General features: G+C 35.9%; 1 long non-coding RNA gene across 1 annotated transcript; it reads right to left on the bottom strand.

Moving 5' to 3' along the window:
* Positions 1–18,942: 18,942 nt before the first annotated feature.
* Positions 18,943–46,426, bottom strand: LOC112643840 (uncharacterized). The gene is made up of 4 exons (XR_003125936.2): positions 46,342–46,426; positions 43,295–43,369; positions 21,246–21,352; positions 18,943–19,147 (listed from the first exon to the last, which is right to left on the bottom strand). It is a non-coding gene; the product is annotated as an uncharacterized LOC112643840 (long non-coding RNA).
* Positions 46,427–72,089: the final 25,663 nt, after the last annotated feature.

Raw genomic sequence — 72,089 nt, 5'->3', positions numbered from 1 at the left:
TCCCATATTTATTTGTGCTGCATCCATGGTAAACCTGAGTAGTAGGTTTCCCTTCCGTGCTTCAGAGAAATTTGGGGAGTATATATATCGTCTCCTTATTCTGGTCCAAATCATGAGCATTATTTTTGTTACTGTCTCTGTTTTATTAGTCATCCTCAATGGGTTTCCAAGTTTGTAATGAAACTAATGCACTACTAGCCATATTCAATGTATTCTCAAATTTGTGATCCAACAAAAGGTTTTCTTGGATATGTACTTCCTCAGACCCTAATAATGGCTTGCTCTTTAATATTTCATTATGTTCTTGGTCTGTTGTATTGGAATAGCTTTCCAGATACTCAGAAACACGTTGGGGTACTAACTTCATTTCCTTCCTTAGTCTCCTTAATATGACTTTATGCCCTTCCTCTCTGTCTATTTCTCTCTTTTTTTTGTTTGATCTTCCTTTAATCAGCTTACTATGTGATAGGAGTTGTGCTGGGTACAAGGATTCACGAAAGTTTAAAAAAAGATTTTCGTATCCTCTGCCATCAACATATTTAAAAGCTTGTCAGATGAGAGAAGAGATGAACATGAAACTCAGAGTAATTAGAAAAATAACATGGTGAAATTTTGTTTAGACAATTTAATTTTATACATGTGCAAACTTTTATTATAAGGGAAAGACTTGGTAACAAGTCAGTTTAAAAATTAGATTTATTTTTCTTTAGGGAATACTGTAGGTAAAGTGGATGGTTAGATAACCATTGCTGTACCATCTAGAGAGGAAAAACAAAAAATATGGTTGAGAATTATTAAACAATGCTTTCAAGACTGGTTAAAGGTAATTAGGCCCCTCCCAAGATTAATAGTCCACTGAGGGAGTGGATAACTAAATTCTCAGTAATGGTCTTATTCTCATTAAAGTTATTTGAAAATTAATTAAGCCTTTTATCAGGGATGATATTTTTTTTTCCAAAAAGGATTTGTAAATTACAACATGAATTTCTGTTCTAGTCCAGATTTGGGTCAATTTTTCTCTTTTCATGTGAGTTTGTGACAAGTAGAATTGAAGAGCTGAATAAGGGATTACTAATTGCCTATTATAAGGGAAGAGAGAAGGGTCAATAAATAGCAGTCAAAAATTACTACCGAGACAAAAACAAAAATTATCAGCAGTAGAAAAGGAATATCTGCTGTAATTGGAATCCCTGATAAACTGAAACAAATGAATGGGACCAGTAGTTTTCTGCTTAAATCAATCTAAAAGTTCTGGCCTCTAAGCCGTATGAAATAAGATATTGAAAACTGAAAGAGGGTCCTATAGAAATCCAGCTTTGAAGAGGAGCATTATAAGGATTGAGCTCACTTAGACACAGATGTGCTTTTTTGCTTTAACACAGTTAAGGACTTGTACAGAAAACTAGGATCTCTATGAGTGTATACTGAAAAGAAATGTTAAACATAAGCATTTATTGTTTTTAACTCTAAAGTAGGAAGTGTGTACATAAGAAATCTTTTTTTCCTTCCTTCTTTCCTTTCTTTTTTCCTTCCCTCCCTCTGTCCCTGGCTTATTATGCTTCTGCTAGTCTTTATTCTTCGTCTGCTTCATTTCTTCTCTTCTTCTTTCTTCTCTTCTTTCTCTTCTTCGTCTTCTCTTCTTCTTCTTCTTCTTCTTCTTCTCTTCTTTTCTTATTCTTCTTCTTCTTCTTCTTCTTCTTCTTCTTCTTCTCTTCTTCTTCTTCTTCTCTTCTTCTTCTTCTTCTTCTTCTTCTTCTTCAAGATTCTTCTTCTTTCTTTCTTCTTTTCTTTCTTTCTTCTTTCTTTCTTTCTTTCTCTTTTTCTTTTCTTTCTTTCTTTTTTTATTTCCAGCTGTGGAAGTCACTTCTTTATTTTTTTAAATATTTTAGTCACTTGTTTAAAAATGAAAATTACACCATTGAGTCGAGTGATCATATACATAGAATAGCCCAGGATTAGGATGGCAGATTTACTAAAATATGGAGTTCAGTGTCACTTAGTGGAAGGATGAAAATTAGGAAGTCAGGAGAGAATTGGGGTGGAGAACTGTAATGGAAATGATTAGTGAATTCCATCTCTGGTTTAAAAAACTGTTGAAAGCAGACATTCTTGGATGTTTCCAGTTATAACTGTATAGACCTTAAGGACTTTATGTCAACCTTTGTCATTTCTTCATATTTGTTATTTTCATTACTATCTGTTTTGGCTCTTGTTATTGATTAGCAGTAAAAGTTTTGGCAGACAGCATTAACTAGAGATAGTAATATTTGAAAGTTAAAATATTACTGAATACTTGCCTTTCGGGCAATATTTAATTACATCCTGACAACCACCTTATTAGGTACATACTCTTAACTATTTCTAGAAGAAATCCAGTGGGAAAGTAATTTGCTGAAAGTCACAGACAGTGGTTGACAATGCAAGCAGAGATCTTCTTTTTCATTCCATGCCTCTGTGCAAACCTTGAATCCTGAACTTGGATCCCACCTCTTTAGTAATTGTGAATCAACTGTTTAGCTTCTCTGAGCTATATTTTCTTTCATTCAATGTACCCAGTTAGAAGGCTCATTTATTCAAAGCACGTGCATCTATGTCCAGGTCATCAAGAAGCATTAGTTTCCTTTCCTCCCTAAAAAGTTATCACTAGGACAAGGAAAGAAGATGAGTTAGAAAGACAGCATTTCCCTCTGCTTTGAAGACAAGTTTAAGAGTAAAATTCCCGAAGAATAGGAAATGGGTTACCCAGTAGAAGGGAAAGTCAGCTGGTAAAGAGGATAGGCTTGAAAAGTGACTCTGAGACTAAGCAACAAGCAGAGAGGACCCTCTAAATGTGTATCATCTCAAGACTATCCTCAGGCTTCTTTGCTTTGCATGACTTTTTGGAACAATCTACAACATCCCATAAGCTTGTTGAGAGGGTTATTGTGAGGATGGTGGTATAAACCAGTAGGAGGTAGTTATGCTTTTTATGTTGTCTTTTGGCATTCAGAGTAGAAACACCCTATAAAAAGCAGAATTATAACTCCAGAAGTGTTTCCATGGTGATAATGTTAAAGAGAGGACAGAAAAGAAAAGCCTGTACCATCAGGAAGGAAAAGTGAGGGGATCTAAATGCAAACAGTCCTATTGGCTTTCTCCTCACTTTTCAAGAGTATGAGATAGATGCTCATTAAATATTTATTAAATTGAATTGAAAATGATGTAACTGCCATTGTTTTTCGTTTGGTTGGTTTTGGTTTTGTGTTTTTGTGTGTGTGTGCGCTCTGTGTGAGATAATTGAATGGATAAGAGGAAGCACAAAAAACTCTTTTGCATATAATAAGGTGCTACATAAGTGGATGTGGCTATTAATAAAGAAATTAAACCATTATTTTTTAGACTACTAAGCATGTATTAAATACTGAAGATACAAAGATTAATAAGGTATTAGTCCTAAAATAAAGCAGTTGTATAGAAAAGGAAATGACAAAAAGTTGTCTCCGAAATGGGTAATTATCAAAAAGAAATTGACCTGGAAATGGCAAATGAGATTCCTGTGGGGTTTCTTTCAGGGGAACACTGGGTTGTTTACTGGACCCTCTGGGGATTGTCTTATTCTGTAAGGCTGAGCACCTTTGATTGTCTTTTATATTGACTAGGTTATTTTTACAACTTTATAAGGATAGAAGTCATGTTTTAGGAAACTGATAACAATGTAAATGTTGCCTGTGCATAGAAATGCAAATGAACTTTGTCCAGGAGAGAATAAGAACCATTATAAGATATTTTCATCTGAGTGAACTTTAACATTTTTTAATTTCCTCACTAGTTGATGAGCTAAATAAAATCTTTGATAAATGTTCATTTTATGTTTGATGAGATCCATGATTTCACTATTTTGGAAATTATATCTTTTTTTAATATTTTATTTATTTATTCATGAGAGACACAGAGAGAGAGGCAGAGACACAAGAAGAGGGAGAAGCGGGTCCCTTGCAGAGAGCCCAATGTGGGACTTAATCCCAGGTCTCTGGATCACTCCCTGAGTCAAAGGTAGACGCTCAACCCCTGAGCCACCCAGATGTCCAAAAATTATACTTTCATAGAGGGTAATGACTGATGTCATTTAGGTTCCTGACATTAAGCTGGATATTGCCATTTATGCTAATTCACTAAATACTCAGAACAACTCTACAGAGTGAAAGACTGCCTCGTAGAGTCCTTGCAGACTGATGTTAAAGAAAAAAGTCTTCAGTAACACTTGTTAAAGAACAATAAGGCAGACTTTAGCCAGGAACAGCACACTAAATGTAGGAACCTTTGTGATGGTGTTGTGCAGTGGGAAGAGAGATTGGGATCAACTCCAAATATAACAAAGAAAAGTGGGAATTTATGGCCAGGGAACAGATTGGGAGTAAGTGAATGAAAAATTACTGAAAAAAAAAAAAAGTTAGAAATAAGGGGAGATTTCAGCTAAACTGATCTAAAAGATTTCTTGCTGAAGGCAGGTGAGTGGGACCAGATATCATCTAGGGGATGGTGAAGAACAAGTTACCCGATAATCAGATATTATGACTCATCAGATATTGAAGATGCTGCACTAACTCAGCAGGATTCTTGCTAACATTGGACAATGCAGAAATGAACAGGAAAACCCAAAAGTCAAGGCCTACTTGAGAAGGAAGTCTAGAAAAGCCTGGCTGGAGTTTGATCAAAAAGAGAATATCTGATAAAAAGCTCTGAGGTTTCAGGAGGTAAAGGTAAATTAACAAATATCTATGAAACAATATGATACATTTTCTACAAAAGTTTAAGGACAACCTAAGTAACAAGTACCTGTTAAAGGTAAATTGGAATGTTTTGTTTAATTAAGCATATGAAATGCTTGAATATTAGAATTTTAATTAAAGTTTATAATGTGTTGCTATAATCTACATTAAAATATATTTATTGGGATCCCTGGGTGGCGCAGCGGTTTGGCGCCTGCCTTTGGCCCAGGGCGCGATCCTGGAGACCCAGGATCGAATCCCACATCGGGCTCCCGGTGCATGGGGCCTGCTTCTCCCTCTGCCTATGTCTCTGCCTCTCTCTCTCTCTGTGACTATCATAAATTAAAAATATATATATATATTTATCATGTTATATCTATGAGTGACAGATAAATTCATCTTTTTATAAACTGGTACCTTATCTTGGAAGATTAATAATGAAGATATTTTGTAACATGCTATTGCATTGAATTTGCTCTGAACCTCTTTATTATAATACTTGTCAATTTTTAACTGCTAATCTATATGTGATAAAACATTACATTTTATAAAATATGCTTTTTTTTCAACAACCAATTAATAATAAATCCAAACAGTGATAAGAAAGTGTTTACTTATTCGTTTTCAAAAGCAGGGTTACTATTAAAGCAAAAATAAAGGATTAGGAAAACCTAAAAATGGAATATCTTAGAATTTTGACAACATTTGTGCAAAAAAAAAGAAGGAAGGAAGGAAGGAAGGAAGGAAGGAAGGAAGGAAGGAAGGAAAGAAAGAAAGAAAGAAAGAAAGAAAGAAAGAAAGAAAGAAAGAAAGAAAGAAAGAAAGAAAGAAAGAAAGAAAGAAAGAAAGAAAGAAAGAGTCTCATTCTTTTCAGTATAGGAGGTAATCACTAACCATCATCTTACCTGGTTTTACACCTTTTCCTGACTCTCTTACCCATCATCAGATTCTCTTCACAGCCTGATCATAGATGGAAGCAAAGAACTTTTTTACCCACCATTTAAAAATGGACACTGGGCTGCTATAGGAAGAGTGAGTACAGTAGAGGTAATAAGCAGTAGGAGCCTGTATCCACATATCATCCTTGAGAACTAAGATTAGTAGAAGGTAGGAACAAAAATGTCTACACAGTCCCAGATTTGGTATTCCTTCATGATTTAGCAAGGATAATAATAGCATTTTTTTCTACTATGGGTGGCCCTTAGATTCTCCATTCATATGGACATTTACTATGGGATAGTCCATGAATTTTAAAGTCAAATGGATTTAGCATTGGCTTCTGTCTGACTCTGTTTTAACTAGTAAGTTTTCTAACCTACTAGAGCCTCTTTCCTTAGCTGCAAAATTAATATAATATGTCCTTCAGGAGGATATTGTGAATGTTAGATTAGAAGAGGTATATGTTACATTTCACAGATAGTTGAGTTTTAATAATGATAGCCATTACTGATACAATATAAAAGTCAGGTACAATCTTTACCAAAAAGGGTTTCACTGAATTTTAGTGATCAACTATTCTTTTTTAGTATGGTGTTTGGACCCGGTAATTACAGCATCTAAAAAGGAAAAAAAAAAATTACAAGTGAAACATAGGGTTTGAAGTTGATAAGGAAAGGGGATATCGAAGACAGTGTTGAAGCCTAAGATAAAGCGAAACTTGAACCCACAAGAAGCTGGAATTTTATCTGGAGGAAATGGGGAGCCAGTGAAGGATTTTAAACTAAAGAATATTTATGTTTGTCCTTTAAAAATGTCAATCTTGGTGGTACAGTGTATTGAACATCCATCTCTTGGTTTGGGCTCAGGTCATAATCTCTGGGGTGGTGGTGAGATCCAACCCCATGTCGGGGTCCCTGCTCAGTACAGAGTCTGCTTAAGACTCTCTTTCTTCCACCCTCTGCACTCTCTTGCACCTGCCCCCCTCTCAAATAAATAAATAAATCTTTTAAAAAATATCAATCTGTGTACAAAATAGGGAATATAATCAGCAACTGACTTCATGGTAAAATGACCACCTGTTCCAGAGGCCCCTCTACAAGTAAGAAGGATAAGGGTATATATGGAATGTTAAGTTGGGGAAATAATATTTGAGGAACTTCTTAAATTTCACCCTCTCATGACTACTGCTTTAACCATGAGGTTATAGCATAACTATCAGTTGGTGAGCACTACACAGATTCAGTCAAGTTGTGCCAGTCCTTGCGACGCTTCCAAAGGTAGCATTTTGAATTATATGATGTTAATCACTATGCTTGCTCATTAGTCCTTAGATAGCAGGTTCACCTTATCAGGCTTGCCACCACCAGAGGGCTCCCTCTATCCCCAGACACACTCTATTGGGACCTGAAGTTGGTAACTTCACTGACAGCTTGACCAGCGATGGCAAACCAGGTAGGAAAAAATAATTGGAAACATTCAGTTTCCCTCCCAAGAATATAAAATAGGAATATGAGCGACTTTGTCAATTGTCAATAGGCAGATATGTTAAGAGACAAAAAAAAAAAAAAAAAAAAGAGGCAGGTAAGTTGAATGCAATGAAGTCTTCTACAGAGGCAGAGCACTCACATTCAGGCCCCACGCCCATGCTCTGGTTCTACTGGGTGTCAGGTTCTCACTAGAGCTCAGCTGTGTGCCAGTTCTGGTTGAGATCAAAGAGAGGTTGTTCAAATTTCCATGAGTACATGTGCATATACATCCTTCAAATAAAACTTGTATTAATTCCTAGGTATCTTATGCTTTTGGGTGCAATTGTAAATGGGATTGACTCCTTAATTTCTCTTTCTTCAGTCTCATTGTTAGTGTATAGAAATGCCACTGACTTCTGGGCATTGATTTTGCATCCTGCCACAGGGCCGAATTGCTGTATGAGTTCTAGCAATCTTGGGGTGGAGTCTTTTGGGTTTTCTAGGTACAGTATCATGTCATCTGCAAAGAGGGAGAGTTTGACTTCTTTTATGCCAATTTGAATGCCTTTTATTTCTTTCTGTTGCCTGATTGCTGAGGCTAGGACTTCTAGTACTATGTTGAATAGCAGTGGTGAGAGTGGACATCCCTGTCGTGTTCCTGATCTCAGGGGAAAGGCTCTCAGTGTTTCCCCATTGAGAATGATATTTGCTGTGGGCTTTTCGTAGATGGCTTTTAAGATGCTGAGGAATGTTCCCTTTATCCCTACACTCTGAAGAGTTTTGATCAGGAATGGATGCTGTAGTTTGTCAAATGCTTTCTCTGCATCTATTGAGAGGATCATATCATTCTTGTTTTTTCTCTTGTTTATATGGTCTATCACGTTGATTGCTTTACAAGTGTTGAAACAGCCTTGAATCCCGGGGATAAATTCCACTTGGTCATGGTGAATAATCTTCTTAAAGTATTGTTGGATCCTATTGGCTAGTATCTTGTTGAGAATTTTTGCATCTGTGTTCATCAGGGATATTGGTCTATAATTCTCCTTTTTGGAGGGGTCTTTGTCTGGTTTTGGAATTAAGGTGATGCTGGCCTCATAGAATGAGTTTGGAAGTATTCCATCTTTTTCTATCTTTCCGAACAGCTTTATTTTATTTATTTTTTAAAGATTTTATTTATTTATTCATGAGAGACACAGAGATAGAGAGAGAGAGGCAGAGATACAGGCAGAGGGAAAAGTAAGCTCGATGCAGGGAGCCCGATGTGGGACTCGATCCCGGGTCTCCAGGATCACACCCTGGGCCAAAGGCAGGCACTAAACCGCTGAGCCACCCAGGGATCCCCCGAACAGCTTTAGTAGAATAGGTATAATTTCTTCTTTAAACATTTGATAGAATTCCCCCTGGGAAGCCATCTGACTCTAGACTTTTGTGTCTTGGGAGGTTTTTGATGACTGCTTCAATTTCCTCCCTGGTTATTGGTCTGTTCAGGTTTTCTATTTCTTCCTGTTCCAGTTTTGGTAGTTTGTGGTTTTCCAGAAATGCGTCCATTTCTTCTAGATTGCCTAATTTATTGGCATATAGCTGCTCACCTGCACTCCAGTGTTTCTAGCAGCAATGTCCACAATAGCCAAACTGTGGAAGGAGCCTCAGTGTCCATCGAAAGATGAATGGATAAAGAATATGTGGTCTATGTATACACTGGAATATTCCTCAGTCATTAGAAACGACAAATACCCACCATTTGCTTCGACGTGGATGGAACTGGAGGGTATTATGCGGAGTGAAATAAGTCAATCAGATAAGGACAAACATTGTATGGTCTCATTCATTTGGGGAATATAAAAAATAGTGAAAGGGAATAAAGGGGAAAGGAGAGGAAATGAGTGAAAATATCAGTGAGGGAGACAGAACATGAGAGACACCTAACTCTGGGAAATGAACAAGGAGTAGTGGAAGGGAGGTGGGCGGGGGGTTGAGGTGACTGGGTGACGGGCACTGAGGGGGGCACTTGGCGGGATGAGCACTGGGTGTTATGCTATATGTTGGCAAATTGAACTCCAATAAAAAAATGTATTAAATAAGGCATTTGAAGAAGCTTTAGTATGGAATAACACAAACCCAGGCTTACCTAACCTCAAAACATTTATGTTTTCTCATATCACGTTTCCTCTTTCTGTAGATGAGATCCTTGGTTCTATATCATTTCGTCAGCATTCTTACTTGTTGGTTTGATTTTTAGGATAGTTGAACTCTTGAACAATCACACTGCAAATGGTTTCTCTGCTTTGTCCTCATATTGCGTAAAGAAACTATTAGAACGGGATGGTAACTAGGCCGATTAGATTGGTCTCCTAGAAACTCACATGGGCAATTAATCAGATTCGGTTATTATAATTTCTAGATACCTAGGAAGTTGTGCTCTTGAGCTCAACTTCTATCAAAAGGCTCTTACAATAGTCAGAAGTATTCCGAGTTGCTCAGGACCCATGAAAATAAAACTTCTACACATGAAAAGCTAAAGCAATTATGGAATTAAGGAGGTCAGCATGACCATGTGCTCTGCCAAAACTGGTTATTATAGCTGTTTATTCCCTCTCTTCAGCCTTTCAGCATTTATATTTTGTGAGAGTAATCCAGAACAGCGTTTTTGTCCTTAATGTAGCTGTCTTGTAGAAATCAGCTCCACAGTGCATGGCATCAAAAAAGAAATCTTTCTGCAGTGCAGTCAAAAAAAAAAATGTTTCACGCAATATGGAATGCTAAGAAGAACATCACTCCTTCGATGAAATAGTGTGGAAATAGTGGGACATATTCAAAAAACTGAAGGAACTGTTTTGCACTGATAATTTTCACTGGTAATTAATATTTGAATGGGTGCTATTTTCACAGGTGTATCTCACTAGCCTGCCGTGGAATTCCGGGATAGGAAGACACAGGCCAGATAGAAAGAACTTAACACTGATTGTTAATATTGTTTGTGTCCCCTTTGCCCTTGGTAGATGAATACCAGCTCTCAATTTTTCCCCTCTTGTTCTGCTAAACAATGACCCCTATAACCTGAAAGAAAATTAGTAATGTGCAGGAAAAACATTTTTTAATGATCTTGAAAAAAAGGTTAATTACCTTAACAACTAGAAACTGTTCATTTCTTTCCAAAACCCCTTTTAATTTCCCTTTGCTGCTGTATGTTATTTGTCAGATATTTACATCTCAAATGATTCTTTTTTTTTTCTCTCTCTCTCTAAAAGAACTGACCCTTTCTTGGTTCAGACTTTGGCAGTGCTTTTATTTTACTATCCAAAATAAGATCCATGATATTTGCAAAGTATGTTGATATTCTTTTCATATTTACCTTAAGTATGAAGGTACATTTAAAGCTGTCCACAAAAAAAAAAAAGAAAGAAAAAAAAAGTATTCCCTCTTATGTTTCCCTTGATAGAGAAGGTATTCAATTGATACAAACAATTTATTATTTCTAAAGAAGAAGCTTATTTTGTCTCCCTATCCAGTTGTTTGTTTATCCCTAATGTGCTTTTCAAACTCTTGATTATAAAGGGATTTTTAAAAATATATGATAGGAATCCCTAGTAGCAGTATTATAAAGACAACGAAACTTTCAAGCTACCTGTGTGTACCAGAGAAATATACTCCAGGCACTTTTACCAGTGAAGTACTTTGGGCATCAGGTCCCCGTTTCCACAGTGCAAATCAAGCTTTCTAGCTATTAGCTGCCAAAAAGTGAACGTGACTTTTGGCTTAGCATTCATTTTAACTCTATTTTCCTCTTCATTCTAAATTTCTGTCTCTTCTTGTCTCAAGGGCATCTTCTGCACAAATTCTTCTAAGTAAATGTGCATACGTTTTACCAGCTCAGGTTCACAACAAATACTATTTCCACATCATATCAAAACACAGGATCTGAAGAGTGACACTCTGGGTAGTAAAATTCTATGTTCTAAATAACTTCCACCATCAAGATTTCTTTGGATTTCTAAATACCTAGATGTTTGGCATTGTGAGGGCAAAACCTCTGGAAAATTGACTTCAGCTTTCATTTTTAGCATCATTTCCACCATCAATCAATTAATCTGTCATTATCATCAAAAATCTTAAATATGCATTGAGTACAAAGCACATTATGACATTGTGTTGGGCATTAAGGATATATATTGGTATGAGAATGAGTTTTGTTTTCTGGGAGCTGATAGTTGACTTGGGGACGCCAGATGTACTGATGAAAGCCTAAAGATATATGAGATAACATATGCAGAGCAGAAAATGCATTCTATTTGAGGTCAGAAGGAGAGTTTGGAGAGATGATTCTCTGTGAATCTGTCATATTTCTGTGCAAGCAGAGGCACTGATTCTCTTATTCCAAATTACCATGCTATGGATGTTTGTATACCAAGTAGCCTAGAAAGCTGAAAAAGTGTGTCCTTCAAAACAAAGAACAGGTTAGTATGCTGCACAATATGATAATTGATATTACACTGTTCCCCTCCAGGTTCAATTAGGCAGGTTTACTTGTAATCATAACGGAAGGTTGGGATTTCCTTACTTAAGGGTCCCTCAGCTATGATGCAAACCTACTGCATGCAACGCATCCACCTGGGCCACTTTGTGTCTTCCTGTAGGATCTGAGCAACCAGGAAACTGTCAGGAGCATTCCTGGTCATGGAGTACTTTATAATTATCTGGACATTAGAATTTTATGAAACCCCATATAACAAATGTGGAGGGACATGGTGTAGGTATAGAAGTAATCAGCTAATGGATCCTATGAGGTTGAACTTAATGGCACACCCAGATGTAAAAGAAAGGAGAATTTAAAAATTGGAGTAATTTCAAAAATATGCTTCATCCTTTTTACTTTTCTTAGGTTAGATGAGTAAAAACAGTGATGAAAAATCCTTATTTTTTTTTTTTTTTTGCTCAAAACTTTGTATAGGTAGTAATTTTTCATTGGAAATCTTATTGTAAATTAGATTATTTTCCATATATTTATCCTCCCGTTTGATTTTTAGCTAGCAGTCTCTGATATCACCTTGTTTCGGTACAGAAATGTGTACAGCATAGCTTTGAAATTACGGCAACCAGTATTGAAGAGAGATGCCTATTAAGAGATTTAATCATGGGAATGCTTATGTTCAATAAAAGTTATCAAAAAGCATTATCATAATGAGGAACTGCAGCACTCCTCAAGTACAGCACCTTATGAATTATGCGGAGCTATTTTTGAACTACAATGCAACACTAAATTAGGTTCTTCTTTGGTAAAAAAAAAAATTAAAGCATAATCAGTTACGATTCTCTACTCGTTTCTAATTTCTACAATGCTGCCTTGATTTTGTAAACCTACAGAAATCACATCTTTTTTGTACACCTTTTTTCCTGGTTTAATGTCACCTTACATCAGTTTCACTTTTTTCCCAGCTCTGGCTTCTAAAACCAACTGGCACCGGTGATGATCCTTCACGGTGGAACCCAGCAAATGCTATTGCCATTTCTCTCAATCCAGACTAGTCTTAGCAAACATGCTGCCTCCATTTAGTGAAAATAAAAGGGGTAGAACAGAATAAGGAGATCATGCATATCTTAAAATAACAGCAGCCATATGACAGTTTCAGGCTTGTGTATGGAGAATTTGCATATATCCCATTAAGTCTGTCTGAGCTCCACTTTCAAATTTTGATGTTGCCAGTCAATTTGCAGAGGTCAATAATATCTTTTTTTAAATGCAAGTTTTCTTATAATTGTACCTCAATAACTGACAACCGGCCCTGCCAAAAAGACAAGAAAGACAAGTGTTTGTTGCAGGAAAACATCAATATATGGCATTTTGTAGACAGGACTACTCTGGAAAGACTCAGCTATTTTGGACCATTAGCATCAAGTCAAGGTTTCAAATGATAAATTCAATTAGAGTGCAGTTGACTAAGTGATCTAAAATAGTGTGCATTAGGAGCAATGTACGAGCATGGAGTTCATTAAATGGCAGTATCAATGCGATCACCTTTTAGTAACACAATCAATTTGCTGGTCTTTGAATAGTAGTGGTGGTCAGACTAAATTAAATTTAATGTACATTGACCGAGTGATTTACAGTATCTAGATTTACAGTATCTCAGAATAAAGAAAGATGCCTTTCAAATATCCCTGCAGCAAATAAGTCTAAAATGGACTATAAGTAAGGTGAGGAAACTTGCCTTTTGTTTGCTTCCAAGTTTTACCATAGTTCTTTTCCTGAAGTCTGCAAAAAATGTCAGACTAATCGGAATCCTGTGAACTCCATGGATAGTACAGGCTTGTGCTGCACTGGCAAATTGGTATTCCATTTACATTCCCATCAAAGCCGTTAAGGTTTATATTGCTGAATTCTTACTGACAGGTGCTATGCAAGCAGCACTATTGAGATATGCTGGAAATAGTCATTGTGGCTTAATAAGGAAACCATGAAGATTCAAAGATAGGACAAGCAAAATCAGTTTAAATTTATTACCAGAGCATCAGAATTCTTTGTTTTTCAACTCTTTCTTTAATGTACTGTATACAATAAAATAAGGATAAATATCTTTTTCTGAATGGTGGCCGCTTATATTCAGATTTATTTTTCAATAATGTATATGTGTTTGTGTATATGTGTGTGTGTGTGTGTGTGTGTGTGTATTTTTTTCCTCCAAAGAGCTGTTGCCTGTTAGCAAAAGATTTGTCAATATCCATCACAGCCATGTTCTGTATTTCATACTTGTACTCCGGGTGTCTGGCTCTTTGATGATCTGCAGTTGCGGGCAGAATTTTGGGAACCAGTGAAAATCTGTTGGATGTGTTTATGCTCCATGGTATCTTTAGAATAAATCAGCTTCCTGTACTTCACCAGCAATTGTTACAACTCAGAGTCAGAACAGATTATATACCAGAAATTCTAAACAATAATAAATAAAATAGTACTACCAAATAAAATAACTCCTTGAATTGAGAATATTTTTTAAAAGCTCCCATGTTTTATATATATTCTTTAAAGTTCTTTAAACTTCAGTTTGTGCCAGAATTGACTGCTATTCTATTAGGCTGGGCTAGGGGGTGCCATAACCTTACAGCTGAATAAAATCTGGACACCAGAACTGAAAAGATGCTTTATGAGCCTCTTGGCAGAAGAGGTAAGATGTGTGCCTATGAAGGTTTTATTCACTTTCATAAGGACCCCCAGAGAACAAATTTCAGCAAGACTATTTGAAATTCTTGATTTTTTTTACATGAAATAGGTTGATGCTTCAAATCATTCTAAATTTTAAAATATGTGAATTTCATATCTTAGGGAAACTGTCAAGGATATTTTCCTTCATTGATTCTTTATATTTTCCTCTAAAAATTAAGACAGAGTTCTAGAGAATAATAGAAGTTCTGGGCAACTTATTATGCCAATTAGGAACTTTCTCATATGATTTTTTAAATCATTATTTAAGACAATTTCATTTTCAGTCAACCTAAGAAGGTTGCATTTTATTTTTTTACTTTTTTTAAAATTTTTATTTATTTATGATAGTCACACAGAGAGAGAGAGAGAGGCAGAGACACACGCAGAGGGAGAAGCAGGCTCCATGCACCGGGAGCCCGACATGGGATTCGATTCCGGGTCTCCAGGATCGCGCCCTGGGCCAAAGGCAGGCGCTAAACCGCTGTGCCACCCAGGGATCCCAGAATGTTGCATTTTAGAGAGACACCAATTCCATTATTTAATTTTCTAATTTTCTCATGTTAGGAAATCAAAATATTTTTGGAAAGGTCAAGGTTTTGTTATGTTAGGAAACACTTTAATTAATATTGAATCATCATCATTGTTCTTTTATCTCTCCGGAAGTATTGATATCATTTAGATATTTTGATATTTTGAGGGCATCATCTTTAATATTTAAATGGCACTTTCCCTTGTCTGGTTACTGAAAAAGAAATGGTCAAGATAAGTCTGTATAACAAAATCTCTATGTATTATAAAATTCAGATTTAGAGTTCATTAAGAAAGTTGGGTCAGGATGCTTTCTTTTGTGGGTATATTTGAAATGCCTTATTAGGCAATTTTTATGAAAACTTTAGAAAAATGCAGTCATCCACTTGTGTGAATCTACATCCTCTAACTTTTAAAGATCATCTCCTGACTCAAACAATTGGTGAAGAATAAAAGATTTTTTGAACTTGTTTGAATTAATTTTAGAAAAACATGTTGAACTACAATGCCAAATACTGTAACACACCTGATGAATATATGGATATGGAGCGAGTCAAAGGCAGTTCTTATCCACAGGACGCTCACTCTTTTCTTTCCCTCACACGGAAGAGTGAATGTGAACCCAAATTGATTTAATTTTGTAAGCCTCGAGAAAAACATCCTTCAGTTACCTTAGTTTATAAATAAGTTAAATACTCTATACCCATTTCATATGTAGGAAAGATGTGGATTGACTTTTGTCAGGAAAATCATAATTAGTACTTCGGAGAGGAATGTTGTTTTGCATGTAATCAATTGTTTTTACTTATGGGAAGGCTTCCTTCAGGCCCAGAATTTGGGGGGAGGGATAGAGTAGCTATTTAGTTAATTCATTTAGGAAATAGTGAGAACTTATGCCTATCACTGGATATCAGCTGTGAAGACAGGCTGGTCCACTACAATAGAGCGCACATTTTAGTTGGAGAAATGAAGAATTAGAGAGAAAATTTACAATGTATTTTAGTAAGCAAAACAAGCTAACTAGACAGTGTTAAGGTTACTTCAAGGAGAATTACCTAACCTACTATGTTCTTTTTTTTTTTTTTTTTTTTTTTTGGATTTTATTTACTTATTCATGAGAGACACAGAGAGAGAGGCAAAGACATAGGCAGAGGGAGAAGCAGGCCCCCTGTGGGGAGCTTGATGTAGGACTTGATCCCAGGACCCCAGGATCATGACCTGGGCCAAAGACAGATGCTCAACCACTGAGCCACCCAGGTGCCCCCCTAACCTATGTTCCTTAACATGAAGTCCACACCATAAGAAAAAGGGATTAAAAATGTCGTTAAGACAGAACCACCTGAAATTAACACTAAATTTCTGACTTAGCTCACAAGTACCACTACGTTATAGGTTCCTCAGGAACTCTGAATACTAAATGGGTAGTTTTGACAGACCAACTATAGGTAGGGTGCCTTACCTAAATTTTTTTACACTGCCTGTGACTCTCAAAACTATTGGCATTAAAGAGTATCGATAAATATTTTCAGCTAATGATTTGTCACTAAAACAATAATATGAAATGCTATCTTTTTGTATGATTAAAACAAGCATTTGAAAGAAAATCTCAAATATACAAAATTCTTTGATGTTCAAATCACATTAAAACTTGCCTCTCCTCATCACAAAGGCCCTTTTTAATATGTGTGGCCATTTGCCTATGGTGTTTGGGAATGGGTGTGGGTATTTACTGAACTGTGTGCGTGAAAGTGATTTAGGAGGTCAGCATGGGCATCCTATCTCCTGTTCAGTTTTGCAGCTATTCAGCCCTTGACAGTCTTATGTGATGGATGACTTTAGGAATTGAACCCTGACCCTCGCTGGGAGAACATGCTCCTTGTCAAAAGTATCTCAAAGGATTCCCATTATCCTTTAATTTAAAAGACTCTTGAAATTACATACAATTTTTGCCTTAGGTAATGAAAACTTCCTTTTCAGTTTACAAAAAGTTAATAGTAAAATGATGTGTATTTTAAATAACCTCTTATGGCATAAAATTACTGAATGATTTAGATAATATTGATTTTATAGCAAGAAAATACTAATTGCCACCTAATTATTATCAAAATACTTGACCAAATTCACTTAAAAGATATAATTTATTTGTAGCACTGAACGATTCTTGGAGAAGATACAGCAAACTGTGTTAGAAAAAAATTGTTGTTATTTTTCGTACTGAATTGTTTTTAACAGCATATGCAAATACTATGTGTAATGTATAAACTCCTTGAAAAAAAATTAAATGCATACACAAATATAAGCTCAGTCAGCATTAGCATGTAATTAACTGATTCCTCAAAAATAACTGGATGTTTGATTATTTCAGTCCTATGTCAGTGCTGCCATTTGCTGAATTTTATTATATTAGAATGAAATAAGCCTGGATAATGAAATCCAAAATCCCAGGTATACCTTAGAGCCCCCCAAAGATTCATCTAAGATAGTTGCCAGAAAATCCCATATGCCTAATTCAAGTAGACATGTTTAATCAATAGGAAAATTAGTAAAGTTCAGAGAAAACTATGTTAAAAACATATTGTGAAACAAATGCATATGCTGGATCTACCTTAGGCCAGATTATTCTTTTCCAAAGGTGTGTGGTTTGGCTAACACTAAAATTAACATCTTTATGTAAAACCAGTTATACGACATGATGAATCTGAAGAGCAAAATCAGCATTGTTTCTTATTTCGCAAACTATCAGATATTAGAATGTTTTAACACTATGACTGAGTGACCTTATTATGACATTTATTTGCCTTATAAATTGCTTATAAATATAAATATAAGCCTTTTGGGAAGAGATTCATTCTTTTGAAAATCAAAAACTCTACCTGTAAGAAAAAGCTTGCAGTTGAAATGAAAGCTATATTTAAATATTCAACATTCAACAAAAGACAGGACTAAGTTAAGTCTCTCTGTAATGAGAAAACATGGGATTCTACCAAAAAATTATTCATGAAGAATGGGAAGGTTAAGAGAGGAGAAATGCGTAAATCTTACAAATTAAACCCAGGAACACAATTCAGGAAGGGATTGGAACAATAGGGTACCTGTTCCCATATATATTGCATTAAGTGAATACCATAATTTAAACATGCTTTCAGTAGTTTCGCTCCACAAATTATTTCCAAATAATGGCCAGAATGAAAGATACCATTTTATCGTCCTGATGTTTGTTGGTACTTTTTTTGTAAATTTATCATCACCTTTCACCCAACATTCTCTTTTTCACCCATTCCCCTGAGTTTGTAATCATAACTTCCTCTAGGGTTTTTTTTGTGTGTGTGTGTGTGTGTGTGTGTGTGTGTGTGTGCACACACTAAGGAAGTGTTATGGAGTATTCAACAGTATTCTGTCACTAATATTGTACACACAGCATTGTTGGGAGCCCAACTCTAGGTGGAGCCACTCTGGGGCCATCAAAAAATCTGAGAACCATGTTCCTTGGAGGCATGAGTTCAAGAGTGTTCATGGCCCTACGAGGCAGCTTCAGTGAAAGCAGCAGACAACGACGCTTGGTTCCTAAGGTTGCTAGATGAAGGCAGATTTCATGGGAGTGTCTGCTCAAGAGGAATCCGACTTTCCCTATCTTGAGTCCCTCCTCTAACCTGTAACGTATAATAACATCTTCCTACCATTTTATGTTTGATAAGTTTCAGAGCATTAAGAAAAGCATGACCTCCATACACAACTATTGACCAGCTTCTAGGTGAGAAGTCTCCTTCCAGGTGCTAATGTGGTTGGCATACAGCCCTTGTATTCTCTCACACTGAATAGTTTACCCCTCACGATTGCCTAGTTTCCATCCTGCCAATTCTACTTGGAAAATGGTGACATAGTAAAATCGGAAGCAGGGGAAACTGTGAGTGAGGTATAGACAAAATATTTTCTGTTATTTCCTTTCATCCTTGTCCTCCCACCCCCTTCCTCAGTATAAGAAATATACTCCAGATGTGGGGGATCCTGTGAAATAATCATGTCATAGTCTTGTCCCTTTTATTAACAACAACAACGACAACAAAAAGACAAACCATGACTGTGTTTTATTTGCTCTTCGGTAGGTAACAAAGATATGTATATCATCGCCTCGGAGATAGATTACATTCAAAATGGATGAACTATAATGTCAACACATTTTCTTGTTCAAAGCTTCTCGTTTTGAAGATTGCCTAGAAATCACAGGTTGGTCGGTTGATTGGTTTTCTCTCAGAAGAAACAGAGTAATCTTCCTTCAGCGTCCCGAAAGAAGTGAGAAAATTATAACTCAATGTTAAAATTAAGTCTGTCTCAAGCGAGGGAAGAGAACTAAGTCTGCATATCACTGGCATCTACAATTTCTAGTCAAAGGTGATTAATATAAATGGTCAAGAATCTTCGCCCCTGTAAAAGGTCACAGAATAAGCCCTCAGCCTTTGGCTGTGGGCAGAGAAGAGGCCTCGGAGATGTACTGTCTATGCAGGCACACCACCCTGAGTTTGGTTTTAATGCTCTCCTGTAAACATTTTGAAATTCTTAATAATTTATGAACAAGTAAACTTGCGTTTTTATTTTGTACTGGGCCCTGCAGATTATGTAGCCAGCTGGCTGTGGGTTGTGCTAGAAACTCATTGGCATCAGCTTGGGTTCTTCATTGCTTAGGAACCAAGATAATTCTAGCCTCAGCAAAGGACTAGAGTAGAAATGGTGTCTTTAATAACTGACTATTAATGATGTTGGTTTAGGAAGGGAATAAAAACCCAAGAAAGAGTTCTGCGCATTCTCTGTCTCTTGTTTTCTGAATCACAGTTCTCATTGAAATTAAAATAATCAAAAGGAGGTCTGGCTTTTCATAGTTAGCCGATTCTAAAACACCCTTTTCCTTGGCGGTGCAGCTTTTCTCTTGGAGTGTTTTCTTCTGCTTTCTCCGAAAAGAAGTGGATTTTCAGAGGAGGGACCCACCTGACCTTTCCAGCCCTGCCGCTGTGAATACATACTCTTTAGGAGCTTGGGCTCTAGATGCACAATGCTTTGGTTTTAAGCTTCCTTTGGAAATATTTTTTTTAAACAGGGTGGCCATGGGGAAGTTTCTCACATAATCTCTCCCTGAGCCTTCTCATTAGTAAAATAGGACTAATAGGAGGCCACAGGATAGATCTCACTTTTTGGTTTGAGGATTTAATGAGACACTGCAGGCCGACATCTCACAAGTTCTGGGCACATATTTGGTTATCAATACATGTAACAATTTTTGTGCCACCATTGAGTTCAGCTTCAATGTGAATCATTTATGTAGGAGGTGTCATACTGATAATTATCTTACTAATCAGCATTTTAATTTCTGCATTACAGCTAGCATTATATGTGTTGTACTCTAGTTCCTTTTATGAGGTGTTTTAAATAAAAGGCATTTCATAATAATTATTTTATATAGACAAATCTTTCCCTAGTAGTTCCCTTTTTTCAAAGTTCTACAATTTTCTTTTGCTTTTTCAAATAAAACATGTAAAGTGAAGCTAAAATATGAAAAAGTGTGCTTAATATTTTTGATATTCATAGCTTGAAACTAAATATAGTACCAGCTTCCATATATTAAATCAATCTACTAGTTACTTCTATGAATCATAAAAATACCATTTCACGAATTTTACTTTAGATCACAAAGAACTGATAATATTTTCCTTGCAAAATGAGATTTACATCCACTTTTCGGAGCAAATGAATATGGAAAATAGTGCGGGAGAGTGTGGTTGGCAGAGATTCATGGAGAGAAGCTATCCATTTTTTCTCAGGGCCCCAAAAGGGGAAATGTTAACAAGGAGCTATAAGGTAGCAGAGAAATCCTAATGAAGTTCATTTCCCACCAGTCAAAGAGATGAACATTTTAGAAGGCACAGCAATCGATCAGTAGGCTTATTAAATATTAACACATCTTTCTCACTTTCTTCATCAGAGTTTTTGCAAAGTAACTAAGAATGTGACTGCGTCAAAGACTCGAACTCTTTCAAGAAGCAGGTCAGACATCAGCAGTCATGGTTGATATTTTATTATAATATATGATGCATCACTTCAAGATACCAGCAATGTCATTGGCATAGCGCTCTGCGGGGTCACCATCTTCCCCATCTGAGGCCGCCGGGCGCTCTAGCACACGCACACCCACAGCCCCCACCAACACACTCCTTCATCGAAGCATTAGTCACTGTTAAGAATAAACACTTGCTGCAGGAGATGTGTATTGTTGACTGGGAACCTCCCAAGGCAGTGTTTGTGACAGCTGCTTTCAAGCTTCTTCTTGGACACTTGGCAATACCACCCTTCTGATTGAAATTGCAAAGTTACCTGACTTACCTCCTGGACATCTTAGGCAAGTAAAACACACAGTCTGGACAACAGCTTTCTGATGCTTTCGATAACAGTATCTTGCTTGATTTTCAAACGTTTTGGGGGAGCATCACCTATTTGCGATAAATTTGTCTTCAGAGTGTAAATTTTAACCAAATAAATTTCTTAAAATAGAGCAACAGATTTCTATGGGAGGCTAGAATACATCCTTAAATAGTCAGATAAAATTCTACCCTAGTGTCCTTAAATTCTCTTAGCTGAACAATAATTTGATAGTAATTTCAATAATTCTGTTACATTGCATCGTTAGATCATTGTGAGAAGTACAATTGGACATTGCGTCTAAATAAATATGTCATAAAATATTTGGTGCTATAAATCCTAATTATTTAGAAAACATTGTTTGTGCTGATGATTGGGTTTTCAAAATGCTGTTTTAGGGATAGATATTCACATTAGAATACTTTTTGTCACTCCCCACTTCTCAAAGGTCAAGTCCAGACATCTGGGGGTAGTGTCACAATCTGGCCCCTTTCTTCTTTATATTGATCCCCTTATGTCAATCAAACTGGTACACTTAATAGATTGGATTTATTTTGTCATTTTTCACCTCTATTATTTGGCTCATCTTACTTTCCTTGCTTATACTTCCCTTTCTCTTTTATGAAAGTCCACCCATCCTCATGCAGCATTATTGGGAGATTTCAATCTATAAGGCAGGATGGTTGGTGATTTCTCAGGGTCCTAGAATCCAGCCCCATATCTCTTCATGCTAAGTGGGGAGTCTGCTTTTCCCTTTCTCCTCTGCCTTTCCCCCCTGCTTGTGTGCTTGCTCTCTCTCTCTCTCTCTGCCTCTCAAAAAAAAATCTTTTAAAAAATTAAGAAACTGAAGATTGAATATATAAAATTGATTTCTGAAAGCACAGAGCTATGAGATGACAGAGACTAGATTTAAAACCTAAGTTCAGATTTTTTTATTATTTTACAGTTGTCTTCAAGCCACCTTAAATTCCATCTCCTCTATAAACCCTTCTCTACTAAACCTCAAGTAATTCCCAAACTCCTTAACAAAATTGTCTCTATAATTAACTGGCAACTGTGAGCGTGCAATATTTCCTCACTCTATGAGTGCCTCCTTCTCTATATGTAAAAAGTTCTGTTTTTTTTTTTTTTAACCTCCATAGTATTGTGTGAGGCTGATTTTTTAAAAATCTAAATAAGGATAAAACAGTAAATGGCGTTGTTTCAAGTTACAAAAATTTCATCACTTATTTAAGTCCTCTTCTGTTAAAATGCATAATATAGGAAGAGCTTTGCTTTCATGTGAGGATATGTAGGTACTCATAAATATATGCCTTTCCTTTCAGGACAAAAAAAGAAGCTTGATACTGAACCTCTGAGTATATATAATCATTAAATCCAGTTGATTGCATCAAATTGGTTGTGTAGAGTGGCCAGTGTGTACACAGGAACTGTTGAAGGACTGGTCAAGAGTGGGAGGGTGGGCTAGGAGAATAGATTGCACTTGAGAGAATGATAGTAGATCCCCAAAATTCTTGGTCTGAGTAGTGATGTATATATCAGACAGATTGCCAGTAAGAGCCAAACATGAATTGTTACTCGTCTGTTAAAAGTATTCTTTGTCAGTGAAAAGTAGGCCTCGGCTCAGCACTCAGGGCAACAGAGAAGGTGAGAGACATCCAGGTGAGTCTATAGAGCAAGGAGTATATTCAGACTCCAGCACTGGATTTAGCTCAGCAGCTTTTATCCGGTCTATGTAACTTCAGACACAGAGAAATACAAAAACTAGATGAGTAATGTGCAAAATTAAGCCAATCTCAGAAGTGTGATTTCACCAGGAGATTATACTTTCACATTAGTTCCTCTTTATCCCTTTAAAAAACAGCATGCTTAAAATTTCACACTGTAATATTTCTTGTTTGTTTTCATAATAGACCCTTAATAGAAACAAATGAAATATCCAAGAATATATTTCTCAGGGATGACTTTGAAAACTGGAAGAAGGTAATACAATGAATGTTTTCAGAATGAATGAATGATTGAATGTAACTAGCTTAAAAATTAGCAGTAGAAATTCTGTATTTCATCCCTTGGAGGTCATGATAACTTTTACAGTTCTTTTAAAATGAATTTAATTCAATTCAGAAATCGGTACCTTCCTGTTTGAAGCTATAGTAACAAGCGATTCTATAAATGGATGTTGGTGCCAGAGGAACCCCATCAACTCTAGGAATATTCAGATGATCTAAGTGAAAATCCTGTGGTTAATGAAAGGGATGGCTTCAAAAAATGAGCTACAGAAGGCAGGCAAATGTGACAAGACAGCTAGTATTAATAGTCACATCGCAGTGCTTGAGGAATAATAATATAAGGACGTTAACTTTGGCATTTGTGTGGTTATGGCCTGGCACTACCTCTCAGGTCCAGGCCTATATGTCAGTGAAGATAAGTACCAAGTAAAGTAGTTCAACTTATTTTAGAGATTCATTTAAAATATTTAAGTCTGAATTCCATCTGCAATTGGTATTAAACACATTTAATGCTGTCTGAGATCCATATGGTGAAAGCAAAGCATCGGTTAAAAAGAAGTAACTGGGAAGAGGGTAGGATTTGAGAAATGATGAAATCATAACCGTGGCAGCTGTGATGTTGGGGAAAGTAAACAAGATGTGAGAAGAAAGACCCGGGATAGAGTTCCAGATGCAACTGCCGCTAATTGGGGGCCATTGGAAACTTTAACTTTCCCGAATGTGAGTTCATTTATTAAATTAGGATAAAAATGCTAACAGCTAACTCAGCCTCTTTTTGATGTGAGGAACTAATAGATAGTATCTATGAAAGTTCTCTGTCATGGTTAGAGTGCATGAAAGTATTGGTTATATGTTCATACTTTATCATGAAAGACTGATGCCAAAGTAGATTATATGAATATCTTCTTCCCTTGTACCTGACCTGCTTCTTTTTATTAGATGACAAAATGAAAATTATTTTGTAGGCTGACAGGATTTGGAGAAACATTCTCTGCCCAAAGTGCCAGCAGTCGTTTGTTTGTTTATTTTTTCATTTATTGTGTTTCACATCTCCCTTTCCTCCACCTGTGAAACATAGAGCTCAATTCCAAATATCCTCAGTTGAGTCAACACATCCTATGATGGCATAAGAAATGATGGATGGCAAATTAATTTCCGAGATCAGGTTTGATAGGAAGGAGTTAAATAGTAAAACAAAACAAAACTTCAATATCTGAGGTGTAGGGTGGGTTGGGAGAGAAGCAGTATGAAAAGAGGTTGAATGAAAGCTCGGCAAAAATATGAAGCCACTTTAAGTAGAGTTCACCCTGTGGTCAAACATTGTTACAAACTCTTTGACAGATCAAAGAGAAAGTCTAGTTTCCTCAGTAAAAAGGAGTTTAAAGAGTTGAGGAAACAAAAATGGAACCTCAAAACACTTTAGTCAAGGCAGGAAACATGTGAACTAAATGACTGAGACACTCTTCCCGGGTTGGAAAGTTTAAAGAAGCCACGTTCGAGTCTAGATGAGCAAAAGGACAACACCGACACTGAAGAGTAAACATACCACAGTTAAGAGGGAAACTTTTACCACTGAGTGATGCTGGTGTCAAGAGTATGTTTAAGATTACCTCAGAGATCAAGGGTAGAAATTCCGTCTGGGCTAGTGGAGTCAGGAGAAAATCTCAGTGTGTGAGGGGAGAGATCAAAGTTAAAACCTCAAAGCTTCCCAGAAAACCACCGACAAACTAGCAGAGGTATGTTTCCAATGTACCCTGATGGTGTGTTTCCAGAGGCGACACAGTACATTGAGGTGCTACGTAGATAATCATTAGGACAAAGCCACTCTCCTGAATTATCACATCGTTCTCCAAAATTAGGGGGCAACGAAACCATGGAATAAAAGTGCATGATCCAGATAGCTTCAGCATTTACTCTTTATAGGGGTGTTTTCTATACTCTGATCCAATTTGTATGTACAAGACAGTAACTTCCACATGCGATAAAATCTAAGCAAACTGGATTTTAGGCTTAAGATGCAAAGAATTATTTTGAATATGTTTCCACTAAATATGTCGCAGTGAATATACATATGGATAGAGAGATCGTATGTTCAACCATTTAATACTAAATGCACAGAAATATGGAGTTGTTCTTACACTGTGCAATTTATAATCTGACTTGCTTTTCTCATGCGTGAGCACGTTTCTAGCTTATTTTATGTAGATACTTTTTTGATACCTTTTTTTTATAATTTTTAAATCTCATGTCTTCTATAACAGCAAACACTCATGAAAAATCAAATGCTACAGTTTGAGTCCTTCAAGGACATTATGGGACTGCTTAATATTCTAATCCTAATATTACCGATAGCATTAGTAAGTTTATAATTATTAATGATAATATTTTTTCAAGGAATCAGGAAAATGGTGCATAAAATTGCTCTAGATTATATTATTACCTCATCAATGTGAAAATTCTGCCAAATATGAAGGTACCAAGGATGCTAATAAAAACTTGACATGGTGCTTAGTATTCTAGTCCTTACACACTTTCATAATTTCTGAGAACATGTTTCATATGACTCCTAATAACATATAAAACATATAACCATTCATTCAAATAAAAATGATACATTTCCAGTATAGTGTACTTTTTGCTGGTCTCAGAACTGTTTTCTGGGTATTTTTCTCCTGTATGATCTTTCTTGAGCTTTCAACTGACTTGATCTCTGCTATACTTGCTCTGTTGACATCCCTGTACTCCTGGGAAAACTACTAGAAACATCTCTCCTTTTTGGCCTTTTGCCTCCAGAGCTCCTGAAATCTAATACTTCTCTGATTATTCCTACTAATTAATCCTGACTGGTTTTCCTCTTCTTCTACCTATCTTATCCTTTAAATTTACTTTGTTTGTTTGTTGTGTACATTCTTTATATATACATTCTTCCTGGGACATCCTAGCCTTCTGCCCCAAACAGTTTTTTTTTTTTAAACAATTTTATTTTGAAATTAGTAAATGTACATTTTTTTTAAATTTTTTATTTATTTATGATAGTCACACAGAGAGAGAGAGAGAGAGGCAGAGACATAGGCAGAGGGAGAAGCAGGCTCCATGCACCGGGAGCCCGATGTGGGATTTGATCCCGGGTCTCCAGGATCGCGCCCTGGGCCAAAGGCAGGCGCCAAACCGCTGCGCCACCCAGGGATCCCTGCCCCAAGCAGTTTATACCATTTATAAAGTTTATATCAATAACCTACTGGCTTCTAAAACTCTATATCTCAACCCTGACCATTCTTTTAAGTTCAAAAATTATATACTCAGCTAACTATGTGAGACCTCTCTGGTGACTAGATTCACTATGTCAAAAAATAAATCAATACACTGAATACCAATTTGATAACTTCTGCATGTTTATGATATTTTCCTTAAAAGCTACCACCATTCATATACATTTCATGCCAAGAAAACAAAACAAAAACAAAACAAAAACAAACAAAAAACCCAAAGCATCAACCAAACGAGCAAACAAAACCACATTTTTTTTTTATCCTAGATTTCCATTCCCCTCATCCTTCATTTCAAACTTCTAAATGGTTATCAGAGCTTGTGGATTCTAGCCCATAAATATTTCTAGAATTTGGCATCTGCTGTCCAATTACCCAGTGCCACTCTTAGACAAATCTCTCACCTGCCTTAAATATCTTGCATAGGCCATTACAAGTGGCCTCCTACCTAATTTTATATGAGTGTTTTTCTACATCGTAGCAAAGGTTATCTTCCTAAATTTATATGTTGGACCACATGATCTTTCTACTGAAAGACATAGTAGAGGTCGTGAGACTTGGTGTACCCAGAAGATAGAGACCAAAGGTTAATGCATATCAAGCAATCTTCGAAAATCCAGCTTTCCCCAGGTCTCTGACTGCATATCCTCCACTTCTCCATTACCAGTAGTCTCCATCCCCACTGACCTCCTTGCACTCCCTTTCTCATCATGCTCATTCACTGACCTATGCTTTTTTTTTTTTTTTATTTTGCCCTATGGTTTTACATGTAATTCTCTCAGTCCCGAATGCCCTTTCGTTTTTCCATCAGTTAAACCACTGCTTACCTTTTAAGTTGTCCACTTAGTGAAGTCATAGCTAACTCCCATGGACAGTTTGTGGTTTTCTTTTCCATGTTTCTACATTACTATTCCTTTCTCTCTTGAAAGACATCATCATTCCTTTACAATTGTCTCTATCTATCAGAGAGGCCTATTGTATTCAGCTCTTCACCTTCCATGGCTAAGCATTGAACAGTTTCTCTGAAGTTGCCATTATAAGTGTGAAAACTGAGATTTGAACCCTGGACTTCTGATCTGATTTCCAAACCCATTCCCATTAAAATGGGTTCCCACTCCTACTCAAGATTACCTTTTCCTTTTTGGCTGTACTGTTAGCGACCCAGTATTTTTATTCTCTGGCTGTGCTTGCTCCTTCATCAAGCAGATTTGACTTCTAATTCATCAGAATTGTGCTCAGTGACTTCATTGCAATGGCGATATTTTGGAAAAGGCAAAGTGGACACGATGACTTAAATCATTCTTCTTATGTAGATACCAGAATATGATTCACGCCATGCATTTGTGGTTACAGTGTGTGTGTATAGATTATTTTACACATTTTATTTATCCATATAATGGGTCATTTTGACCAGTTTGCTGAGGCACAAGCTCTTCTCTCCCTTACGTATGTACCTTCACCCATGATATGGGGTTGAATGCTCTTGTTAAGTAACTGGTTAATGTTGTGATTGTTAGCTATTAGAGAAGAGGGATATAGGGATGAATGGTAGGAATGAAGATGAAGGGAGAGAATATGATGATGTTTATGCTTTCCCTAGCCTCTTTATCTTGGTTTGAGTCATAATGGCTAGATAATACAACAGGGTGTGTATGTGTGTTATTAGTTTTGTTTGTTTTTTAACTGTGGGTTCAATTATACTTGTTTTATTTTTCAGGTATGAATTCAATTATACCTATAGAATGTTATACAAATATGAAGTTCTGAAAATATTTAAGTAAAATTTACCTATATAAGACCTTCTCATTACTAAAAAGTTTGAGTTGGAGTAGGTTTTAGCCGTACATGCCCATATGTATAGGAAAAATACATAAATAAGGACATAATGTATAATGTATAATAAGTAACATGATATAATCTGCTACATATTCCCTTGGGACTTATAAATATGTATGTATATTTACAATTTTTACCAAATTAAAGTTTAGAAATACATATTATGTTTAGAAAGAAGTGTGTAGATATATTGAATGGATTTTCATCTTTTATTTTATTAACATCGTGCTTTTTTTTTCTAAAAGATGGTATTTGAATCAAATGTATATGTAATGAAAGTGATTTCTTTAAATCCTCAGTTTTAATGTCCTCATCTCTAAAAGGAGAGTGGGACCATAAGATGCGAATCTCCAGTTTTTGAAGTTTCTTACTGAATAAGAAAGCTCTCAACAATTGCTAAGACAATGGAGGAAACAAGCAAACACGTATTTGTCCTTTAGAAACCTCTGTGACATTTGAGGAGCCCAAGGAGGGTTGCATATCTTGCTATATTTTCAATTACAAGAAGTGCAAATGCTTTCAGATTTGTTTTGGCATGACATACAATACATTTCTTTTACCAACTTTGACTACCCACTGAAGTCTAGACTCTCAAATTCTTCAACATTCATATTCACAGCCTGAGGAAAAACGCATGGGTAGAACAGGGAATGAACATATGGCATTTAATTATTAAATCGATACATGTGCCTGCCTTGCAGAAGCTAGGTACAATTTAAATCTGGTTAAAGGAAGCCAATCATCCATTTTCCGAATCTCTGAAAGCGTGCAATCTTGCCTTTTGCATTTGAAGTCTTTTGAAGGCTACAAGTTTAGTGTATAACTAATTAACTAACTAGAAATGAAAACATTTCATTTGTGTTGGACACGCTCTTTGCCCTTTTTCTTTCGAACTTTTCAAAAGTATTGTAGTATGACAGACATTTTCTTTTTACATAGTTACATAGAGATCTTATAGATTTTTGCATAAACTCCTGCAGGATGGGAGAAAAAAGTTAGTGGTTTTTCTTGTTCTTCAATGTGCAAAGTACCTGTTTTTGATTCTTCTCTGTTTCATTTTAAAAATATGAAAAATTTGTGATGAGTTGTTGTTGTTTTTGCTACCAGTAACAGCCAGACATGATGCTGTATATTATGCCTCCATTGCTTCATTTAATATTCAAGAAAACACTAAGAACTATGTATTATTATAGTACCTCTTTTGTGGGTGTGGAGAAATTATTAAAATAATTTTCTAAGGTTTCATATACTATAAATAGTGTTGCTGGACAATAAAAAGTTGGACATGAATGTTCATACACCATTATTCATTGTAGCTAAAATTTTTACTGACCTCAGAGCTCACTATCAGAATCACCAGGCACAAGGCTTGCTGTGCATCCAAAAATCCATATTTTGGTCTTTTCTCAGGCATGGTAAAATGGAAGGGGAACCTAATTTTCAATTGCAGCTGCAGTAGATGGAAGAAGTACTCTTAACACCATATTAAAGTCAGTTCAAGAAAACTATTCTTAGGGAATTTTTCCAGCATACTTATTTTCTTTAAATACCAGAATCACTCTTTACATGTGGCTAGCAGAATGTTCCTACTGTCCATGGTTTCAATAGTGGGGGGTATGCAAGTGAGCTGCAGCTGTGCTCAAAACTCTTATTCAATGTGTGTGGTTATTCCAAAGTTCCATAAAAGGCTACAAAAGAATGAATTCAGAGGAGTGTATTTCTTTTGGATTTTGATGAGAGTCCATTCCTTACTTCTCAAGGGCTAAACAGAATGGATTTCCCAGGTAGGATAATAGTGTCATTGGAAATGCTCATACAGTTTTTATCTCCCTTCGGGTTGACCAGAAACTATTCTGTGATATGGACAAATTTTATCTCAAAGCATATGTTTGCTCAGGAATGAGGAATGGATACATCATTAAGGGGATATCTTTCTCTTTAAGGTAAATGAGTGTAGAGAGTTTGACTTAATGTGATATAGACAATAAAATGCACTCATATTCTGAGTGGCTTTCTCAAAGAATTCCCAGGAGCTTTGCAAAAATTAAAAATTCTTAACAGCAACATCAAACATCAGTTACTTTGGTTTAGATTTTAAAACAGAAATTGATTTAACATTTTAGATCTCCAGTGGGGATTGCTTCTGCATTCATGAAAGCTGCTGTTAGAGGTAGATATGCCATATGACCAACAGCTGCTGATCTAGGCAAAGACTTTTATAGTTTCCAGGAAATCACAAAGATGCTTCCATAACAACTGTAGGCATTGACCAAGCCAATCTCTGTGAGCTGAAGATGGGAATTTAAATATATGGTTATTAGTGCAAAGGATAGTTCATGCAAGTGTTCTGGGACTGTCCTAATCCATCCTTGTTTTTGTCATTGCAACTATCCTATAGAGCCGCAAATACCCGGAGTACCTTGAAGATGATATGAAAAACAATGAAACAATATACCTGTTACAAATTCAACCTTCTGCTTATAATTTCAAGTATCACACCTGTACTAATCAGCTCACTGATATAGAGCCAGATACAATAAAATATTGCAGAGGTTAGTTCTAGTATTCCTAATTTCACAAAAATTACTGCACTTGACAGTTTGAGTAGTTTTTGCAAAACTACTAAAGCTTTTTTTTTTTCTTAAAAGGGCATAAAGAAAAATATGTCTGCATATATTTCTTTGTAAAAATAATAAATAAGAAAGAAGTCATTTAAGAAACTAGAATAGACAGAGAAAAGATAGAATAACCAAACAAAAAATAAATAGCAAATAGCTTATTATTCACATTTTAGTGAAATCAATCTCTTAAGTTATTAGGAAAAGAAGAAAAAATATATAAATGTGGAGGATCCACCATTAGGTGTTGGAATTGAGGCTATTGCTATATAATTAAATGATACCTATATACATCAATGTCTTTAATTCCAACATGCACTCATGTGTGCACGTGAACATGCACATATACAGGAAAGGAATAAGAAGACAGCAGAAATTTATAATATGTGGTGTAGACAGTGTCATATTATTTAGGCCTAATAATTCATATAGTAACTGATTGGATTGTAATTACCTGAGAAGAGTGATCTTAGTGATTCATAGCATAAAGTCCAAGATAAAATAGATAAAATAGGTGATTAGCCAATGCTTGTCGAATAAAAGAGGAATGATAATTGGTGCTTAAGTCCTTGAAAATTGGTTTTCTTTACCTAAGATAAAAATTTATTGGGATAAAATAGTATTTTCAATAAATGGTACTGGGACAACTGTATATGTATATGAAAAAGAATTAAGTTGTATACTTACCTCACATTATATTAAAAAAACTCAAAATAGGTCAAAGACCTATATGTAAGAGCTAAAAGTATAAAACTCTTAAAACAAAACATAGGTATAATTCTTTATGACCTTGAATTCAGCAATGAATTTTTAGATATGACACCAAAAGGACAAATAACACAAGAAAAATACAGGTAAATTGAACTTCACCAAAATTAAAATGGTGTGTCTTTCAAAGGACACCATCAAGAAAGTGAAAAAGCAATCTACAGCATGGGAGAGAAATATTTTAAATATAATATCTGATAAGAAACCTAGAATATATAAAGAAGAATTGCAACTCAATGATAAAAAACAGATTTTTTTATCATTGAGTTAAAAAACACATTTTTTTAAAAAGGGAAGGCATCCTAATAGACATTTCTCAAAAAAAGTGTGCAAATGTGCAATGAAAATACATAAAGTTGCCTGTCATTCGCCTTAAGGAAAATGCAAATTCCAACCACAATCAGATGCCACTTTATAATCATTAGGATAATGAATATAAAAAAGACAAATAATAACAAGTGTTATCAAAGACATGAAGAAATTCTAGTACTCATATACTATCGGTGGGAATGTAAAATGGTGCAGCTACTTTAGAAAACAATCTACAAATTCCTCATAAGATTAAACATATAACCCAGCAATTGTGTTCCAAGGCATATACACGGGAATGAAAACATGTGTTTACACAAAAACTTGGGCATGAATGTTCTAGCACCAGTATTCACAGTAGCCAAAAAAGTAGCAGAAACTGAAATGTCTATCAACTAATGAATGGACTTATACAATGTGCTGTCTCCTCCCAATTGAGTATTATTTGGAAATAAAAAGGAATAAAGTATTGACACATGTTTCAACATGAATGAAATTTTTCCTTTAAGTTTTTATTTGTTTATTTGAGAGAGAAGGAGAGAGAGCACAGAGGGAGAGGGAGATACAGACCCCCTCCCGGGCAGGGAGCCTGATGCAGAGCTCCATCCCAGAACCCTGAGATCATGACTCAAGCCAAAGGCAGATGCTTAACCAGCTGAGCCACCCAGGTGCCCCAACATCAATAAATCTTAAAAAAACATTATGGTAGGTGAAGAAAGCCATCATCAAAGACTGGACGTTGTATGATTCTATGTGTAAGAAATGTCCAGAGTATCCAAATCCATAGAAACAGAGAGTAAATTGGTGTTTGCCTGAAACTGAGGACAGCGTGCCTGCTAAAAGGTATGGGAGTTTCTTTTGGGGTGATTAAAACATTTTAAATTGAGTATGGTGAAGGTTGTACAACTGAATATACTAAAAGCTATTGAATTGCACACCTCGAATGCATGGTATGCGAATTATATCTCAATTATGCTGTTATAATATAGACCAATATAAATAAGTGTTGCAGACATTTCCCATGGACAGTTTGAAATAGTCTCCTTGGTATGAGGAAAGCAAAACCAGATGCAAAGTATGAAAAAAATTATCAAAAGGTATTATTCTAGAAATAGAAATGTCATCACTACTGAATTGCTCCAGGAAAGGTTTTTACAATTATCAAAAATAAACATACTCTCACCTGTTGATCAATCCCTCCTCATTAGGCAGGTTTGTAATTTAAAAAAAAGCAAAAATGATAACAAGTAAAACCAAAAAAAAAAAAAAAAAAGGTTTGTACTGACATTGATCAACCTCAGCTAGTGTTTCATAAATTTCTCATTGTTAAGAAGACTCAAAAATATTTATTACTACCTGTAGAAAAACAATTCAAACAGCATGGTCTTCTGTCTATATCATAAGAGTCATATGAACATGCAAAACACAGCATTCTGGAAAAAGTGATGGAATCCAGGGGTCAAAGAGCATAACCATTAAACAGATAAGATGATATAAATTGGATGAAGCTATAGGAAATACAAAAGCAATAATTAGAGAAGTTAGTCATATAGTACCACCACCCCCAGCCAAAAAAAAAAAAAAAGTCTAGCTGCTACTGGCAAGCTATAAAATACAATGAAGAAACATATTTTCCACCATACTTATATGCATGAGAGACAATAACAGTCTCCCATCTGTGGTGTGTTATGTCATATTGCAGTGTCGTAGTTATTCTGGATTTGGAGAGGGCTCCCTCAGCGTCTGCAACCTGCCCCACAGCACATTCTCCTGAGGTAGAAGAAGTGCATGAGAACCCGACTCGCATTCTCTCTCTCAGACACCTAGCTACTGAAAAAAGAAACAGCACACTGAAAAGTCCCATCTCTACAGAGATGTTCGTAAGGTAGTAAAGGACCACTAGAATCACAGGATACAGTTGTGTAACCATAAAACACAGTATGTCATAGATTTTAATATATTGATGGCATCTGACAACTGTGGACATTTCAACAATCTTCAAAGCCTCCCCAGGTCTCTTATTAGATTTGCTCTCAAGCTAGAGAGCAAAGCTGAGCATTTTACAGACCAAACGAGGAAGGCTTCAACAGGTTAAATTATGCTTCCGATGCTGAAGAAGGAGTTACACATGCATGCGGAAGGATGCGGGTGGGAAGACAAAGTCAGAGAGGGAAATGGAAAGAAGTAGCATGTTCCTGCAGCTTAAACTCTGCATCAGGACAAACAGGAATCTAACTAGAATCTTGTTCTAGTTCAAGTGTGTGGGTAGCCAATATCATTATATATATATATAAAAATTATATATATATATAAAAATTATATATATATAAATAAAAATATATAAATAAAATATAAAAATATAATATATAAAAATATAAAATATATATAAAAATAAAAAATATATAAAAATATATATAATCCATTGTGTAATAAAAGAACAATCCTTATATGCCTCCCAGTTCCAAGTGTACATTTTGCAACTCCATCACTAACCCCCCAGTCCAAGGCACCAGCCGTCATCCCTTCTGACCAGAGCCTCCTAGAGCTCTTTCCCTCACTCACACTGCCTCTCCTCTCAGGCGATCCCATACAGCAGTCGTTCCTTCAGCTTATCAGTCATCTGACATCATTGTTCGAATCATCAGATGTCTTCCAATCTCAGAATCAACTCCCTCTCCAGCCACACTGGCACTGGCCTCTTCCATGTTTCCCCAGTAGATCAAGGATACTCCTCCTTAGGACCTTTATAATGACTATTCTTTCTACCAAGAATTTTCTCCCTTCTCATACCCACATGGGTTTCTCCCTCACGCTGTCCCAAATGCTTTCCTGAGCACCCTACCTAAACACCAGGTAAACAAAAACAACGCTCCGGATCTTTCCTTACTATGCCTTTATATTTTTTAAAGATTTTCTCTATTTATTTTAGAGAGAGAGCGAACATGTGAATTGGGAGGGGGGTGGGCAGAGGGAGAGAGACAGAGATAATCCCATGGAGACTAAGCGCTCATTGCAGAGTTTGCCGTGGGGCTCAATCTCATAACCCTGAGATCATGACCTGAGTTGAAATCAAGAGTCCAAAGTCCAACCAACTGAGCCACCCAGGCACCCCTACTCCTCCTTTATTTATGTTACACATAAGCACCTGAAATAATGCATAATGTATATAATAAGTATCAATCTCTGCCCCCAATATAACCTCTATGCAGGGGAGGCCTTGGTCCCTTTTATTTGCTGCTTTATCCTCAACCCCTATTTTGCTTGAAATAAAGAAGACATTCAGTGAGTATATCTTTATTGAGATATAATTGAGATATAACATTATATTAACTTCAGGTGTACAACATAATGATTTAGTATTTGTGCATATTATAAAATGATCACCGTGATAAATTACCAGACATAGTTACAATGTGTTTTCTTGTGGTGAGAACTTTTAAGATCTACTCTCTTAGCAACATGAAGGTATGCCAAACAGTATTCACTTCCATCACTACACTATGCATCATATTTCATGATTTATTCATGTCCTAACTGGAAGTTTGTACCTTTTACCACCTTCCTCCATTTCCTTTACCCCTCAAACCCTACCCCTGGCCACTACTAATCTATCTGTTCTCTGTGTCCATGAGCTTTTTTTATTTTTTAATATTTTATCTATCTATCTATCTATCTATCTATCTATCTATCTATCTATCATCTATCTGTTTAGAAGGCACACATGGGGCAGGGAGGGGGAATCTCAAGCAGACTCCCCGCTGAATGTGAAACCCAAGGTGGGATTCGATATCAAGACCCTGAAATCATGACCTGAGCTGAAATCAAGCCTAAGATACTTAACTGACTTAGCCACTTAGGTGGCCCCCTTTTTTTTTTCTTTTTTGTCTACTCCATATATAAGTGAGACCATACAGTATTTGTCTTTCTCTGCATATTTGTCTTTCTCTGACTTATGTCACTTAACAAAATGCCTTCCGGGTCCATCTGTGTCATAGGAAATGGCAAGTTTCCCTACTTTTTTATAGCTACTCATATTCTGTTGTAAAAAACATATAAATGGACTTTTGATTGATCGAAATAACACTAAACCAAATAATAGCAGTAGTTATATCTATGATTCTCTTCCCAAAAACACTCATTAGAAGATATATTTAGTCTCATTTTGTAGGTAGACAGATTGAGGCTCAGAAAAGTTAAGTTTCATGATCAACAACCTATAGTCAACATGTTAGAGAGCTCAGTTTTTATTCAGATTTGAATCCAATATCCCGGTCATCTGCTTGGTTTCAGGTTTGTTCACTGAGTCCTGTGGTTCCTCAGCAGTTCCCTATAGGCTGCCCTCATCATGAAGGGAAAGTTGGGGCTCCAGGTCCCATATCCCCCATTTCGATCAAGTATCTGCATATTGGGGCTTCCTGTAAGATTTCATTTGAAGAACTTTCAAAGATGCTTTGTTTCTAAGAACCACTGAAAGAGTCCACGCTGTATATTTCATTACCCAGTGAATGGTATCTAAATATGTATGAATGAGTGATTTATTAGACAGTTGTTTCTAAAATCTATGATGAGATAAAAAAATATATTTTTAAATTTTTTTAGCAGACTTTTGTTTTGCAAAACTCTCCACTCAGTGCTATGAAATGTGTAAAGTCGAACAAAAAGCACCGCTTTCCTCGAGCACTTATATACAAAATACAAATGGAAAATAAAATATTAGATATTGGGGTGCCTGTGTGGCTCAGTCAACTAAACATCTGTCTTCTGCTCAGGTCATGATGTCAGGGTCTGGGACTGAGTCTCACATTGGGGTCCCTGCTGGGCAAGAAGTCTGCTTTTCCCTCTCCCTCAGCCCCTCCCCCTGGGGTCATGTGATCTCTCTCTTTCTCAAATAAATGAATTTAAACAAATTGTTAGATATAATGTTTACATTTTGTGATACATTTCAGAACAATTTAACTTGAATGAGGAAATCTTAACACCTTAGAGCACAACCTAAAAGTCAGAAGAATATTTAGAGGCTTTCAAAGCTGAAATATCTTATGTATAATCAGTGTATGACAGCTTTTATATTTGAAGGTCTGCATTTTGCCACTTAGGGCCTACTGATCTGTACTTCACACATACTCGTAACAAGCCTGGGGCCTTTTTTCCCTTTCCTTCCTTGCTTTCTTTCTACTTTACTTTCTTCTTTCTTTCTTTCTTTTCTTCTTTTCCTTCCTTTCTCCCTTCCTTATCTTTACAGTTTTCAGTATATTAGAAAGAAAATTAAAATTGAAAAGAAGACTGCTAAATTAAGTTTTTCATACAAGTGACATCTGAAAGCTGATTACCTGATAGTGAGAAAATTGAAAAAAAAAAAACTTGAAAAACTAGCATAAATACCATAAAACCAGTTGCCATGAGTCATTTCAGTGGTAATACACATACATATATTCCCTTGGAGATCGGGAGTCAACAGTTAAAATAACGAGTGTTACTAGGTATTGGAACTTAAATGAGAAATCTCAATATGTAACAAATTTCTTTACAAAACCCTACCCTTTTTCTTACAAATATGATAACTGACATCTCATAGTTTCATGGGCACATGTGACTGTATAGATTCAACTAACAAATGAAACCCTCCAATGAAAATATTTCAAACGAATCAAATATTTTATTATATAGTGATAAAATATATAGCACCCCACTATAATTCTTTAATTCATTATTTTATTGCCTTTATTTTCATGTTTACTGGGTAACACTTTAAAATAATGGCCCAGTTAAGGTAATTAATGTTGAATTGCAGTGGAAATCCAATTGAATTACTTGTGACATTCACATTAATACTAAATGAGTTCACTGTGATTAATGCTGTTAAATAGATACCAGAGGAATTAATATTGATTAGGCAATTATTTTAAAGTGTTACTGTTTATTGCAATTTATACCAACTTCATTTTTTTGTTTTTTGTTTTTTTTTTAGTAAACCTTTCTTTATTGGCAGCCATGTAATCACCCAGGGAGCCTGAATTGGGAGCACAAAGTTGTGTTTTGTTTTGTTTTCTTGAATTTAAAATGGCAAAATGTGAAATCTCCTTTTATGTTACCCTCCTTTGTAGTGGCTTCCAACATCCTAAGGCTTTCAGCCATTTTTGAACCTTTGCCTCAAACTCATCCCACACTCATTGAGTGTGCCCCTACCTGCCATGTGGTGCTCAAGTTGTGCCTGTCCTCAGAACGGTCTCAGGTCTTATCACCTTCGTGATACCTTCTCTAACTACTCTGATAAACTTAGCATCTGTGCAGTACAAGAGCCAGAGCACTTCTACATAACTGGAGATTTAAGATTTGATCATCTAATCACTGCTCACATTTTCACATGTACGTATAAAAATATATCAAATATATCGCAGAAATATTCTCACGAACAGGAATATTCACATAGCATGGCATACTTACATACTAATTATTAGGTCTGTGATTACATTACGTGGGTACTTCTCTATCAGTCCTCTTAGTGGAAAATAATGATAATTATTTATGTGCTTATCATACACTTGAATGGGACTTTTCATGAGAGTGCAGATTTATAAACAACGTAAGCCCTCGTTCTTGATCTCTGAATGGAAAACTTGGAGGCCCAAAGCATATCTTTGTACTTTGTTTTGTGTGAATGTACATTAAGGAATGTTCTCAGTTTCTTACAAAAGCATTCTTTTCAGATATTTTGGAAAAGAAAATAAGAAAATAAATTACTGAGAATGCAACTGTAAAAAAATGGGACATTTTCATTCAGAAACAGTTGGTTCTTACATGATAGCAGAAATTCCTCTTTTTAGCAATACTTGTGAGTGAATTCTCTGTACGGGATGAGATTAAAGAAATGTTGCTTCAACAGCAGAAGGAGAACATTTAGAAGAGATCTACCTTCTGTATCAGTCAAGGTTCTCTAGAGAAACAAAACCAACTTTATACCAGATATGTAGAGAGAGACAACAAGAGAAAGAGAGATCAAGAGTGAGGAGATAGATACAGAAAAAGAGACAGAGAGACAGAGATGATTCATTTTAAGGAATTGACTCTTGTGATTATGGGGACTGAGAAGTCTTAAATTTTCCAAGGAACTTCTTTTTTTGTTCTTAAGACCTTCAACTGATTATATGAGGCCCACCTATATTACCAGCACAATGTCCTTTACTCAAAGTCAATTGATTGTAGATCCTAACCATATCTCCAGATCTTCATTAAACTTTCACAGCAAAATGTTGATTAGTGTTTTATTGAACGACTGCGTCCCATAGCCTAGCCAAGTTCACACGTATAACTAACCAGTAAGACCCTTTATTCTTTATTCTTTTCTTTCCTTCCTTTTTTCCCCTTTATTTCCCTAATATAATTAATGCCCTTACGCCCTTTTTTCCAATTCCTTTTTTTATTTTTCTAAATCTCAGTCATGGCATCTTTGCTTTTTGTCAATTGGGGTATTTTTATTAGCACAGATAGAGTTATGTGTCTGTCTTTCTTAATATCCTCCTTTCTTCCTACATTAAGAAATAATATTTCTTGATATTTCTGTTGTAAGTAGTCCTATCAATCATTACAGTCACTAAAAAGAAAAGAGAAGCTACTCTTTAACTTCTACCTTTTTTTTAAGGATTTTATTTATTTATTCATGAGACACACACACACACACACAGAGGCAGAGACACAGGCAGAGGGAGAAGCAGGCTCCACGAGGGAGCCTGACATGGGACTCGATCCCGGGTCTCCAGGATCTCGCCCTGGGCTGAAGGCAGCGCTAAACCACTGAGCCACCCAGGCTGCCCTCTTTCTATCTTTAACATCATGAGAACTACTGATGATAAAGAAGGATAGACAAAGTGGTGAATCATTTGTATTAGAAACAAAATAAAAGATATCTGATATTATGAACATGAAAATAGTTTTTGATGCCTAAGATAATTAATACCAACAATTAATTGCTTCCCTTTAAATCATATTTTGGGACTTAGACATTTTCTAATAAAAGCTTGTGAGCAGAGCACTTTGCTTATTAAAATATATTCTCAGGTCATGCTTCAAATAAAGATTGATTTGCATTTTTTATTGATTCTCTTTTTCTCCCAGCTTTAATAGTTTTGCTGAAATTAAGTATGTTTCCCAACTGCAGAGAGTTGCTCTGAAAAATTTTGATATACTCTACTGTTCTCAAAGGAAAAAAATCCAATCATTCACACAAATGCTCTCTGTTTATGTCCATGTAAAATTCCTCAATCTAACTTCAAGAAATGCTTAATGTATTTCCATAGGTACCATGGTTTATTGCATTTTTCTAGCCAGGAGTATATTTAAACTGAGAGTACTTTGTCTTGTTGTCACAACAGAAAACTCTTATTTCCCTTGTCTTTGCATGATCGTGATGCAGTGAAGAAAAAGATTAGAAAAAAGAGTGCTGTAAGTGGCAAAACCCAAAAGGGAATGCCTCCTGGCCTCACACAATAATAGAAATACCCACAGAAAAAGACCATTCAAAGATTACACTCAATTTCCGGCTAATCAAAATAACCAGCAATGGAATGTGGAGACATTTGTAATACATCTTTAGGATTTGGATTATGTCATAAGTAGTAGTTATAAAACATATAAAATCAATATCAGTCTGGTCCACAAGAGAAAAATATTTACAACTTTTAAAAAAAGAATAAACTGAAGAACACTGAAGCAAATCTGCTCCCTTCGAAAGTAGGATTCTTATCTCCAAAGCATAACTGCTTTTGCTACAAATCGTATAATATCTTCCACCGCACATGTGCAATAACTGATCTTAAAAGATACATAGCATTATGTGGCTGAGTATCTCTGGAAAAAATCCAGCTCTTAAAGTTGAAATGTAGTTTGAGGCTTATCAGGTGATATTTATGGCATATCTTGTTAGAGGAGAATTATCATTGCTTCCATTAGTGATTAGTGCACCAGAAGCTAAACCTTTTATGCCTTAAAGAATTCATTCTGTTACCATTAGCTTATTATTATTTCATTCTTTTATTTTAGTATTATCAGTACACTGACTGCTTTCACTTCATCAAGTTAATGCACTAGCTGCTATTGCTAAAATATCCCCCATTATTGCTTAGATTAGACTTTTCCCTAAAACAGCTTGGTGAGTGAGTGGAAAAGAAAGTTCCTCTTCATTCACTCACTACTCTTTTCTTAAAAATAAGTGAATGAGAATTTGCACCTTGTGTTTATTTCTTGTGTAAGTAGGCAAAGCCAAGCTTTATACAATGTCTATAATATTGCTGATGCCACCTTTATCGCCTTTGCCAAATCCATTTTTTGGGTGGAGGTGAGGGGTTGCAGATCTTTGTGCCACTTGTGTATAAAAGGTGGTCTCTGCCATCATGTGCAGTTCTTCAAGAGTTCCTTCACATACGTGGTAAGATTTGTATTCTTCAGACAAACTTGGCTTTCAGTCTCACTTGGAAACACTTTGTTCTGGAGTATTTGATCTCGTTATTAATGAGTTTTAGTCTTTAAAAATTGCATTATTAGAGTTAAATAGCCAGTCTGCGCCCAGGGTGATAAGTACCATCATCCTCAAAACAACTATTGCATGAAATTTGTGATGTTGTGAATTCATCTTGTAGGAGGATATTATTACTGATATTTCCAGTCTATTATTTCTTTGGATAGATGTAAAAAAATGGATTTTAAACACTTACTTGTGCTTCATATATAGTGTAGTGATATTTTAAAAATATAACCCACTTTCTAAAAATTTACAGTTATTGACATGGATTATACATATTCCAATTTTCTCAAGTGGAATCCATTCTCGTGAACATAGTTTATGACGGTCTACCGCGGTCTGGGCCCTGCCTCTACGTTATCTCTGCTCTTCCCTTCATTCGGTATCCCTTACTCTGCTGTTGTCTAGCCACGTGGAAGACAGCAGAAGTTCCAAGTCTCATGGTTTTCTTGGTCTCTGTGTGTATCGTGCTTTCTGCTGTTAGACTAGTTAAACAAGGAAGACTGTAAGCATCTCAAGGATGAGATAGCAAAAACTAGGGACAGCCAATCACAAACAGCCAGCTAAGTTTTCTCAAATAGGCCAGAGCTTAAGCTATAGCCAATCAAATAATTTCCTTGGTTGGCCTCCATGTCTTCACCCTAAAAGTCTTGCCCCCAGTTCCTATCCGTGGAGCTCTGCTAACCACTTCCAGGTTTGGCACTGTCTGATTTGAGTCGATTTTTACTCAAACTTTAAAAATATTGAAAATGTTCCAGCTTATCTTTTAAAACCACCTCTGACATTCTTTTCCCTCTTCTTTGGCTGGTTAATTCCTTTTCATTCTTAGGAATAAGCATAGAAATAACTCCTCCGAAGAATGTTCTTTGTCCTCCCAAGACTGATTTCTTTGTATCACCTCAATTTTCTCTGAGTACTTTGTATTCCGCTGTGTTATGGCACTTATCACATGAAATTGGAACTCCCTGTTCTTGAGTTCTGTCCTTCTTGTTCAATACTCGATATTTAGCCCATTGCATATGACCTAGCATTGTAGATAGGAAATCATTATTGATTGATTGAATGAATGAATGAATGGTTTTTGCTTTACAGTGAAATATATGCCTTACATATGAGCAGATAGTGGTTTTTCTGCTCTATATTTATAATAAAAATAATGTCTTATTCTCATTTTTCATCCAGCTCTTTTATTTTGATGTGTTATCTAAAAGTGTTTTGGAGCCATGACTGTGGGCGGTCTCTCTTTAGACTATGCTGACCACTGATTAAACAATGCACTTAATGAAATGTGTTTAGAAAAACATAGCAATATTTTTGGTAAGGTTTTTCTTCTCATCTTTTATCCAATTAATGAAGCATTTGTATCCATGAGTACCCCTGCTGTTAAGTGGTTAGCTTTCTCCTTTAGCTTTAATTAAGTGTCTTCAGTTAAAGGAGACCTTTTTTTTTTTATTATTTGTTTTTAATCACAAACAAGTGAAAAATATCCATATTCCCTTGAGGTATTTTCTCAAGTTTTCCAACTATATTTAAACAAAACAGGTAGTGGAAGCCTTGCTATCACTTTCGCAGATTTGACCTGTTAGAATATTTGCTGGGATATTTGGTCACGATTCATCTAGAACTCCCTAACTATAAAAGTAGAGGATTTTGCCTCAAAATATTTATTGCAGAAAATGAAACTGCTACTCACCTTGTGTTTGAGCTAAAATACCATTAGCAGAAGTGAATCTGTGGAAGAGGTGCTTCTAATTCGATGGAAAGCAATCTAAAAAGAGTTTTATAAACAATTTCTGAGAGTAAGTTGCCTTGTATTGCTTAGTTTCATATGTTTTCTGTTCTTTATAAACATGGGGATTCTATAGTTCTTTCTTTCAAGAAAAAAAATAAAATACTGTGTTATTGTCCTATTGTTAGCAAACTCTGGAACTTTGTGATCCTTTCATAGAAGTGAAACAAAATGGACAGTATCAAGTATTAAAATGAACAACATTGTCTATTTACTCTGCATCCTGACACTATTCAGGTAGAATGAAAAACTTGAACGTTGAATTTTAAGATCACTAACGATCATATGTGGTATTGAAATAATGAATTAGTTTTAGGTTTTTTTTTTTTAAATATATAGCTTTAAGTGAAATCATAATCAAGTTTTAATTATACATTTCCCTTGGATGTGCCCAATGCATATTCAAATCATATAAAATTATACAACAAAATGTTTAAGACAAATTTGGCTATAACTTTAGATGAAAATAAATGAAAACTACCCAGATGTGGCTTCTAAATAGTCCATGTGTTCTCTGTTCTAGCAGTGCCAATATCGTTTAGGAATTTATAATAACATATTCCTTAAATGAAATACTTCATGTTGTAAATCACTAATCTAAAATTCATTATTCTACACTCAGATGCATATTTGGATCATTTATGACTGATCTCTTCTGAGAAGCTGTTGTATATGTTGATAATCTGTGTACTTCAGATACCATTTTTATAATGTTCTCTTCCTTTCTCTGCCAACTGTCTTGAAATATTGGTTTATGTTTGCTTTCTAGATTTTCTTAGTACTCTCTTCTCATTATTGGATCTAATTTTATGGGTTTTGTTCTTCATTTTGAACGTTTCTGGGTATTTGGATCCTTGGATCACCCATCTCCGTGAACTTCTCCCTTGATTCAATAACACTTCTCTTAAAACAAAACAAAACAAAACAAATTAAAATACTATTCTTTCATGAGTTTCTTATTCTGCTTCACTGACATTTCTGTTCATGTTTTCCTGAATCATCAGGATTCCTAGAGGCTTTATTCTACTCTGTTCCACACACTTCCTCTCTTCTCATGGCTTCAGTTTCTTTCTACAACAGATATATCTTCTACTGATGTCACTTTTTCAGTTTTTTTTTTCTTGTGAGTTATACAAATGAATTGCACATGCTTGCTTGTAATCTCCCTGTAAATTAGCATATTCTTATTATACCTCTTTCCCTCTTTGTACCAAAAGATTCCTATCATCTTCACCAGTAAAATTACCAAACTATCTCCTCAGTCTCCTGGTTTAGAAACTTCCAAGTTGTTTCTTTCCATCTTCACTTTCACGATAAATTCTTCATTTTGTCAATTAGTCTTTGTTGGTTATCCTTTTTTTTTTAATTTCCATTTACTCTTACATATTTTCATCTTTTGTCTATTGAACTATAGCTGCAGACTCTTAAATATTATACAAGTTACACAGGGATCCACTCCTCAGAGAATCCTCCTTGCTGTCATTAGCTATCATTCTAAAATACTAGTTTGGTCATATCATCCAACTAGCCCTCCAAAAATATTCCCTAGTGCCATATCACCCACCCACCCCCAAATGTCCACACTGCATAGTGAGGGCTGATAAAACCTGGCTCCAATCTTCTGTTTCATATTTATCTTCCCGTTACTTTAGTCATATAAAACTTCCTAAATTTCCTATATTTGTTATTCTTTTGTTCATTGCACTTCTTGAATCTGGAATTTAGTTACCTTCTTCATTGCTTATCACCTAATCTCTCATACAAACTCCTATGTGTCTGTTTTCAAGAAGCTTTCCTCAAACCTTATTCTCTCCTCTCCAGTTAATTTCTAAAGTCAGAATTAACCTTTCCTTTCTATGTATGAATGAAGAATGTTCCTTAAGCCCCCCCTTTTAGATTTAATTTCATCTTGAGTTACACTATAGTGAACTGTTTACATGTCTGTCACCAGAACTAGATATTAATACTACTCATGTGTAAGCTTCACAGAACTTGCTGAATACATGAGCCAATTATCATGAAATATTCAAATTAGAATTACAAACATTTTTCTTCTTTGCTCCTTACTCCCTTCTTTACATCACTGAATTACACTATTCACTATTACATTTATCATGAAATTCCAATGTGGCCTTCACAGTTACAAAACACACTTTAGAATAGTCCAGTCTCCTCTAACTATTTATAATAAAACCGTTTGGTTATTCTACAAGAGACCTCTAGAGAGAATTTCATGAGTTATTCATGGGTCTGAAAACCATGTGACTTTAAAGTCAATTGAATGAAAGGGTTGTGGATTCTGCTGACTTATTTCATTTGGACTAGACCACCATTTAGTTGAATAAATCCACTGAACCATGCCAGCTGGCAGAAACAGGGCCTGAAAAATGTCAGACAGGTTGTCCAGGCTGTATCATCACTCTTGGATTCAGAAAAGAACTGAAGTTTCAGAACAGCTTTAGTGTGCTGAACAGGAACTGACCCAGAGACTGTACCACAAAGACTTGGGGAGGCAAAAAAGCCCAGAGGGAAGTCGAGAACACTTGCCATGTTTGACGCCAATCTGAGGGCCATAACACTAATCTCAGAGTCCATGCTAATACTTATGAGTCATGAAGGTGTCATAGACTTAGACCTCTTCTCTCTATACATTACATTTTTGCCTGCAACCCTTAAAAGTTTGTTTTGTTATTTGTTAGCATTTAACAAACTGGTAATAGATAATTTAAAATCAATTAGTCATCACTAAAAAAATTAGTGACAAAGCAAAACAACTTTTTCTAAAAAAATATCCCTCGTGATTCTTTGGTTTGACATGAACCAGCTGTGTGATTATACTGGTTTATGTGGAGTCAACTGAGACTCCAATTATTAGGAGGCTGGTTTGGTGTATTCAACAGAGCTCAGTCTCATGACTGATGGTTGATGCCCACACTCTGTTTGGAGCTCACCTAGGAATATCAAGAAGAGTGCCTCAGTCCCCAGTCACGTGGCCTTCACACAGAATGAGGCCTTCTCACAACATGCCATTTGGTTTCTATGGTAAAGTGTTTTAAGAGTGCCAAAACAGAATCTTCAGATCTGGGACTCACCCTCGAGTTAGACCATGTCATTTTTGCTTCGTTCTCTTGATCGAAGCAAGTTAGAGGGTGAATCCAGGTTCAGAGGGAAGGGAAATAGATTTTACCTCTTAATGAAAGAAAGAACAAAATTTTAAAACTGTCATTAGCCCACCATTTGTATATGGCAGAGAACTGTATACTGTGGGTACAGTTCAATGAAAAAAAAGTTAAAAGAAGAGTGAGAAGGAGAAGAAGGAAAAGAAGGAGGAAAGCTTGGGACTACCAGCTAAAGATTATAGACCAGTATTTTCAGAAGAGACTAAAATTATATAATATAAACATTTTGAGGGGAACAACATGACACTGCTGAATCATTGAACAGATTGTCAACTAAAATCATCTTGCTTTTTTTTATATATACATCTGTTGTCATAAGCACACTATACTTATTTTTATTTTTGAACGTATGTTGAATCAATAACTTGTGCTTCTTTCCAAAAATCATTTGATATGATTTTCTGTTATAACCAATTGTTATTGATGTCGATATCTAGTAAGTGACATGAATATCTACTCACTAGCTGTAATATTTAATGTACATCAAATTTATTAGCTATAATTGTAGAATGCACTTTCTTTTTTAAAAGCTATAAATTTCAGACCATTGAAATATGAGTATATTTTCCAAAGACACCTAAACTGGAAAATGCAGAAAAGAACTGAACTTCATAATTTTAATTTCTACTTTATGTTATTTTTTAGTTATTATTATTATTATTTTATTGCTTTTTAAAATCTTAAGTTTAATCTAATTATTTACTTAAATAGACATTTTAGAGGTTAAAGGATATGCCAACTTGAAATCACTAGTAAAATATGAGGAGTAAAAAAGATCTTTAAAAGATAATACAGTACATCACATTTTAGCATGACATTTCATCATTTGAAATTCCTTTAAAGCACAAATTTTGATTTTGATTTAAATTCTACTTTGTATTTCTGAATCTTTGAATCAATGAGGAAACTGAAATCACAAGGACATTTGCCAACCTGTGGAAAGACTTCTTGGTTCCCTGCAGGATAGGTCTAAGGAAACTTACCTCCTATGAGGTCAGCTGACAAGGAGTAGCAGCTTTCTCCCTATTCTTTTTCATATCTTTTCATCACAAACTGTCTCTAAATGGTTCTTATAGCTCTGGATTTAAATGAACATTAGAGCTGTGTTAATTCTTGCAATACCATTGGTTATTCAATGTGGAGGGATATCAATTTCTAAGTGGTTCAAATTCTTTAATGCTATTTTAGACCTACATATTATTGTTAATGTAATGGAGTATACAAATTTATAATAAATGTCAATTTTCTGAGGTAGATGAAAATAAAATTAGGATTTTGAAGAAAATTTCCTTGGAAAATTTTAGCTCATATGCATTAATTCTTAGGTAAAGAATAACTTTAGTAAAATCAAGTGAATGAAAGAGTCTTATAAAATAATGTGGAATCAATTGCAGTTTTGAACTATTTCCTTATTTAAAACCAACCAAATGGTAGAAATAATGACAGTCCCAAAATATACCGTGCTCTTACATGCTTTTGTGATTCAAACAAAATTCAATTCAATTCAATTTCACTTTCCTTTGCACATGTGTGTATTTGTGTGTGTGTGTGTGTGTATGGGTACATGTGTCTGTTTATAACTTTAAGGATAGATGGTAGAAGAGAGATCGATAAACAAATTTATTCTTTAAATTGTCATATCCTGTTTGAATTCTCAATAATTTTAGTAACCCAACATAACATTTAAAAGCACTTTAGTCTGTGTGAGCTATTATAAATCATTCTAGTGGAATCCCTAATGTAAACTATCAGGGCTCTTTGGCACAAAAGTTCGGCATTATCCAAAACAGGGGAAAGTTAGATTTTATGACTATTATGACTGGCTTTGAGCAGTGAAAAATTAAATTTAATTAGTATTACAAAAATACAATCCTTGTGGTTTACCTTGGCTTGTCTATATGGCAAAACATCTGAGTCAATTAGGTTGAGTTTGGCAGATACACACATGCCACAAAACAGTATATGAAAGCATTCTATGCCCTATTCACTTGATCTAGTTAGATATAACTAAAATTCTCACATAAAAATACACTCAAATCAAACCTAAAATACTTTGAAGTTTATAACTATGACCACACTTTTTTCCTACAAATAAGATTCTGTTTGCCCTATATTCTGCTATTCTAAACTAAACAGGATCCCTACAATATCCACCCCAGCATCTTTTGCTTTCATGGAAAGATCCTGTACCTACATTGTTTTCCATTCACAAAATCTGAATTTTCAACTGTCTTGTTTTGGAATCTACCTCTTCCTTTGTCAACAATAAACTCTAGTTGTTGGGCAATTCATACCATTTCAATAAATGCTCGGGGGTGCCAAAAAGTTATTTTGTTAAGTTCTAGTGTGTGTTAGATTCCTCAATGAACCAAAGCAACTAGTTAATTTTCACCTTATATCTAATCAAATATATGCAAAGAAAATATTCAAACTAGTAATTTCAGTAGAATAGATCTTTTTTTTTTTTTTTTTAAAGATTTTATTTATTTATTTATTCATGAAAGACTGAGAGACAGAGAGAGCCAGAAACAAAGGCAGAGGGAGAAGCAGGCTCCATGCACCGGGAGCCCGATGTGGGATTCGATCCCGGGTCTTCAGGATCGCGCCCTGGGCCAAAGGCAGGCGCCAAACCGCTGCGCCACCCAGGGATCCCCAGTAGAATAGATCTTTATAAATAACTGATCAAAATCCTTGTAATACATAACAGTAGTATGCAAATCATCATGTGTCTAGAACCAATGGAATTGATTGACAGATGCTATGCATTTTCCAATATTGAAGAAATCCTCATTTACACACTGTCAAAAAGAAGACAACAGACAAAATGGAGCCACGTATGCTAAGTCCCAAATGCACAAATCAAGACTTAATACCTAACCTAATTGCAGTTTAAGCATCTCTCAAAATGTAACCATTAACTAGAACTACCAGGTCAGCACTAGTGAGGAAATCTTCCCAACATATCTCTTGTGGCTTAGAAGGAGGTGCTTGCATGAAACAACACATTTTTTGCTAATAAACTTCTTTTTCCCACCCCTTTCTGTCTTTAAAAACTTACCTTTTCTACAGCTCTTTGGAGCTCTTTTCTATTCGTTAGATGGGACACTGCTCCATTCGTGAATTGCTGAGTAAAGCTAATTAGATCTTCAAATTTACTTAGTTGATTTAAAAAAAAAAAAACACATTATACACATGCATACAGCTCTAAGTTTTTTTTTTTTGTCTGATAGGCAGAGAAGTATTCTTGTAAAAAATGTAAACAGTATATAAATATGTGACTACCTCCAGGTACCTTAAATCTGTCATCTTGTAGAAAAAAAGTCTTCAATATTTTGAGTTCTATTTAATTTTCCTTCAGTCATGTAATTTAGGTTGATATACCCAGAATCAGCCTTATTCATTGCTATTCACTAAAGGTACAGTACAACTTCAAGAAATGTGTTTTTAGAACTTTGACTTAGCAATACCATCACCACTTGACATAGCAAAAGAGAGAGAAAAAAATCTCTAAACATGTTTCCACTGAAAAAACTGTTTGCAGCTACTTCTAGATTTATATGCAATTCAATAGCCCAATAGTAAGACATTAAAGGCACATGAAATAGTTTCCAACTTGATTTTTAAAAAAATATCCAATGATTTTTTTTACTATCTTTATTATATAGTCCTAATTAGCATTTTTTATTTATATAGGACTTAGAGAACAGACTGTTTTGTGCATTGGATTAAATTAACTAAATAAAGAATTTTAAGACATTTTAACTCCAGTGTTAAAATGTTACATAAGCATATCTTTTTTTTTCCCCCCACCATTATGCAATCACAAAGACTTCTTTTTACCAAACCTAATTCTGAGCTGGTCCAAGGATTCCAGTTAATTTTGGTTTATTTGAATGGACTCAATCTGGACGTGTTCTGATGGGCTGTTATCCTGTAGCAGAGTCTAAGAGTCACTGAGAGGAAAGGTCAAGTAAATAGAATGTACAGCAAGTGAGCAGGTCCTTAGAAGGCAGTGGCCTGAGGACTGGAGCTGGGAATTCCTGAGGGTTTGCTAAAGACAAGAAGCAATGTTATATTCTGAACTTTGAATGTTCTGTGACAACGAATGGATTATACACTATGATGGAGCCCTGAGAAATCACACTGAGGTCAGAAATAGGCAATGCAAACGAATCAGAAGAACATAGAGGGAAAAAGCCAAGTGAATTGGTTACCCTTGGGGAGAAAAAAAAAATCTCCCTTCTCAGGGTCTCTGACTGGGCCTAAGAATTAAACTGAAGCAAAACAGATTAACAGGAGAAAAACATACATATTTGGTGACATTTTTACAAGGGAATTATCACAAAAGAACAAAGACCCAAACAAGTGACCAGAACAGAAATTTATACCATTTGGATAAACAAAGATAAAGGGGTTTGACCTGAGGCAGTCAACTGCAGGGAACAGAGTAGGAAGGTAAAGGATTAGTTTAATGAGGTCCCTTTGTACAAATTTCTCAGGTTCAATCCCCTGTCTCCATTAAAACAATGTCTTTTGTCCTCAGGGTATAGGAAGGGCACCTCCCCTCAGAGTTTTTTCTCCTGCTTCCAGGATGAAAAAGGAAGATCAGAATGTCCTTCTTGTACCTGCTATTTCTAAATAGCCCCTAACTCAAAAATAATCAATATGCCAAAGCAGCATATTTGGGATGACATATTCTACTCCTTTACTACTTGATTTCCATTTTCAGGGTTTTCAGACCAACTGAATGTCATCAGCTAGAAATGTCTAGCTTGCAAGGTTCTAATATTTAAACAGAGTTAACAAAGGAAGATAAGAATATGAGACAGCCAGCTGAGTAGAAGTTGTTGGCGTCTCACCTGATTAGATAGCCTTGGAAAAATGCACTCCCAACTTCCACATGCTCCTCTCTGAAGGGCTGGGATCTGCAGTCATCTTCAGAGGACTGTCCTTTTGGTGCTTAAGCCACTTCTCCCAGAGAGGAAAATACCTAGGGGTTTCAGTTCCCACAGGGCATATAGCAGCCAATGAGGTACTGGTGTCATAGTTAAGGGCCCAGCTGCCTTACCCTGACATAGGACAAACTGCAATGTAATTTATACTCCAGCAATCTCAGCACCTGCAATTTCACCTTGCTTTCTTTCTTGGCCTTAAGCTATTCCGTTAGCTCTACTCCGGTTCTGTTTTCTCCTGAGAACACTTGTACACAAATTCCGCTCTCAGTGTTCTCTTCTGGGGAAACCAGACTAAACCACCTGCAAAACAATCAGGACTATACCAGCAACTCGATTTGAATTATAGCCATGATCCAAGGACAAATGTTAACCGCTCACTATGCAGATGATGCTCACTATGCAGTTAGAGCTTCTGTTAGGTGTGGATAGGTTTTTCACAAAGCATAGTCTGAGGATCACCTGCATCAGAATCATTTTGGATGACAGTTAACGTGCAGGTTTTTAGGCTTTGCCACATGTCTATTGGATTAGAGTCACTGAGGCTGGGACGAGGAAGCCAGTATTTTTAAAGAAAGCCTCTAGGTGATGCTTATGTACATAAAAGTTTAAGAAACTCTGATCTAAGTCATGTATGAAAAGCAGGTTTATTTCCTAGCTCCCAGATGGTCGGAGCTGCTATTTGTGGCATAGTCTAGGCTGGCTATAACGGAGAAACCAGACAGATCTGACGTTATCTGAAAGTATACACACTGTCTGCCAGGAATGAGTCAATTTCTTAGAGATAATAAACTCATTTAAGACTCTTTTTAAGGATGAGAAATCCAAGATCTAGAGAGGTTAAGTGATTTGCCCAATAACATGAAAAGGCCATCTTCAGATGGAGCTAAAGCCCAGCTATTCTAATTCCCAAACCTTTGTGCTCCTCTCCTCCAGCTACCTCCTGTGTATATTTACATATAAATATACTACCACTCCCAAATTAAAGCAAAATAATAATAAAGATAACAACCACCATGATGTCTGCAATCAGGTAAAGTTTGGCTAGGAATGTTTTCATGCACGTACATACACATGTACACACACACATATCTGCTTCACTGGGAAAAGATGATTTGTTTCATGCATAGTTCTCAACTTCCACTATACCACATCTATCCTATAAGGTTGATTCTGATCTCTGCAGAAGCTAGACACAGAGCAAGCTCCATATAGAAATATTTTCATATACATGTGACTTTGTCTAGAATATTCTAGTATATTCTTTATCTAAAACATCTAGTGGCTTAAACCACCAATATCATTATCAAAATTATACACAAACAAAATATCAAGCACTTGGCATCATATAAATAAAGCAAGTATTGGTTACTTGTTCACTGTTTAACCAGTTGATTTGTTGTCATGTGGACAGAGTATTCGTGTTTATACAGTTGTCTATATGACTACATTCCAATCATAAACACAAATGTTTTGGGGATTTTCTTTTGTTTTTGAATGCCAGTGCTTTGATCTCTCATTAATGCATATCAAGTGTTAAGGGCAAAATTTTAAATCTGCACATTTTTAAAATTTCAATCTTTTAAGCTAGGGGAAAAAATGAAAAATCAAAAGGAAACAAAACAAAATTGATTTGTTTTTCTTACTGGTTTTGCAATACATTCACTGGACTTACTTGGGAAAAGTAAACTGGCGAGTATTATCATTACAATATAATTACAGTTTTATTTAATGTAAAGTTAGCATTTACAACGGTAATATTACAGTTTTAGAAGAGTTTTATTCTGTTAAGCCTGCATTTTTTTTTCACATAGAGAAATATGATTGTGTGTATGTGTTTGTGTGTGTGTGTGTGTCTGTTTTGGGGTTGTGCTGTAGATAGACACTGAGCTGCTTCTAGTGAAATGGCTACAATTTAAAATGAATAATTCATGAGTTTTTGTTTTGTGTAGTTCTTAAAGTACCTCACTGCTAAGACAATGTTAGTGTACTTATGGTGTTTTTCTCTCTCTTTGATGGCAACAGCCACAAACCACATACTAACTGCAAAACACAGCTATTAGATTTTATATTTTATGCCCAAAATGTAATCTGGACGCTTTAGAGTATGTGAAGAAATTGTCTCTCTATCTCTGAGAAGGTATGTCATTCTTTGATATGAATTTATTAAGATGCGTAGCTATGCCAACCCTCATCATGAAGTAAGTAGTGCTATAAAGTGACTGTTGAAACCATAAGGTAGCTATTGCCAATCTATACAAATCCTCTGTCTGTTCCATAGGCTGTAGTGCTTATTTTTCCACCTACTCTTATACTGTTAGCCCAGTAGATAGGAATTTATCTGTGTTTAAACTCTGCAAACAGTTCATTGTTTGACATCAATTTTGCTTTAGGTCTTAAGGTTTGTGGTCCAACCGTGAAGAAGGAAATAAACAAAGAATAGGGCTCATTAGCATATATGCTTCCAGTTCCCTTGCTTTTCTTTCTAGTTACGATTCACCTTTATTTTGAATGCATATACACTTTGCATGTATCTATTTATTTATTATTTATAAGATACATATAAACTTAACCCACTTACCTCAAAAGCCACAATAGGCTATGTTTTTACTTGAAGATTCTGATCTCAGTGCTAAATCCAGAAAGGCTTCTCTAATTATTATTTTAGGGGACAAAATGATGGTTTAGTACAGTAGAGGGACCTACTGCTGATAATTAGGGTTAAAGGTTTGTGATTATCATTTGTAGACCATGGGATGGCATGTCATCTCTGTTTTTTCACCTATTAAACAGAGATTCTTAAAATGATATTTCATAAGGCAGAATGGATAATGGCCCCCTCAAATTGCCCCCACCCTATTCCCTAGAACCTGTAATATGTTCTTTGCATAACAAAAATGGCTTTGTTGATGGAATTAAGACTTTTGACTTTAAACAGGGAGTTCAACTGAATTATGTGGGTAGGTCCAATGTAATCCCATGGATCCCTATAGCTAAAGAAGAAGGCAGAATGGTTAAGAGGTTTGATGACAGAGAAAGCAGTGGAGATCAAACCAGGAATCAGGCTGAACCACTGTTGCTGGCTTTGGAAATAGAGGACTGGAACTATGGGCCAAGGTATGCAGACAGGCCCTAGAGGCTGAGAACAGCTCTTAGATGACAACCAGCAAGGAACTGAGAACTTCAGTCATAGAACCAAAAGGAACTGCATTCCCTCAACAACTGAAGGAGCAAGGAATGCAGCCTGCTCATACTTGCAGAAATATAAAATAATACATTTGTGTTGTTTTAAGCCACTAAAATTGTGTTCATGCGTTACAACAGTAATAGAAACTAATACATCATGGTTGGAACAAATATGAACTATATGTGAAAGCATTTCAAACGTCAAAATATGGATTTGATTCAATAAACATTTGTTAAGAGCTACAGGATGAGTACCAAAGATAAAAAAAGGAAAGAAAGAAGAGAAAGAAAGAAAGAAAGAAAGAAAGAAAGAAAGAAAGAAGAAAGAAAGAAAGAAAGAAAGAAAGAAAGAAAGAAAGAAAGAAAGAAAAAGAAAGAAAGAAGAAAGAAAGAAAGAAAGAAAGAAAGAAAGAAAGAAAGAAAGAAGAAAGAAAGAAAGAAAGAAAGAAAGAAAGAGAAAAAGGAAGGAAGGAAGAAAGAGAAAAAAAGGAAGGAAGGAAGGAAGGAAGGAAGAAAAGAGAAAGCCAAGATATCATCCCTGGTTTCAAAGAGCTAATATTTTAGCAGAAGAGACAAGCATATAAACAAATAAATCAAGGCCATTCTATGTCAAATGTGCTATCCTAGAGGTGTAGTATAAGGCTTAAAGGAGAAAGCTTGGTTTCTATAGTTATACCTTTCCTTGTATTTTTAGTTCTAATTGGAAAACATTCTTAGATTTTTCAACAAAGCAGAAACTGTCTTCTCTTTTTCCCTATAATATTGTATAAAATATATTTGTATATAAAAATTCTTTATGAAAGACCTCTGGGCTTAGATTATGGGCCAGTTTTAATCACTTAAAAACATTTTTGCTACTTCCAATTCCCAAACTATAGTTTTTAAACTCTTGAGCTCAAGCAATCAAAGAAAGCTTACTCTATCTAGTTGGCTTCAAGGATAAGATTTTATCTGTCATTGTGATTTGTTGAAATTAATTTATTACTAGAAAATAGAGTTGCTCTCTGTACTCAAATTGACATGAGATTGTTTGTTCTTGTGATAACTTTATGTCTCAGCTTGGATAGGCTCTTGTGCCCAGATATTCGGCCAAACGTCATTCTGGATAGTGCTGTGAAGAGATTTTTTAGATGTGATTGATATTTAGATAAGTAGACCTTGAGTAAAGCAGATTTACCACTACAATGGGTTGGAGGGGGCCTTATCTCATCAGTTGGTGGCCTTAAAATTTTTTTCAGGATCCCTCAAGAAAGAAGGAATTCTGTCCAGACTGTCTTTGAGCTCAAGGCTGCAACATCAATACTTCCCTAGGTCTGCAGCCTGCCACCCTGCTCTGTAGACTTTGAATTCACCAGACCTCACAATCATGTGAGTCAGTTCCTTAAAACCTGTCTCTCTCTTTCTCTCTCTCTCCCTCCATGTGCACACACACACACACACACACACACACACTCATCCTATTGGTTCTGCTTCCTTGCAGAAGCCTAATACAGTTTTCATAATGATGACAAACTGGTCTGTAAAACACTCATCAGCCATTTTCATAAAATGACACAATATTTTAGTGTTGATGTAATTTTTTTGTATAGAAGTCTACATGAGTAAGATAGAAAAAGGACTTTTCTCATCAATAATAAACATGATTAAAAATTAAAACTCCATCAGCCACAATAGATTACTATTAAAATGATTTATAGCTGTACATATTAATCTTTTCTTTAATCATTGCATATATGAGATAATAATTCCTCAGATGTGGGTCAGGAGACTAGACTATCCTAAAAGATACATGTAATAGAGTAAAATATAATTTAAAAAATAAATAAATTCTGGTTCTCATTGAACATATGTTCCATTTCTTTTTTTTTTTTTTTTTGTTAGACTTTTTATTTATTTATTCATAGAGATGCAGAGAGAGAGAGAGAGGCAGAGGCACAGGGAGAAGCAGGCTCCATGCAGAGGGCCTGACGTGGGACTGGATCCGGGGTCTCCAGGATCACGCCCTGGGCTGCAGGCGGTGCTAAACCGCTGAGCCACAGGGGCTGCCCCATATGTTCCATTTCTAAATGCTCCTATTACTATCAAATTATTTCCATGAAGATAATACTCTTTACTATGAGTGTGATGCTTACAGCCCTATTATTTTTACTTAATGTATAAAATATAGCTATAAGCTAGGTACTATTTTTTCCTATTTCTGGATTAGAGAGCCAATTTATTCACAGAGCACATGGTCATATATTTAAGATGGAGGGCCAAAACCCATCATATGTAGATCTAACTTAAATACTCTGTCCTTAACCGATGATTTCTTCAAGATAATTTTCAGTTTAGAGTTTAGAGAACATGCTCATCTAAGTTAACTGTAACCTTGGCTTAAAATTATACTCAATCAATTATCATTGACTTAATGCCATATGGTCAATGGATAGATATATCACAATTCTGGTAGGAAAAATCATAAAATTTTAATGGTAGATTTTGATATTCCAAAGAGAGAAAACAATGGAATACTGATATTCTTAATTTTTTTCTTAGTTTTTTTTTTAAGATTTTATTTATTTATTCATCAGAGACACACAGAGAGAGGCAGAGACATAGGGAGAGGGAGAAGCAGGCTCCTTGTGGGGGAGCCGGATGTGGGACTTGATCCCCGGATCCTGGGATCTCAACCTGAGGCAAAGGCAGATCACTAGTCATGAGGGAAGCTTTCCTCATCACAATTAGGGACTTAGGTCAACAGAGTATTTGTCATCTCAAATGTTGTTGGCCAACATGGTAGAAGAGGGAAAAAAAAAATCTTTGTGAATCTCAAAGTGCCAATTAAATTCTTCAAGTTGAAATTTGAAAGCTGTCATTTATATTAATAAATACTTGGATGAGGGCAGCCCCGGTGGCTCAGCGGTTTAGCACCGCCTGCAGCCTAGGATGTGATCCTGGAGACCCCGGATCGAGTCCCACGTCGGGCTACTGCATAGATCCTGCTTCTTCCTCTGCCTGTGTCTCTGCCTCTCTCTCTCTCTCTCTCTCTCTGTGTCTCTTATGAATAAATAAATAAAAACTTTTTAAAAATTAGATATTAAAAAAATAAATAAATATTTGTATGAAACGTCACTTGACCAATTCTACAACAAAGGGGGCAGAAAATACAATACAGCTATGTTTCTGGAAAGTGAAGAGCAGGATATAATTGGTGAATAACACTCATGAATATAATAAGTTTTCTTTACGGTTTTAGATCCTTTGCAGAACAAAACTATGCCATAAGAAGAAGTCATTGAAACCAGTGTTTCTCAAAGTGTGTGTTCTTAGGAATATCTCTGAAGATGTTTAAAGCTGTTCATTAAAAAAACAACGCTTGTAGGTCAAAGTAATTGGGGCAATTGTACATACTAGGTCTAATAACTGAAGATTCTACAAAGTCACTAACTTTTTAGCTCACAGTTATTTGAAAATATAACTTCTTTCTCTCTCTCTCTCTCTCTCTCTCTCTCTCTCTCTCTCTCCACCCCCAGCCCCTTTCTCTCTGTCTGCAGTTTGAGAAATACTAGTGTTCCACAGGACAGTTCTATAAATCCTAGTTAAGAGCAAGAGAACAGTGAGTGATTTACTGCAAGTCCTCTATTGACATTTTTTGCTAGATCACTGTCCAATTATATTCAATGCTCTCCATGAGAGCACATTGTCTGGGAACAGATTATAGGAATTTAGTAGGACTAGGTCTTTCTGCACACTGATTTTTTTGCTCTTCTTTCCTTTTTCATTTTTTTTTTCATTAGATACTTTATTGTTGCCATGAGTTTTAAGTAACAAAGCCATGAGCAATCTGGGAAAATTTAGTAGCATCTTTGTGAATAGTATAAAATCTTTCATGAATGGTATACATCCTTTAATTTGGAATGATTATTTGGTGAAGTCTGTTAAACTTTCATGAGGTTACTACTGCATAAATTCTAGAAACATTTTAATTGATTCCATTTCTCTATACTAATTATTACAGTGGGCACTAAATGCTCCACATATTAAATGAGAGTGTGAAATGAAAATAAAGGCCAGCTTTCTTAAAAAAAAAAAAATCCAAAGACCCTAAAAGGAAAGGCTCCTTGCATAAAGTAAGTAATGGTCACATATTTACATTTTTCCACACAAATCCCTTATTTTCACTTACCAGCATATCAAGAATATGGCTCTAACCAGCTCCCTTATGACATTATTTTTCATTTGCTCATCACTTGGCTTTACTTGTTATAAAACCTTCAGCTTTTAACTGAAGTCACTTCTTTATGGGTAACTTCACCCTCAGCCTAGACTCTGTTGCATCTTATTCATATATACAATTTGTGTATGTTTCATAATAGTCCCCACAGTTTAAAATTGCCATTTATTTGTAGGATTTTTTTTTTTGACTTATCATCTTTTTTTTTTTTTTATTGGTGTTCAATTTACTAACATACAGAATAACCCCCAGTGCCCGTCACCCATTCACTCCCACCCCCCACCCTCCTCCCCTTCTACCACCCCTAGTTCTTTTCCCAGAGTTAGCAGTCTTTACGTTCTGTCTCCCTTTCTGATATTTCCCACACATTTCTTCCCCCTTCCCTTATATTCCCTTTCACTATTATTTATATTCCCCAAATGAATGAGAACATATAATGTTTGTCCTTCTCCGACTGGCTTACTTCACTCAGCATAATACCCTCCAGTTCCATCCACGTTGAAGCAAATGGTGGGTATTTGTCATTTCTAATAGCTGAGTAATATTCCATTGTATACATAAACCACATCTTCTTATCCACTCATCTTTCGTTGGACACCGAGGCTCCTTCCACAGTTTGGCTATCGTGGCCATTGCTGCTATAAACATCGGGGTGCAGGTGTCCCGGCGTTTCATTGCATTTGTATCTTTGGGGTAAATCCCCAACAGTGCAATTGCTGGGTCGTAGGGCAGGTCTATTTTTAACTGTTTGAGGAACCTCCACACAGTTTTCCAGAGTGGCTGCACCAGTTCACATTCCCACCAACAGTGTATGAGGGTTCCCTTTTCTCCGCATCCTCTCCAACATTTGTTGTTTCCTGCCTTGTTAATTTTCCCCATTCTCACTGGTGTGAGGTGGTATCTCATTGTGGTTTTGATTTGTATTTCCCTGATGGCAAGTGATGCAGAGCATTTTCTCATGTGCATGTTGGCCATGTCTATGTCTTCCTCTGTGAGATTTCTCTTCATGTCTTTTGCCCATTTCATGATTGGATTGTTTGTTTCTTTGGTGTTGAGTTTGATAAGTTCTTTATAGATCTTGGAAACTAGCCCTTTATCTGATATGTCATTTGCAAATATCTTCTCCCATTCTGTAGGTTGTCTTTGAGTTTTGTTGACTGTATCCTTTGCTGTGCAAAAGCTTCTTATCTTGATGAAGTCCCAATAGTTCATTTTTGCTTTTGTTTCTTTTGCCTTCGTGGATGTATCTTGCAAGAAGTTACTGTGGCCGAGTTCAAAAAGGGTGTTGCCTGTGTTCTTCTCTAGGATTTTGATGGAATCTTGTCTCACATTTAGATCTTTCATCCATTTTGAGTTTATCTTTGTGTATGGTGAAAGAGAGTGGTCTAGTTTCATTCTTCTGCATGTGGATGTCCAATTTTCCCAGCACCATTTATTGAAGAGACTGTCTTTCTTCCAATGGATAGTCTTTCCTCCTTTATCGAATATTAGTTGCCCATAAAGTTCAGGGTCCACTTCTGGATTCTCTATTCTGTTCCACTGATCTATGTGCCTGTTTTTGTGCCAGTACCACACTGTCTTGATGACCACAGCTTTGTAGTACAACCTGAAATCTGGCATTGTGATGCCCCCAGATATGGTTTTCTTTTTTAAAATTCCCCTGGCTATTCGGGGTCTTTTCTGATTCCACACAAATCTTAAAATAATTTGTTCTAACTCTCTGAAGAAAGTCCATGGTATTTTGATAGGGATTGCATTAAACGTGTATATTGCCCTGGGTAACATTGACATTTTCACAATATTAATTCTGCCAATCCATGAGCATGGAATATTTTTCCATCTCTTTGTGTCTTCCTCAATTTCTTTCAGAAGTGTTCTATAGTTTTGAGGGTATAGATCCTTTACATCTTTGGTGAGGTTTATTCCTAGGTATCTTATGCTTTTGGGTGCAATTGTAAATGGGATTGACTCCTTAATTTCTCTTTCTTCAGTCTCATTGTTAGTGTATAGAAATGCCACTGACTTCTGGGCATTGATTTTGTATCCTGCCACGCTACCGAATTGCTGTATGAGTTCTAGCAATCTTGGGGTGGAGACTTTTGGGTTTTCTATGTAGAGTATCATGTCATCGGCGAAGAGGGAGAGTTTGACTTCTTCTTTGCCAATTTGAATGCCTTTAATGTCTTTTTGTTGTCTGATTGCTGAGGCTAGGACTTCCAGTACTATGTTGAACAGCAGTGGTGAGAGTGGACATCCCTGTCCTGTTCCTGATCTTAGGGGAAAGGCTCCCAGTGCTTCCCCATTGAGAATGATATTTGCTGTGGGCTTTTCATAGATGGCTTTTAAGATGTCGAGGAATGTTCCCTCTATCCCTACACTCTGAAGAGTTTTGATCAGGAATGGATGCTGTATTTTGTCAAATGCTTTCTCTGCATCCAATGAGAGGATCATATGGTTCTTGGTTTTTCTCTTGCTGATATGATGAATCACATTGATTGTTTTACGGGTGTTGAACCAGCCTTGTGTCCCAGGGATAAATCCTACTTGGTCATGGTGAATAATTTTTTTAATGTACTGTTGGATCCTATTGGCCAGTATCTTGTTGAGAATTTTTGCATCCATGTTCATCAGGGATATTGGTCTGTAATTCTCCTTTTTGGTGGGGTCTTTCTCTGGTTTTGGAATTAAGGTGATGCTGGCCTCATAGAACGAATTTGGAAGTACTCCATCTCTTTCTATCTTTCCAAACAGCTTTAGGAGAATAGGTATGGTTTCTTCTTTAAACGTTTGATAAAATTCCCCTGGGAAGCCATCTGGCCCTGGACTCTTGTGTCTTGGGAGGTTTTTGATGACTGCTTCAATTTCCTCCCTGGTTATTGGCCTGTTCAGGTTTTCTATTTCTTCCTGTTCCAGTTTTGGTAGTTTGTGGCTTTCCAGGAATGCGTCCATTTCTTCTAGATTGCCTAATTTATTGGCGTATAGCTGTTCATAATATGTTTTTAAAATCGTTTGTATTTCCTTGGTGTTGGTAGTGATCTCTCCTTTCTCATTCATGATTTTATTAATTTGAGTCTTCTCTCTCTTCTTTTTAATAAGGCCGGCTAATGGTTTATCTATCTTATTAATTCTTTCAAAGAACCAACTCCTGGTTCTGTTGATCTGTTCCACAGTTCTTCTGGTCTCGATTTCGTTGAGTTCTGCTCGAATCTTTATTAACTCCCTTCTTCTCTTGGGTGTAGGATCTATTTGCTGTTTTTTCTCTAGCTCCTTTATGTGTAAGGTTAGCTTTTGTATTTGAGTTCTTTCCAGTTTTTGAATGGATGCTTGTATTGCAATGTATTTCCCCCTTAGGACTGCTTTTGCTGCATCCCAAAGATTTTGAACGGTTGTATCTTCATTCTCATTAGTTTCCATGAATCTTTTTAATTCTTCCTTAATTTCCTGGTTGACCCTTTTATCTTTTAGCAGGATGGTCCTTAACCTCCACGTGTTTGAGGTCCTTCCAAACTTCTTGTTGTGATTTAGTTCTAATTTCAAGGCATTATGGTCTGAGAATATGCAGGGGACAATCCCAATCTTTTGGTATCGGTTCAGACCCGATTTGTGACCCAATATGTGGTCTATTCTGGAGAAAGTTCCATGTGCGCTTGAGAAGAATGTGTAGTCAGTTGAGTTTGGATGTAAAGTTCTGTAGATATCTGTGAAATCCATCTGGTCCTATTTGTAGGATTTTTACAACCAGATGTCTCCCCCAGTCCTACAATCTCTCAAGATGTAGAAATCCATGAAGGCAGGACTGAGACAGTTTCATATACTATTGTATCTCCAGCCCCTGGCATAGAGACAGGTCCACAGAAGGGCTTCAATGAACATGTAATGAATGAGAGAATGGAACACTTGATATATCGTAATTATGTACTTGCATGTGCACCTTAGACTTCAAGCTCCTAGATGCAGGCTCTGTGTTTGTGTTTTTGTTTTGTTTTTCTTCATAATGAAAGAATTTAGCACGTAAACATACATAAAAATGTTGAAGGGATAATTTACAAAGAAAAGAGAAATGAACGAGTAAGTGAACGAATGGCTACTTCAATCCATTTATTCCACTTGTGTTCAGCATTAGCAGAGTAGAATTGCGAATATTTTTGTTTTGCTTTGCAATTTGCAAATGCAAAGTTTGTACAAATTCTACAATTTACATACTTTGGAAATACCGCAGCTTCAGGTCCAGACCACTGCAATAAAGTGAATATTGCAATAAAGCAAGTCAAATGAATTTTTGGTTTCTCAGTGCATATAAAAGTTATGTTTGCCCTGTGCTGTAGTGTACTAAGTGTGCAATAGCATTATGTCTAAAATGACAATGTACATGTTTAAATTAGAAAATACATTATTGCTTAAAAAAAAAGGCCAACCGTCATCCAAGCTTTTGGGAATTGTAATCTTTTTACTGGTGGAGGGGTCTTACATCCATGTTGATGGCTGCTGATTGATCTGGATGGGAGTGGCTGTGCAATTTTCTAAAACATGATAACAATGAAGTGTGCTGCATCATTTGAAAGAATGATGCAGCACACAAACAATTCCTTTCACAAACAATTCCTCTGTCTCATGTGATGCTGTTTGAGTGCCTTTTACTCACAGTTGAACATTCAGAGTTGGAAGTCAACCCTTTCAAGCGCTGCTGCTGCTTTGCCAACTAAGTTTATGTGATATTGTATATCTTTTGAGGGGTCATTTTTTAAAAGATTCTTTTTATTTCTTAGAAGAGAGAGAGACAGAGAGAGAGTGGGAGGAAGGGGAAGAGAGAGATGGAGTGACAGACTTTGTTATTTCAACAATCTTCACAGCACCTCCACCAGGAAGAGATTCCATCTCAAGAAACCACTTTATTTGCTCATCTTCATCCATGGAAATGTGATCATGAGATTGCAGCCATCCAATCGCATCTCTAGGCTCCACTTCCATCTCTAGTTTTCCTGCTGGTTCTACATCTGCAATTACTTCCTCCATTGAAGTCTGGAGCCCTTCCAAATCATCCATCAGGGTTGGAATCCAATTCTTCCAAAGTCCTGTTAATGTTGATATTTTGAGCTCCTCCCACGAATCACAAGTATTCTCAATGGCACCTAGATTGTTGAATCCTTTCCAGAAGGTTTTCATTTTACTTTGCCCAGATCCTTCGGAAACATTGCCTCTGTCAGCCATTGCCTTACAAAATGTATTTCTTAAATAAGACATGTATTTAAATAAATAAAACCTTTACTCCTTAATCAATGAACTGTGGAATACGTGTGTGTTGGCAGGCGTGGAAAAAAAATTCATCTTACAGTACATCTTTATCTGAGCTGCTCTGCAACCAGGTGCTCTGTCATTGGGTCGTATTTTGAAAGGCCTCTTGTTTGTTTATTAGCTTGTTTGTTTGCTTTGTTTTGTTTTTGTCCTGAGCAGTAACTCCCAATAGTGAGTTTGAAATATTTAGTAAACCATGTTGTCAACAGATGTCTTGTCATCCAGATTTTATTTTCCATTTATAGAGCACAAGTAGAGTAGATATAGCATAATTCTTAACCCTGGAATTTTTGGAATGGTAAGTGGGCACTGGCTTCAACTTAAAGTCATTAGCTGCATTAGTCCCTTACAGGAGAGTCAGCTTCTCCTTTAAAGCTTGAAAGCCAGGCATCGACTTCTCCCTTCAGCTAAGAAAGTCCTAGATAGCATCTTCTTCCAGAATAAGGCTGTTTCATCTACACTGAATATCTGTTGTTTAGCGTAGCCACCTTCATTAATTATTTTCGGTAGATCTGGGCAGCTTGCTGCAGCTTCTCCCTCAGCACCTGCTGCTTCCCCTCGCACTTCTATGTTATGGAGAAGGTTTCTTTCCTTAAACCTCTGGAACCAAACTCTGCTAATTTTCAAATTTGTCACCTGCAGCTTCCTCACTCCTCTTAGCCTTCATAGAATCAAAGAGAATTAAGGCCTTGCTCTGGGTTACGCTCTGGCTTAAGGGAATGCTATGGGTAGTTTGATCTTCTATCCAAACCACTAGAACTTTCTCCATATCAGCGATGAGGCTTTTCACTTTCTTATCATTGATGTGTTCACTGGAGTTCTTTCAAGAACTTCTCCTCTGCATTCACCATTTGGCTAACTGCTTGGCATAAGAGGCCATGTTTTGGCACATCTTGGCTTTTGACATGTTTTCCTCACTAAATAAAATCTCTTCTAGCTTTCAATTTAAGGTGAAAAACATGCAACTCTTCCTTTTACTTGAACACTTTGAGGCCATTGCAGAGTTATTAATTGACCTAATTTCAACATTTTTGCATCTCGGGGAAGAGGGAGGCCTGCGGAAGGGGAGAGAGACAGAGGAATGGCCATTTGATGGAACAGTTAGAACACACACAACATTGAGCAATCGAATTTACTGTCTTCTACAGGCCCAACTCCTGGCACTCCAAAACAACTACAATAGGAATATCAAAAATCAGTGATCACAGATCACCATGCCAAATATAATAATACTGAAACAGTTTGAAATACTGTGAAAATTACCAAAATGTGATACAGAGACCCCAAACGAGCAAATGATGTTGAAAAGATAACACTCATAGATTTGCTTGATGAAGGGTTTCATAACCTTTCGATCTGTGAAAAAAAAAAAAAAGAAAACAAACAAACAAACAAAAAACAAAAACAACCCTCCCCACAGTGTCTGCAAAGTGATAAAGCAAAACACAATAACATAAGGTGGGCCTTAGGTTTGATATGAACTTCATGAGAGGTAAGAATTATATTTTTTTCCTAGATTTTTCAGGAGTACAATTCTCGTTATCCGAAAGTAGGTAAGCAAATGCTGATTGTGATATAAGAAGTTTAAAAATTTGAAGGAGTGGGACACCTGGGTGGCTCAGCAGTTCAGGGTCTGCCTTCGGCTCAGGACATGATCCTGGGGTCTGAGGATTGAGTCCCACGCTGGGCTCCTGCATGGAGCCTGCTTCTTTCTCTGCCTGTGTCTCTGCCTCTCTCTGTGTGTGTCTCTCATGAATAAATAAATAAAATCTTTAAAAAAAATTGAAGGACTTGTGCATTCATTCACTTTTAGCTCTAGTCACCAATAACTAGCAAAATGCATGTGAATGGATGGTTTTAGTACTTTGTTTTTCATTGTTTGGAAAACCTCTGATGGATACAAATTACTATTTTGAGGTCGACCTACCATCAGTTAAAGAACTGCTGTTATTTGTTAGGGCGTAGCAAATGAGACCAAATCAAACATTTATTTACTACTGGTTCTGAAATTGTCTAGTTGAGTTTTCCAGAAAAGGAGGGACTTAAGAATAAAGACTATAAAGAGAAAGTAAAACAGTCTTCCAAAATAGAAAGTTAATACATAACCTTCACCATGCTGAGGGAGAAAATGTTGGTATGTTGAGCTTTGTACATGAAAAATGTTTCAGGAGAAGCATAACAGTTTGGGGAGAGTAAAAGCAATTCTGTAAAACAGCCACTCATTGATAATCATTTTGTCAATTGGCTCTAAATTGCAATAAAGCCTTTTATTAGTTAGGCTTATTGTTTAGCTGAGCTGTTTTTCATTAAAATTGGTAATTTAACTATGACCTTGTTTCCTTTTTTTGTGTAGTTTGAGATGTTTATTTTCAAATTTAACATAACAACAATGCATCACAAAGGTATAACTTTAAGATACTCATCTTTTAATCTAGATTTACAGAAGAATATTTATGGTGCTTGGTATTCTTTAATATTAAAGCTCAAAATATTTGTAGGAAGACTGTCTAGAAGGCAGTAGGTTGATTTTAAAATCCTTAATTTCCAAGCATTTTAGTAATTCTATTGTGCATAACCTCTTATAGTTCAGGTCATTTTTGTAGATGCCAAATTTAAGAAAATTGAATATCTAAAGTGAACAGTAGAAGAATATAGCTGAATTTTTTCCTTAGCTAAGAAATTATTAGCAATGAAATGTCTGTCCTTATAAAATCTCTCATTAATTTCTTAAAGTAAATGCTTGGGTTTATGATACTAAACTTGATTTTCTTTCTTATTAAAAATAATCTATATGTTCAAGTTATAAATTCTAGAATCTTAAATTAGATTAAGCTTGCTGACTAAAAATACAATTAAATGAAAGTTTATATGATGGTATTTTCTTTAATGTCAAGAATATAGCTTCAGTCTGAAAAGAGTGAGCATGGAAAACTTCTCCAAGCTTCATAGTTAAGCAATGATAAAGGATGACATCATTTTTCCCCTAAGGAGCTACACGCAACATAGTTCAATAGTGCAATTCTGTATTCTTGATAAAGAAATAAAAATAGCGATTTTTTTCAGATATATCCAAGTATATCTAAGTAGCTGTCCTTAATTTGGGCCTTCCCTTTTATTAAGACATATTTTGCCCGTGTTACATTCTAAGCATCAGGGTACAAAAGATTCAGCCCTAAGCCTCCAAAAAGGTTTAATTCTGAAACGAGCTAAGGAATAATACAATCCTTAGAAACCTACATTTTAGACACTGCGTGGCATCACATACCCCAAAAAGAATTTCTATTTGGAAGGCGACTCTTGTCCTTGGGAAGTTAAGTGATGTCCACTGTGTGAGTCAGAGAAAAAAAAGGAAAAGAAACAATAATAAGCAAACTGTTTAGGCCTGGCCTTGTTTTACTGTGTGAATTAAGGAGAGATGCTAGATAAGACACAAGATTTTAAAATATGGTGTTCACAACTTTCCTACCAGCAAAAGGGCATTTGGATTTTGTCCATTCAGCTGCTTCCCTTTTCCAGACTGTTCACTTTCCAACCTTCAAACTCTCCCCCTTTCCTTGATCACGTGAGAAAGACAAAATCTCAGATGTGACTTCTAGCCAAGCTTCAGAAATGCAATGTTTCTCTGGGTTATCTTGCTTAGGCGACATTTGCATTTCAGAGACTAAAGAGTTTTCAGGGCCCATCAGGTCTAGAGATTACATGGGTCTTGGGGTCAAAGTCACAGAAATAGACAATTGTCTGAACATGTATCTGGACTTTGTATACCCTCCAAAATCTGTTGTGATATATCAATGATTTTAGGGATTTTAGTTTCTAATTATTTTTCTTTTTATTGAGGTATGATTACTCTATCTCACAAATCTCTCTTTTTTTTTAATAAATAAGACACACACATATATTGAAACACTAAGCTGGGAGAGAGGCATATTTTCATTTTAAAGTCTACACAGGGTAAAACTACTCTCTTTGGATTGATTGTGATATTAGGAGAAGTCAAACAAAGATTATTACATTTATTCCAATTTAAGCTTTTTATTCATTTTCCAATAATTGCACTTCAGAAGCCTCAAAGATGTGCTCTCAAATTTTAAGAACCTTGGGGAAATTAGCCAGTTTTGTACTAATAAATTAATGATAATGTTGAAATAACCTTTTCCAAGGTAACATAAAAGGCTGTGGCAATGTTCTACTTTCTTAGGCATAATGCAAGTTTTTAGCTGACCTGGAATAAAATCTGTACATTTTCCTTCCAGAAAAGGCAATAACAGTCTAAATTCTGTGAGTGGCATTCTATTTGGTTTTCACCGTGGCAAAAGTATTGGTGTGTCTTTCACATCCTTAATTACTTCCCTAATTGCATAATGAATCTACCTTATTGATCAAGGTATTGTTCATCTGTCTTTTGGCAATTGGTATATATTGAAGGATGGGGGTGGTGACGTGTGATATTATCAAATATACTACGATGATTTAAACTCTGCTGCAGAAAACTGCAATATCAACTTCCAATCTCTACAACATAAAAGCTTTTCTTTTTAAAGTTACAAATTCATTTTCTTTCTTCTCTATTATCTCACGGTGATGCAGCACATATATAATTTATCACAACACATTGCACTTCACAGGATCTTCAAGGGATATTCATGAAATATCCAAGGCAGGCTGTCTTCAAGGAGTTTGTATTTTTTTGATTCCTGTTTTGTTTGCTGCTTGGACATGAGTAATGCAACAGACATAAAATAAGTAAAAGAACACAATAATTTGGAAGGCATTAGCTTTTTACTTCAAAAAATTATAACAGGGCAGCCTGAGTGGCTCAGCGGTTTAGCGCCACCTTCAGCCCAGGGCGTGATCCTGGGTGCCAGGATCGAGACCTACGTTGGGCTCCCTGCATGGAGTTTGCTTCTCCTTCTGCCTGTGTCTCTGCCTCTCTCTTTCTCTGTGTCTATCATGAATAAGTAAATAAAATCTTTAAAAATACATATAACAAATGTGAAAATGATTGGAAACTCTAAGGTACAGATTTTTCATGTTCGTTTTTTAATCTTCATTGCATTGTGTTTGGCACATATGGGCAATCAGTATATATTTACAAAATGAGTAAATGAAGATGGACAACAAGGAGAAACTTGATGCAAACTTGGAACAACTATTCTATCAGTGATCTTTTATAATAGGAACGTGCAAGATGTCAGAGGGACATAAAAAAAAAAAAAAAGGCCCCATGGAAATATACCATATGGCACCAGTTTTTAAGAAGCTTAATCTAGCTAAAGTAATAAACTTTGCCAGCCACTGTTGGTTCCTAGTCTCTTTTTCTCTATGGGTTATAATCATATTTCTAAACTCAAAAGTGAATGAAGAAGATTCACTGTGTCAGTATCCCAATATTGAAAAATAGCACATTTTGGAAATCATTTTTGTTTCCATTAATTAGTCATTTATTAAGTATCTAGTGAGATATGGTCCTATACTTGGATTCATAGAGGAGACCAAATACAGTTAATCACTCTATATGATATTAAAAAACAAAAGTTCAAAAATAAGCCATACCTACTGCAAATATTTTGGTCTGCTTAGATTCAGTGTGACTTCATTTTTGATTCATGTAGTTCTTTGGCTGAAAAAAAAAGTCTCTAGAGGTGTTGTGGTTACATTGTGCCCCACAACAGATATGTGTGTGTTGGTACTGGTAACCTCCAGTACCTTACTTGGAAATATGGTCTTTGTAGAATAAATCAAGTTAAGATGGACTCATATGTCAATGGAGTAGGCCCTAAATTCAATGTCTGATGTTGTTCCTTATAAGACAGAATTTTTGGTACAGAGCCATGGACAGAGAGAAGGATGCTAAATGAAAATGGAGGCAGACTGAAATTATGCTGTCACAAACCAAGAAATGGCAAGGATTGACCGTAGCTCTCAAAAGCTAGGAAGAGGCAAGGCAAGATCCTTCCCTGGACCTGTTAGGGAGACCACAGGGTAGAGGTCTGGAGGCTGAAAGTCTGAGATCTCCTAAGGCCTCTCTCCTTGGCTTACTAATGTCCTTCCTGTTCCAGTGTGTTCATATGGTTTTTCTGTGTGTGTGTGTGTGTGTGTGTGTGTAGTAGGGTAGTGGTCTCCCTAGCAGTTTTATTTCAAATGTATAGCCTTTAGAACTGTGAAAGGATAAATCTCTGTTGTTTAAAGCTACAAAGTTTGTAATATTTTGTTATAGCAGCGCTAGGAAATTTAGAGTTTAGACAGGGAGGAAAGAGACACATCGAGGAAGAAAGAAAGCAGATACAGCAAGTAAGATAATTTGAGGCATGCCAAATATTTAAGCCACTTGTTCATTATAGAAAAAAAAAAGTAACTAAATAAACGTGTTGGTAGTGTAAGATTGTGAGAAAGGATGTGTCTTGCACAGCCTCGGCAAGCCTCAGGGACTTTCCCAGTCTCAGACCATCTTGGGTTCATCCTGTTTTCTCAGCGGAAGTTTGCAGAGGAGTTGTTCACAGTGCACACTCAGATGAGTAGCCTGATTTATATTCCACCTCTACAATTTAGGAGCTGGATGAACTTGAACCTGCAATAGTTTGCTCAAGTGGCCAAAACAAAGTACCAACAGAAATTTATTTCCTCACAATTCTGGAGGCTGAAAGTCTGAGATCTCCTAAGGCCTCTCTCCTTGGCTTACTGATGGATGGCCTTCTTGTTCCGGTGTGTTCATATGTTGTGTGTGTGTGTGTGTGTGTGTGTGTGTGTCCTAATATCCCCTTCGTATATGGACACCAGTCATTCTAGCTAAAGACCTACCCTAGGGACCTCATTTAACCTTATTTCCCTCTCTAAAGATTCTACTTGCAAATAGAGACAGATTCTGAGATATTGGGGGTTAGGATTTTAAGATATGAAATTGGGGGGGGAGGACACACACAATTTGGCCCATAATACTTTATGTCTTGGTTTCCTCATCTATACGAAAATGCATCCTAGACTATTAATCTTCTAAATCTATTATGAGGATCAAATGAAATATACAAAGCCACACCTGGAACCATGACTGGCAAATTTTAAGCATGAGGTATACCTTACGTACCATTACTATTATTGTGAGTTGATGTGTGTCAACCAAGATTTACATTCAGTTAAGGCCATTTCTTGTCCCTTGACTTCAAATTTCTCTCTGCCTCTTAAAGGTGACTTTAAAATATATACAAATTAAAATGAAAGAGGCTGAGTTAAGGCAGAGTTACTCAACGTTTCTAGCTTTGTGTGTCAAACACTGGATTTCAGTCATGATAATCAGAAAAGGAGGAAGAAGGACTTAGGGGTTTTGTGAAAACTAGTGGATGGTTTCTGGGGTCATTTTTCTCACAATGGTCAGCAAAGGTGAACTTTGTTATTCTGATTTAATAATAAGTGAATCTGACAGAAAACATGGCAAAAATGAATGTTCCAATGTCATTACAAAAAAATACTATTTCAAATTCAACTCTGATTTTAACACGACGGTTCTTTCTCCTGTGCCACATTGCCTCCACCGTGGTATCTGTCATATATCTATTTAATCCATATGTGAACTGATGAAAAAATGAATCCATAAACTTTAGTATGGAGGTTAAAATAGAGAAATTTTATTTTTGTAGTTTGCCCTTGGAGAAAGTTTAGCTGAGCGTCTGAACTGGATGCAATCATCAAAAGAGATCTTCAAAACAGGATTTAAAAAAGTAAAATAAAATAAGTGAGAAGCAGAGGCTTAAGCCTCTGTAAAAAAAAAAAAAAAAAAAAAAAAAAAAAAAAAAACACAGCCCGGGTTAACTGTGATTTATTTTTATTTAGTTTAATTATTATTTTAATTACATATTATCTTAGTAAATATTATTCTACTT

The sequence above is a fragment of the Canis lupus genome, chromosome 6 (assembly GCF_003254725.2).
Source record: "Canis lupus dingo isolate Sandy chromosome 6, ASM325472v2, whole genome shotgun sequence".
NCBI lineage: Eukaryota > Metazoa > Chordata > Mammalia > Carnivora > Canidae > Canis > Canis lupus.
This window is presented reverse-complemented; position numbering and strand designations above follow the sequence as displayed.